Here is a 72089-nt window from a genome sequence, read left to right as displayed (position 1 = left end):
CCACAGCAAAGCCGGACGATACCGAAGCAATATAACTCTCAGAAGTACGACTACAGATCTTAAATAAACTTCAATTCAGACATATGGTGTGTTGCTACACTGCTTGAGTGCTAATCGCATTACCATCGACAGTCATCGACAGATGAGGTCTGCCGTTTTTTTCTTTATTTGATTGTCAACCATTGCTCACAACCAGCTGATTATGTTTATGAAGTGAGGTGGAGTGCCGTTAGGGCCTCTAGCAAAGCAGGCAAAAAAAAGATCTACGGCAGAATTCACCTCACGATGACCGTCGATGCTAATGCGACTACCATTCGAGCTATGTAGCCTGATGTCATATATCTGCAGTCACGTTTATTTAAGATCTGTAATGCCCAGACTTCCGCTGCTTCAGCTATATGCGACGCGGTCTTTTTGTCGTCCCACTTTGCCATGGCAGTCGCTTGCCATAGTCGCTCATAAGCATGACAGCATTACGACGACTGTATGAAGCAGGGAAGAAGTTTGGGCGTGTTGGTAGTTCAGTCGTAAGCTGGCATACATAGCGTAAGAACGACAAAAGTATGACCCGTGTTCAAGCTCGTCCCATGTTCTGCTTCGTCCTTGTGTCGTTCTTGCGCTATGTATCCCAGCTTACGACTGTATGAAGCCAACACAGTGACGACTATGAAATGACGAAGTATTGACGCTGATGATATATTGAATTTGGTATGACGACGATGAGATGACGGTTCCTAAATAATTACTGTGGTATAAGGACAAGAGCGTGACGACTAAGACATTAGGACCATGAGATAATGACGATGATATGACCATGATAACTTGATGATGACGGTAAGACAATGGATGGCAAAGCTACAATGATGACGATGGCAGGACCAACACGGCATCACGACTAGGGCAAAACAACAAATACATGTCCACGTCTTTATGATGGCAACGAAATGACAACAGTGGCCTGACCATGGTATGAGGACAATGGTGTGAGGACTCTACGACGATATGAAAATGGCGTTATGAAGGCTGTATCACGAGTCCGGTATGACGGCGACAGCCATGCGATGGCGGCATAATGAGAGTGGGATGACAAATGTGGATTGACGGCGATGGCATAACCACGACGGCATTACGATAACAATATGACAATTGATGCATGATAGCATTTGTCTATCGACGATGCAATGGCGATGATAGCATGACAACGGCGGCATGCTCACGATTGAATTGTAACTGCATAATTGCGACGGAAAGAAGACGAAGCAGTGACTTCGGTTGCACAACGAATGCGGAATGGCGACAGTGGGATGATGTTACTGAAGTGATAACGATGATAAAATGACGGCGAGATGACAGAGATGACGGTGGCAGGACACTTTTATGACGACAACTGTGTGACGGTGATGGCGTGGCGAAGATGGCATAACGAGAGTCGGACGACTAAGATCGAATAACGACCGTGCCATAACAACGGTATGAGGACAATGGACGGGGACGACTGCATCACGAAACCTGTATGACCACGATGGCCTGACGACAACGGCAAGGGCGAGTCGGATGAGGAAGCAGCGAGCACGGAGGCAACGACTATAGGAGCGTGTACCCACTCCGCTCTCTATCTCATCTTTCTATTCTTCTTTTCCCGTCCACGAGTGCAGGGTAGACAACAAGACGCATTTCAGATTAATGTCCCTACCTTCTCTCTATCTTTCCACCTGGCCCTAGAAGTTCAAGCTATTAGACAACTTGAGCCCCTGGGTCATTGCAGAAAACGTGAGGATGATGGCGTGACGAGGTCCGATCACAAAGCTCCAATGACAGCGGTAGATTGACCACAGTGGCATAACGACCACGGGCACCTACCCAGCGGCCCAGGCTGGTAGGCAATTTGAATCCCTGGGTAGGCGTAAGTTTATCGAATACTTTCGCTGCACCGGTGAGCGAAAATTCAACCACGTGCATTTCGGCATGGAACAAATAATTCTGCGAAAGCCAAGGACGATGACTGTCAGTGTAAGCGAGAAGCAAGGCGCTTCTGGAAACGCACTCGCTTCAGTATTTATTTATGTCTTTGTTATTTATTCATTTATTTATTTTGAAATACCACGGTTGAGACGACGCTTTATTCCAAGAAGGAAAAATGGCGCCGACGCAAAAACGAACACGAGCCGATGATTGATGATGACTTTGTACAGATGAAGATGAAGTCCGCATAAATGCTTACACTAATTTCCCCCGCGGACGGAAGCGGCCAGCCTGGACGCACATTAGACGGTGGAACGGAGATGAAAGGGCTTCAGGCGAGAAACGTGCACGATCTCTGTTCCACGGCAGCGTCGGTCGGTTGGGTTCTCAACAGGTGTAACGCGATAGTTCACCAGTGAGGTCTGCTCGATGACTTTGTAGGGGCCAAGATATCGAGACTCAAGCTTCTCACATAAACCGGGTGTTCGCGCAGAGGTCCATAGGAGCACATCGTCACCAGGGCGGTAGGAAACGACGCGATGAGAGGCATCGTACCGATGTTTGCGATCGTCTTGGCTGGCTGCAGTGTTCACACGGGCGCGACGACGACATTGGGCAAGACGAGACACAAACTGGTCGCAAATGAATGGTGAAGCGTTGACGGGGCCAGAGAAGAAAGAAACGTCGAGTGATGAGGTTGGGTGGCGGCCGTATACTAAGAAAAACGGAGAGTATCCGGTGGTCCGTTGAACAGACGTGTTATACGCAAATGTTACAAATGGGAGAATCGCATCCCAGTTACGATGATCAGGTTGAATATACATGGATAGCATGTCACACAGCGTGCGATGAAATCGCTCTGTTAGGCCGTTGGTTTGAGGGTGGTAGCTAGACGTTGTCTTGTGCACGGTGTTGGACGCTTGCAGAACTTGATTAAGAGTGCTTGAAAGAAATGTCTTGCCTCGGTCGCTTAAAAGAACGTGAGGCGCCCCATGACGTAAGTAGACAGACTGCAAGAAGAAGGCCGCTACTTCTGAGGCAGCTCCTGAGCGTATTGAGGCTGTTTCAGCGTACCGGGTCAAATGTTCAACAGCAGTGACGATCCATCGGTTGCCATCTGGAGTAGGTGGGAGTGGCCCGAAAAGGTCAATACCGACGACAGAGAAGGGTTGTGCTGGACAAGGAAGTGGTCGTAGGGCCCCGACCGGAGCAGTAGTAGGTCGCTTACGGTGTTGGCAAAGCGCGCACGAGGCAACATATCTAGCTATGCTCGTGGAAAGGCCTGGCCAATAGAATCGGCTGCGTATGCGCTCGTGTGTTTTGTTGTAACCCAAGTGGCCTGACGTAGGGTCATCGTGTGAGGCCTGCAGAACTGCAGCGCGAAGAGAGCGCGGTAGAACGGGAACCCATCGATGGCCTTCCGGGTGAAAAATGTACCGGTAGAGCACGTCGTCTTCAAACTTGAACAGTTTGAGTTGTTTCCGTAGCCTGGCATTGGGTGGAGATGAAATACCGCTAAGGCGATTGATGATACTTTGGCAATAGGAATCGGCGCGCTGGTGAGTGGAAAGCACTGAAAGGCGGTTTCATGAAGTCAAGGAAGAAATCGGTGTAATAGACGAAGCGTCCTCCGTGCGGCCAATTTGACAAGGTGATGTGATGTGCTCCGAGGATGGTGGTAATGGGCATCGTGAAAGAGCATCGGCATCTTGGTGTTTCCGTCCGGACTTATATATGACATTGAAATCATATGCTTGTAATCGGAGTATCCAGCGGCCAAGACGCCCGGACAAGTTTTTGATCGTCAACAACCAACATAGGGCATGGTGGTCGGTCACAACCGTGAAATGTCGACCGTGGAGGTATGGACGAAATTTCTGAATGGACCAGACAACAGCCAAACACTCTTGTTCGGTTATAGAGTACTTCTTTTCCGCGGAAGTGAGAGTGCGGCTTGCATATGCAACAACCTTTTCGCAAAATTCGTGGTCGCGCTGCAGCAGTACGGCACCAATTCCGTGACCGCTGGCGTCAGTATGCACTAATGTGGGCGCCTTGTCATCAAAATGACAAAGAACAGGTGGGGATGTTAGTGCGCACTTTAGTTCTTGGAACGCGGCTTCACACTGATCGTTCCAATCGAAGGAACTGGAACTAGTAAGGAGCTTGTGGAGGGGCGAGGCAATGCTGGCAAAGTTCCGGATAAAACGTCGAAAGTATGAGGCGAGTCCAATGAAGCTGCGCAGTTCTTTTGCACGAATTGGACGGGGAAAGTTGAGCACCGCGGAAATTTTATCCGGATCGGGCTGGATGCCGTCTTTGCTAACGAGATGACCCAGGACTTTAATCGTTGTGCTAGCGGAACGGCACTTCCTCGTGTTTAGTTGAAGTCCGGCATTAGAAAGGCATGTGAGCACCTCATCTAAGCGTTGCAGATGGTCAGTGAAAGTCGAGGAAAACACGACGATGTCGTCGAGGTAACAAAGACAAGTTTTCCACTTGAGGCCGCGAAGAACCGTGTCGATCATTCTTTCAAATGTGGCGGGAGCATTGCAGAGACCGAAAGGCATTACATTAAACTCATAAAGACCATCCGGAGTAGAAAAGGCGGTCTTTTCTTTGTCCGCTTCGTGCATTGGGATTTGCCAATATCCGGAGCGAAGATCAAGGCTGGAGAAATATTGCGCGCCTTGCAACGAATCAAGGGCGTCATCGATACGGGGCATGGGATATACATCCTTACGGGTGATCTTGTTTAGCGCACGGTAGTCAACACAAAATCGTACCGATCCATCCTTCTTCTGCACCAAAACGACGGGTGATGACCAAGCACTGGCGGAGGGACGTATGACGTTTCTTTTCAGCATATCGGCGACGTTCTCCTCGATGATTTTGCGTTCGGCCAAAGAGACTCGGTAGGGACGACGGCGTACAATAGTCTGGCCATCGGTGTCGATACGATGGAAGGCAACGGAAGTCTGCCCGAGTGACGAAGTATCCATATCGAAGGAGGCCTGGCGCTTCGTAAGCAATTTTTGCAACGCTTCATGTTGAGCAGCAGTAAGGTCAGGGCTTATCACGGAAGTAAGGGCAGATGAAGCAGATTTGTCCGGTTGAGGAAGAGCTTGCGAGGCAGCAAGAGGAAGCAGGGAGACTGGTTGGGTATCCACATAACAGGTCACTGCGGAGCCTTGAGGTAGGAGGATTGTCTCAGTGGTCGCATTTAAAGCGATGATGAACGCAGAGTTTTCTTTGAACCGCACCAGGCAGGAAGCGAAGGCAATCCCACGGGCAAGACAGCGACCGTAAGGAGTGATGAACACGTCGCCATTGGTGATGTCCGTAGAAGAGAGACTTATGACTTGCTCGTGACCGGGAGGCAGTACAGAATCGGCAGCAGTGATAAAACGCAGTCGTGGCTCATCGGTACTCCCGCTGCAATGAACTGTCTCGCTCATATGTACTACACGTTGACGGCAAGAGATTAAAGCGGACGCTGACGAGAGAAAGTCCCAACCTAAAATTAGTTCATGAGCGCACGGGAATAAAATCGCGAGCTTAATGTGATGACAGATACCATCAATGAAGACGCGTGCTGTACATTGGGCTGATGGTCGAATGATTGCTCCATTAGCCCCAATCAGGGATGATCCAATATAAGGCGTCTTCACTTTCCGCAGACGAGAGCACAGGTCCGCACGCATAACAGATATAGTAGCTCCCGTGTCAATCAGAGCTAACAAAGGCACACCCTCCACAGACACCAATAACATGTTCGAAGGACGTTCAGGAGGACTTGGAGCACTTCGCGGCGATGCAGTTTTCCCTCCAAAAACTGCACTGGTTAGTTTTCCGATCGCTGGACCTGGAGTTGGGAGACAGGTCGAAGTGGCGAAACAGAACGTCGGAGCGGCGATGGAGAGCGGCGTCTCGAGGCACGGGTGTGGAGTGCGGTGTTGGAGAAGTCGGCCGGAGATGGAGAACGGCGAACGGGGGGATTATCGTCATAAGTGCGGTAAGCGCGAGGAGGTGGCTCATCGCGTTCAAAGGCCGCGTAACCACGACGTTCGTCTTGCTGGCGGCGTCGGCAAAACCTGGAGATATGTCCTCGAAAGCCGCAGTAGTAGCAGATAGGCCTCGAGGAACGCCAGGCAGAGTAGTAAGGTGGGTTCGGAGCTCGGGTGACTAAAGGTGCCAGGTGATCGTGAACAGGCGCAGGTGGTGTAATGGGAGACGGCGCGGCTGGCATTGCAGCAATCTGGGCGTAAGAAGCCGGTCGTGGGCAAGGAGAAGCGTTGGTATGCTGGGCGTTCTGCAGGGAGGCCAATTCCTCCTTAATAATACCGCGCAGGTCAGTAGAAGCAGGTTGGACGTGAGCGCTGCTGCAAGGGGTTGAGCCATGCGCTTGCAATTCCTCACGAATTATGGCTCGAATGATAGACCGGAGCTCAATACTGTTCGCCAGGGGGTTGTCGGAAAAGTCCGGTTGCAAGCGGATGGACTGCAGGGCGTCGAGGCGCTGACAGACGGAGACGACGTCCGACACCGTCGATGGGTTTTGAGCGGCGAGTGCGTTGAAGGCAGTAGATCCGATACCGTTAAGAAGGTGTCGCACGCGATCCGGTTCTGGCATGGCACTGTCGATACGGCGGCAAAGCGCGAGGATGTCCTCAATGTACGAGGTATACGATTCGCCATATTGCTGGACGCGCTCAGACAGCCTCTTTTTCGCAACTTCCGAACGAACCGTGGGTGTGCCGAAAATCCGCCGTAGCTGCTCCCTGAAAGACGACCAATCACGGAAGTCTCTCTCATGATTCAGGAACCAGGTCTTGCCTACCTGAGAGACGTAAAATGGCACGTTGTTTAACCGCGATGTCTCGTTCCAGTTCTTGTAGTCGCTGACACGATGGTAGTTGTCGAGCCAGTCTTCAACGTCCTCACCAGGCAAGCCAGAGAAGATTTCAGGGTCGCGATACCGGTTGTTGGCAGGGCTGGGGGTGGGGGTGGCTGGCACTGGAACCGAGATGGTGGATGCTGCGGTCTGGTCTTGCGACATGGCGGCCTCTTGGCGTAAGCGGCGTCCCGAACGTAGCTCCAGGAGAGATCTTGAAGTGGATTGAGGTCGAAGGGATCTTAAACCGCCTCCACCACTTGAAATACCACGGTTGAGACGACGCTTTATTCCAAGAAGGAAAAATGGCGCCGACGCAAAAACGAACACGAGCCGATGATTGATGATGACTTTGTACAGATGAAGATGAAATCCGCATAAATGCTTACAATTTATTTATTTATTATACATCAAAGGTCCCTGAACAGGACATTACATCAGGGGTGGGCACATATCGAAATAAAAACGGCGTGTCTGGTCAGGTAATGTGACTTGAAAGATGGCCTTCGATGGCAGCTTTTAAACCAGATACGTCAGTGATGAGGGCGTTGTAAGAAGGAAGCGTATTCCGTTCCCGGGCTGTGTGTAGAAAAAAAGAACGTTGATAGATGGGCCCGTGGTAGATACACAGCATTAGGATGCGTGTGGCGGGAGAAACGATGGGCTGGAATGATGATATGGTTACCTCTGTGCTGTGAGTCAAAGAACCTAGAAAATAGAGACGAGCACTTTTGCGGCGGTAGGTGAGCGAGGGAAGACACAACCTGGATTTCAAGGCTGACAGACTTGTATTATAGGAGTAGTCAGAAAGAATGAATCTGGCAGCTCGGTTCTGAACCAATTCAATGGTGTTAATCATAATAACCTGATGGCTGTGATAAAAGGCGAAAGCATATTCTAGTTTATTTCGAATTGAGGTTTTGTATGCAAGTAGTTTGACTGAGGGAGATGCTGAAGGCAAGTTACGGCGTAGATAACCCAGTAATCGGCTGCAGGAATCAGTTAACTGATTGATATGGTGGGTCCCAAGGTAACGCAGTTGATATATGCACTCCTGGGTACGTAAATGTTTCACACTCTGTTAAAGAGCAGCTGTGAGGGGAAAAAGTAGGTACAACATAATTACGATGTCGATGAAGGCACACGTAAGAAAACTTACTGACATTGAGGTACATGCACCATTTGCTGCACCGTGCCTAGATTTGGAGGAGGTCATCCTGAAGAGCGGAGCTGCCTAAACAATTTGTTATTTGTCGGTATCAAGCCCAATCGTCCGCGAAAATTCGTATGTTGGATGATAATTTAAGTGGATGGTCATTAATATATATGAGAAAGAGGAGAGGCCCAAGGACAGAGCCTTGGCGGCACTAGATAGTACAGCAGATAGGATTGAGCAGATCGAGTTAGCGGAAACAAACTGAATGCGAGCGGTTAAAAATTTATGAATCCAATTAAATGTGTGTGGGTGAAGATTAAGATGCGAACGTTTATGCAGGAGAAAAATATGTGACACTTCATCAAAGGCTTTTTTCGAAATCCAGAAAGAGAGCGTCAGTGGGGGTGTTGCTATCGAAATGAGAATGCAAATTGTGTAGGAACAGAGCGAGTGTCTCAAGAATGTGCTTTGTAAAATCCGTGCGGGTTAGGATGAAAGAAATTGACAGATGACAGGAAAGTGGCAATGTGTGAATGTATAACGTGTTCCATCACTTTCAAGAAAACACTGGTGATGGAAATTGGACGGTATTTGCTAGAATTTGTTCGGTCCCCTTCTTTAAAGATGGGAGCTACTTTACCAATTTTTCAGTCAGTGGGGTCCGATCCCGCTGTGCGAGACTGTTGAAATATTAGCGTTAGAAAAAGACTTCTGATGTGCTTAGTGTTTTTAATGCCTTGGAGTTAATGCCGTCAGTACCATACGAGGACGAAATTTTTGAGCAATCAATTATTTTTTTATAATTCCGTTCACATTAAAAGTAATGTTCACCATAGAGGGATAAGCAGAAGGTGGCAATACGGGAAGAATAAATGGGTAATATTTAGTAAAAGCAGTAAAGTATTCAGTGTTTGAAGCGTCAGCGACCTCGATTTCGTGGATTGGGGAGCCAAAACTGTCACGTAGAAAAACAGTGTTGGACCACATGTAAAAGAACAATGCGCTTGCAGGCTCATATTTCTCGCGTTGTCGCTTTTTAGGTAGCATTTGTTGTTTCATTGCGTATTTCGGAGAAAAACACAGTCGTTAACCAGTACATCTGTCGCGGTAGCATATGTGACTCTACAGCCAAGCCAAATCGTCGTACGTGTGCGTTTTCTTCACCAGTGCGAGCGCCAGCGTGGAAGGCCAACGTCATCCTTCTCTCCCACTGCATATTCCCTTGTCCACAGAGGCGGCGGAGAGAGCGGTGTTGGAAGAGGGATGTCCTTTCTCCGCACTCTCCCCCCCACTATTTTTATAACCTTCAGCCTTCGTGCGACAGCACGCGCGTTTCAAAAGCTATGGTTGGCGTTTGTCGACGACCGCGCTCCCCTTTGAGTTAATGCCTTTGTGTTAGTGCCGAAATCCTAACCACCGAGAGAACGAGCGAGGGAGCTCTCCACCGTAACATTGTTCCCCCTGCCACTTAAGCACGCATCAAAGCCTGTTCGCTCCACCCAAAACCCACTTGTACGAGTAATCCCAGGCTGCATAGGATGTCGCGAAGTGGCGGGCAATTGTAAGCATTCTGGCTTTAGGTCAATTCCGCGAATCCTACGCTAAGAGTTCTCAAAAAGAGGACATGGGGTTGTGCGTCGCGCCATGCATGCGACATTCGTGCTGCCGAAAACAAGTACAATACTCGGCTGCTGTGCACACGCAAGTGCTCATGGATGTTCCTTTGTATGTTTGTCGAACAAATGCTGCTATGAAAAATCCGGAGACAATACACCATCAGTCTTTTCATGCCTCGAGCTAGCAAGGTCGCTAAAACACCTGTGGGCAGGTTCACTGTAAGCGAAGGGACCGCGTAGTTACTGCAGAAAAACACGTGATTATTTCGAATCGAAAATGTTCTGTTCTTAAGCCCGCAGCTTCATGCTAGAAAGAAAGATACTTAATGTCCTATTGCGATATCAAAGACGCGTATTAATTAGTGCCGCTCTCTCATACCGAGCGACGCAATATATGTCAGCAAACCTTCTTTACTGCACCAAAACATCACCATCACGCCGCATTCACAGCATCACTTGTTCCGATGAGCGCGTAAAAACACCGCTTCCTCCATACTGAGAACTACTGAAGCAAAGTTAGCGGCAGCTAGGCAATGATGCGCTATTCCTAAAATTAGCGATAATGGCCACGGTGTCACGCCATGACATTTAAATACGTTCCTTTATTGCGTAAATGAATTCAGAATATCAGTGCCTATTTAGCGTCAAATTCGAGACAAATGCGTAAGCTCTACGTCACGCCACTTAGAGGTCCTCGACGCATGGTTTAAACCGCGTTCACCACATTGCAAAGTGCTGTTCAAGAGCTCACTTGACACGTGTCCTGCCTCTTCGAGGAGCGAAATGCAACTGGGTGCAATATATATATACATATATATATATATATATATATATATATATATATATATATATATATATATATATATAGAGAGAGAGAGAGAGAGAGAGAGAAAGATAAACAGAGCTCGGCAGGCCGTGCTATGCGCAGGGCAGATAGCCGGTGGACCATCAGAGCTACAGAAAAATTTGCTGATGAGACGACGATGATGTACTCATATAAAAACACTTTTTTATGTTGTCTTTCCTATCAGAGGTGCGTCACGCATAGAGTTTCGTACAGTGCTTACTAGATGGAACTCTGGCGCTGGTGTCCACGGGAGTGGGAAGCATGGCAGTTCGGCCAGCATGGAAATCTTGGGGGCTACATGGACTTGCGTTAGCTTCGTCTTTCCGCCTTCAGGTGGCTCTGTGACTTTGCAAAGTGATTTCTTTCGAGAACGCATTGCGTTATACATGCAACAATGCGCAATGGTTATGCGCGTGCGCCGCGATCTTCTGTCTTGCCGTGTTTAGAAAAACAGGTTGCTTGATGAGAGCAGCATTCCGGGCAACTTGGTGATCCATTACTTAAATGACATTGCACGACAAAAAAACAACACGGACCTGAGAGAAGACAACACACGAAGCGCAAAAGAATGTTGCTTGAAAAATGTTGCTTGAAAATGCCGAAAGATAAAGCGTAAGCAAACAACGCCTTAAGCACGAACAAGCATTGATGTGCCGCCAGTCAGCCCCACGATAGCTCAATAATGGCGGCGCCAGAGTGCCCTTTAGTACGGTTTGGAGAAAACGTCATGGGCAAGACAGCATGTCAGAATGGCAGTCCTTTTTTTTTTCACGCAGAGGATCAAAAGGCTTTCAGTATCGCCCTCTCGAACAGCGCAGTAAATGTACTGGATAACGACAAGATTCCACAGTTGCAATCACTCGCAAATATGAAGGACACTCCAGATATCAGCACTTTCGCTCTGTAGTTAATACGAGGCTTCCCGAATGACTGCCAATCCGATAGGCCAAGTACACGAGCTGGCCGTAGGTGACGTGATCATTAACATTACATACCATCAACATCATGTTCCTGTAGACACCTTGCACCAAACAGCTGGCGCGACATGGCTTTTATCACCCAAGCATAACCGACGCTGGCCGCTATGTGTGCTTAGAACGTGTCACGTCATTTCAAACACGAATGACCTCCGCTTCATCGCTCGTCTGAGTGCAACGCAGAGAGCTTCGCCGAGCTCAAGCTCACGAATGCTCGGGCTTGCCATCCCGATCGCAAAACCTTTAAGGCATTCGTGATAAATGGTCGGAAGTGTAACTCACGGTGAACGTTAATCGCGCAGCTGACCTTTTGTTTGAGCTAGTGGCGTATGCCAGTTTATCACGTCCCTCCAGTTTTGCTTCCCCCACTCGATAGGTCGTGTGTTCTCTAGCACGGCTGCCGATATGAAAAGTTCTGCATAAAGTGTCATATAGCTTAATGCATAATGAAATAGTCCTGCTGTCAAACATGAAACCCAAAATAGTGCCACCTGACATTGTCGGGCATCACACACTAACACAGCGAAGAAAAAAATGGCTGTATGTACTGGGAAGTGATTGAGTAAGCACGTATCACTTATGGATTCAATGTACTCAAGTCCATAGCTGATTTCAGGCTTTGTTATGACCTTGCTGTGCTTTCTTTCTCCTTGTTTCTCTTCAGATCAAAAATGCCTCACAAGCACGCTCATATTGCCGGAAGGGTACTGCTATCAATCGTTCTGGCAGTATAATCCCTTTTATAAGCAGTGTGTGTCAACATGCAACCCTTGGGCCCCTTTTCGTACTAAGCAAGAATGTGACGGATCCTGCCGCTCCAGTAAGTACTGCTAGCTGTCTCTTTTATTCATTGCACTCTAGCGCCCCACGTCTAAAGGTCACACACATAACCTGCCGGCAGAAGCAAGCAGACTCATTATTGGACGAGTCGTCTAAGCTAACGCGTCACTCATAGCGCCAAATTGCGCAGTAGTCGCTTTTCTCATTTCAACATTGAAAGCGCATACATGGCGTTTCCGGAAATGCGATCTAGACGTCTTTAATGTATCAAAGCTGAGAGATTTAGGTGATTTTCACTGCACTGCCTTTACCACAATGTCCTACGTGTTAATGTGACTAGTACATACAAGCTAGTACTCATAAAATTAGGATAAATATTGCATTCCTTGAAAGGGTCAGGCAATCGAGCATAAGTCGAGCCCTGAGCCCATCGGCGAACAATTTCATAGTGGCTTTCATACCGGCAATAACGGGCGCGGCTAAGTTCGGCACCGTAATAAATTCCAGTTAATTTCACTGACAGCACATAAACAAAAAATGCCTTCGCAGGTGTATGCCAATCTGAGCAACTGTTACATCTAAAACAGTGAAGCTGTAAAAGGAAATTCTCACACTCTGAGGAAGTGTATAGGCGAGCGTATTGCCAGTGCTAAACATGCACCCAATACTTTGCAACCGCTCCATTAAACACCTGAACCTTTCCAAATGCTTCATTTGATTCACACCGTACAATCCACCAACGACTGGTCTTTGTAGCTTAAGACAAGTTTTTCTACGTCATGCCTCGGCAAGCTTTTGGAGAGCATGGTGCATGCAAGAATAATATGGAGTTGAAAGGGAAATCGCCTTCCACCTCATACAAAGTACCCATTCTTGCATGGTCTTCTACTCAAGAGATTATGCTGAGCATAAAGAAGAACCTGCTAGACACGTCGTCCTCGTTTCCTCGCGTAGTCCTTAGGGTAGACGTTACAGAAGCTTTCAGCAGCCATCCCCATACCTCGATAATGCTAGCTGTACAAGAGATATAGGCGTCACCGGCAACAGGTATGCGTAATTTGACTGCTACATTCCTTCATGACAGAACATTTCAAGATCAAGTACGTAGACAGCTGAGCTCCTAACGTCGCAACCGGGCTGGAGTCCCACAGGGAGCCGTAATCTCCACTTTACGCAATTGCAGCTTCGCAGCTTTTTCTGCAAACTGTGCAGCTCTGCAGTTCGGCAAACTCTGCAGCTCTTTCTGGTATTGAGCAGGGAGTTTACGCAGACAGTGTGGCACTTTGGACTGCACGAACCAACCTTGGAGAGCAAGAATGGGCACTGCAGATGGCATTATATGACATCGCTATTCCGTTTGTACGCATCTGTCGCGCTGCAGCTACCATGAAACTCCACCAACAAGCCCAATTTCCCTCCTTATTTACATAGACAGCTTAGCGTGCAAGACAATGCTCACATCAGCACCGGAAAAAAACGGCTTTGTGGTTATACCTGGTGGATGCAGGTAAACGTCAAAGGACGAAGACAAAGTCAGCATCAATGTCTTGATAAGACACCTATTATGAGGAAGCAGGTCATCCGTATACTCGGAATGTTCTTGAACGAGTGATGAATACTTACGAAGTGGTTCGACGAAGAGGTAAAGGTCAGCAAGTAGGCCACCCCAATCCTCCGCAGGATCACCAAATGTGTGAGGGCCGTCAAAGAAATAGAATGAGACATTTTGATTACGCTTTCTTACATTGTTCTATCCTGTAAACGCTCTTCTTCAACTGATCATTTGGACACAGCTGCGTACAATGGCTGACCTCAATAACGAGGCCAGGAAAGTAACAACAAGACTGCGAAATTACACACCACCACCTGCACTCAAAAGCTGTTCTGCTTTGGTGGAAATCGCTGACCTGATCTTAGGGCCCGAACGAAGGCAGGTGACACGCCTGAAGTCTACAAACGCAGGAAAAGCCACCTGAAATAAAATTGGGTACGACACCTGTAGCCTTCTTGCGCTTCCACGCATATTTTCCATGTGGGAGCACGTGCGGATTGCACACCCCACGCAACTGCCTGAGAACATTAGACATGCTTAGTGGTGAAGCAAACAGACCCACGCCAAGTGCCTCGAGGAACATGCTCAGCTATTGCCCGCAGCAGGGACCTCTAAGGAAGGTGGCGTTTAGTCTATGTGGATGCTTGTTTGGGAGTACCTGAGAAACAACCAATATCCACCACGGTGTGGGCAAATAGGAAAGCACCCGAGCGAGGAAGTAAACTCCACCTCACGAGGCAGGTTCTACAACAAAACTCTACGCCATTCTAGACTTTGCCAGGCGTGGTGAGTACGCTGGTCACAAATTGTCAAGAGATGCCGAGGATCGCTTCGCATCGCTTACAGACTCCTAAAAATGTATTTCGTGCCTACAAAGACTGAACAGTAGTTATGCAAAGGGCACAACTAGGGTTGCGGTTTAACAACACCACGACCACGTGCGTCGTCTTTGTGGCCAAGGAAGCAGTTTTCACTTACAGCTGATCCCGGGGCACACCACAGCGGACGCGGGAATGGGAGGGAGTGCTACCCATGCTGTCAAAACAACTTATGCAGATGTAGACCCATGTACCTGAAGAAAAAGAATTATAGATTTGGTGGTACAATCTCATCAAACTAGTAGCTCAAGGCAAACGTAAAGGTGCTGCTTTCTCCTCCCTACATCCAACCCTGTAGACACTTTTTCTCTTTTTTTCCTGAACTCCTACTGGCTGGCAGCAGGTTCTTCTCCTGCCAGTAAATACTAGAGCCTTCTTCACATCATTCGTCGAGCCGCGTTCTCGCAGGAATGAAGGCCCCATTGGCCTTGATTATTCGCATGCGGCTACCTGCAGGCCCTGCAACGACCAGGCGTACCTCAAACCTGATACCGCCTGCTGTACTCTGGCACCCACAAACACGCACTTGCTTTGCTCCCAGCTGAACGACTGACAAAATTCCCCTTCACGCCTGAGCACTATACAGCTTGGTGGGGGTACGTGCAGTAGTAGCACAGCATCGAAGTTGTACTGTGCCCACTGCGACCACCAATGAGTCACGACAACCGCCAAGCGAATCTTCGCGTGGCCTTGAGATTCCAACCACTGGTACCAGGCGTAACCATCACGGACGTACCGCTGAAAGTGACAGCTCCCACGATACAGCTTATAAAGACTCCCCCAGAGGCACTCACTTGTTTTCCTGTTCACGTTCAACCGTTTCCGAAGCAAGTACCGCAACTGTGTCAAGGGGGAAACGTGATTAAAGACTTTTAACAGCAATCGCTGTGCTTAAGAAGCGTTGTAGAGCTCTCCAGCGTGTTGACACAGCCCCAAAACGCTCCCGTAAGTTAACTGATTGCTTCCTCTTCACTGTCGAGTGACCACAACAAGAATAACGCAATTGGTTATGATCGAGGTTAAGACGCTCGCTTGTGGTGACGCGGTTAAAGACACGTCAGCCTGAGGCGCCTGCTTCAGACCTGTTAGTTGCGCCATTGACCCCCTTTTAGTCTCGGTGCTCTGGCTTAAACTAGCTGAAATTCATTACTCGGCAGAAATTAGTAGCTTAAACGTTTTGCCGGTCTAAAAACCATTGTGAACACTTCTGAGTACTGGCTTGAAGTATCTGATTACCATCACTCGCCTGAGTGTTTCGGTTGAAAAGGTAATTAGTCAACTTATTTTGTAATTACTTGCCTATGTTACAAATTTGTACCAGGTGAACGCGTCGTGAGAATGTTGAAACATTCACACAAAAATCGCCTACATTTCTGCTGTTTTCTATACTTAAGCAATTTCTAACTTGATTCCTCAAACATTCTGCATATTGCGTGCTTCAAAATATACATTACACTTCTATTCCCCGATATCACATGAATGTTTTTTTTTGTTCTAATAATGTCATCAAATTCTAATCTGTGTTACATGTTTATTTCCTGCTAAAGTGTTGTGACAATGTTACATATCGTTCTTTCTCAATTTCTTTGATTTGACTATCATATCGCTGAACAGAAATTATATCCATTTATTTTCTATTTCAGTGCATGTGTGAAATTCATTCCCTTATGTAATACCAAGTGACTGTAAAAAACTATGCAACTCTAGGTGAACAAAATCTATCACATGAACACCAAATGATACATAGGCGATCGACGAAACTATGTTGTATATACCGCTTTCCCTGTTATTAAATGACAAACTTGTGGTGGTGAGCCTCTACCATACAGAATGCGAGTATGCACTCGATTCATGCCGTGCTACGTCGTTACTTCATCCGATACGACGTGGCCCCGGAAGCTACTAGAGCTGATAACCAAGCATTAAGTGCTCAAATTCCCACAGCGAAATATCTTTGATCTTGTTGAACATTTAATTTTGCACCAACCCATTCAATGGATTTGCATAAATGTAGGTCACAATGAGCTCATCAAAGCATTTCGCATCAGATATTTCATTATAGCGTAAAAGTCCCGTTAAAATTACCATTCTCTTCTTTATAAGAGAACTACTTTGGTGTAAAAAATTGGTTGAAAATCCCATCGAATGGTATAACGCCCTGTAAACACCCCCCACCCCCTTTTAAAAGAAGGGAAACGAGTAAAAAATTGGGCATACATACATGACTGCTTGCGTGTGGAGAATGCGAAAGCATTATAGTCGCTTTGATTAAATGTTTCTTTACTGCGCGTTCTCTATCCGTGCAAGCTCTCGCCTGCCTTTTAACTGCGCCTCGGTAAAGCCGAGTGAAAACGCACAAAGCGTCTCAACCCGCTCGCTTGTCCGCGAGGAGTTCATACCTCGAAGGACTGCCCAGCAGCCTTCAATCGGACACCTATGCTTTTTACATTGGCGCTGTTAGAGCCTCGCTGGGTTTCTCTTGACGTCCGCGGCTTCGCCAACCTGGCAGAAAGAGAGAGAGCATAGAGAGAGTGAAAGCAGAGTGTAAAAAAAAATTGGAGAATTATCAAGGTTAAGCCCAGTGGATGCGAAGCATCCACTGGGCTTAACCTTAGCGTATCCTTAGCGTTTGGAATCATCTTGACCGCATACACGCCCGGCGCAAAGACGCTGGCGCGGTTGCGGGCACAGAGACTGACGCGACGGCGGGCGCGCGCCGCTTCATCCCTGGCGTGACGTCACATATCACGTGATACAGCGATGGCGGCGCGACGGCGCGAACCGAAGCGTGGAGGCCTCCGCCGGGCGACGTCCGACGGCGCGATATGAGGCCCCATCTGCAGCCGGTGTGACGTCATCACGTGACGGCACATCATGTAATCTCACTTCAGGGTCAATGGTGGCCACCGCCGGGCGTCGCGCGAAGGCCCGAAACCTACGTTATTATGCTTCGCATAAAATACCATCGCTCAGCATAGCGATGCGGCGAGGGTGGGTGGAGCCTAGCGAGGAGAAGGAGCGGCACGGTGGGGAGACAGGTGGTGTGACGTCATTGCTCTCCCATGAGAACCCGCGCGCTCGCTTCGGCGGTCCTGTTTCTCGCAGCGGAAAGAAAAAAATGTGCGTGGCTCTGCTGTCGCGAGCACCAGAGACCAGCGGTGCTGGGGGAAGCCCAGCAAAATTTAGACTAAGTGTGCGGTTTGGAAATATTTTACAGGCCTTCCCGCACATCCGCTGGTCCCTGGCGTTTGCCATAGCAGAGCCACGCATAATCTTTATTTTATACTTTCATTTTATACATTTAAGACGTGGCGCCATTTCGTCACCATTGCACGCTCTAGGCCACACGTTTAGTCAGCCAGATGGCGGCGACGTGACGTCACCAATGATGCACGCACTACACACACATCTAGCCAACCGGAACCGCGGAGCCAAGGTGGCGTCGGCTCGCTTTCCGGAGGCCAGGGTTCAAATCTAACCCAAACTACAATGTCCCCAAAAATTCCTTTCGAAGGCATTAATTAACTTTGTTTACAGGAACCCCCCTGAGAAGTTAACTTTTTATGTGCTTTTGCGCTTTTTTGTCGGCCATTTTTGGTACCGCCATTCGGTCACGCCGCCAAATAGAACGCCTATTTTGGGGTCAGGGGCATATAATGATTTCGCATTGAAACTGTTGTCTGTTTTACTACCTGCGAATACAGCACTTGTACTGCTCTGAGCTTTGCAATCCTAAATAACGACACTATGATAAATGAAATCAGGCTTCCTAACAAAGTTTTAGCTTAGGGTGATTGAAATTAAGGTTAATGGGACACTAAAGCGAAACAATAAATCAGTTGAGACTAATAAAGCATTGGTTGAGAACCCTGGAGGCAGTCACTTCAAAATGATAGCTTGATTATTAGGTGGGAAAATGAAGGTCGAAGTATAAGTATTTGAATTTCGGGCCGCATCCCCGACGCCGGCACGTCAGTGTGACGTCAGGGATTCCAAAGCATGTTTTCGCATTTGGGCCGCGTTGGCTGAATAAAGCTTCCCGAGAGTTGCCATGTATAATATTTGGTTCCTATGGAACACAATGTAGTCAATTTGTAGCGCTATATAATGAAGTAAACCGTAGAAAATTCCGTCCAAATATATGACGTCACAGCGACCAGGAGCGGGAACTTCAAGGAGGCGTCGCCACCCGTCTTTCGTTCTTGCGCTTTTTCTGGCTTACCAAGTGCCTTATCGTGGTAAGAGTAGTGTTTTTGGTGTTGCAGAAAGGAAATTTACTGATGCAGAAGAAACCATTTTTCTCTTTAGTGTTCCTTTAAAAAAAGAGCACCACTAGACTTTCGGTTTACGCTGCCATTACACTCGAAAACAAGTGGAACTAAACACACCTAGGATAAAAACCAACAACATTTATCCGAAATATAGTCGTTTGTTTGGTCACTTAATCGTCACATCCTCAGCCATCCTTTCCTAACCTTAACCTACATGAAAGAACAGCAAAAAATTTGAAAATCACCTTGATACCTCAAGCGCACAACAGCACCCAATAAAACATAAAGCTATCATTTGAGAGTCTAACGTTAAAATGGGAATTGAAGGTTTTGTATTGAGGAAGGCTGGTGGGATGGTAGGCCTACTAAGGTATTGTCGCCCTTCGCACTCCTTTTAAGTGCGCCAACTGACGCGGTTTATTAAATTCTGAATTTCAAAAAAAAATGTTAAACCTTTTTCTTTGAAAGCCTGGTTGATGAACATAGTTAATATTTTATTATTTGTCTGAAACATTTCAGAGGAAGTGTGCAAAATGGTCAGCCCTATTTCCCAATGCACGTTTGGTTCTTATCCTGTGTACTATTACAACCCAAAAACTAAGAAGTGTCACGAAAAATTGGACTGCTCGTACTATGGAAACAACTTTCCCACAATGCGTGAGTGCAAAGAGACATGCATGAAATGTAAGTAATATATATGTTTTTTTTCTAATTGAGTAACGTTGGTCAAGTACCTGTTCGCGTAATGGATAAATTTTATCCTGGTAAGCATCTGTTAGCAAGTATTTCGTATAATTATACATGGTCGCAGGTGAACATGGGTATAAATGCGCCAGCGAAGTAATGTGAAGCATACAAAGGCAAAAAATTGACCACTACACTTTGGTGCGGGAGGTCAGGAGCTCTAGAGCACAACCCTTCCTTCAGCAAAGTAAATTTATTTATTTATTTATTTATTTATTTATTTATTTATTTATTTATTTATTTATTTATTTATATATGTCATGGTGGCGGACGCTTAGACACCACTGAACAAGGCCGTGACGTGAAACTTCAAGACGTCGCTTTTTATCAGGTTCATTTCAGTTATATTTCCGACGCATAGCTCAAGTCAGCACGTTCTTTGCAAGGCATTCTTCTAAACATATGCAACGCGTATACAACCTAGCAAACAGCAAGCAACCGAATATTGGCCAGCTCACAAATCACTATGAATATTAAACTCATATAGCAACAAGGGTTGTCAAAATCTACGTTACGAAAAATAAATGAATTTTCGAATAATAGCGAGTGTTTCGTGCGGAGACGTTTCGTCCTCTCTAGGAATTCTAAAGTGTCCAGACGTGTTCACTTCCTGCCGATGCTCTACGCCGATCGATCACCAACACGATCAGCCCGTACCCACCACAGCGCATAATTAGCTTACACATATCGACGATGTACCTTCGTTGTGGCAGGGAATGGTGCGTCCACTAATCATGAGCAACGAACGCTCGCGTGGAGTGCACAAATCTGGCGTGAACTAAGAGAAAGGGCGCCTGATGTGGTTCCAACCATTTTTCCTTCCAACAGATCAGCCGACGGGACCGAACGTCAACCCATGCACTGTGTTGCCCAGCGAAGGACACTACTGCAAGAAAAAATATGGCTCGTTCCGCTTCTTGTACGATTCCAACACCAAAACGTGCCAGCTCTTTTGGTATAGAGGCTGCGGGGGAACCGAGAACAACTTCCCTACTTATTATGCCTGCCTTGACCGCTGTACGAAACAGTACCTCGCCCAAAATGCGGGCAAGTTCTAGAAAAAGGTAAGCCATCAATGTTCTCAGAAGGTGATTTATACGCCATCCACAGCGCCAACAGCACTGCGCTTAGCTAGAGCGGCGAAAAGCTCTAGCGTGGAAAGTACCTGTCGATGCAAACGAGCTACGTTGCTGTCCCAGAAACGACCAATTCATTCAGTGTCATTCCACAAAGAATTTGGCGTCCAAATCGGTGTGGTATTAATGAGTTTCCCACTAAACCACTTAATGGTACATGTAGTGCGTTTCATCGTAATCATGTGCGCATGTATATTTGGAAACGCTTCGAATAATACTAGAGAAAGCTAAGGCTAACCATCCTCACAGTTTCATTTTAAGCTTTAATCGGCTCCGGTTACTATGATGTGTACTATATATTCATTTTAGAGCGCAGCTCTAAGGCGCCCGTTCCTGCGGCAAGTGTTGACGCCCTCCCTCGGCGTCGAAACCGTGCGAACGAGCAAAGCAAAAGGATGAAATAGCGAACACGGAGCGCGGTAGAAATACGGGGATAGCAAAGAGAGAGCGAGGATGAAAGCGCAGGAGGAGGGTAAAGCGGAACTATGAAATGGAAGGCGGAGGAGGAGGGCACGGCGAAAGCGCGAGATGAAACGCGTGGTGCCACGCACGACGGGCTGACTTTGCGGGTACGATGTCTCCGTGATGGCGCCAGAGCATCGCGAGTCGTCTGCATGGAAACAAAGCGCTGCATGAGCGGAGGTCTGTCTGCGGCGGCTGCTGTCAGCCGCACACAAGAGTGACAGTTAGAGAGGCCGTCGCGCCACACTTCGCTGCGTTCGCAAGACAGATTGTCCACGCCAGCTAATATATCGCGAAATGAAAACACGTATGTAGTTGCGTTTATTTAGCATTAGGGAGCATTGTAATCATCGGTGAATAAATTTATGTGTACATACTGCAGCCCAATTTGATCTACAGCAGGCGTGGGTTACAAAATGATGAAACAATAAATTGCGCATACAATTACAAGCCCTCAATGGTTGCTAGACGTACATTTACACGCAAAGCACTCCACCACTGAAAGGTACGGGGTAAAAGCTATACTTAAACGTGTTTGTACGAGAAATATATGGCCTAATATTACGATTATCGTACTGTCTAGTTCTTGGATGTGCCGTGAAGGTAATATATTCAAATGAATAAGTGCATCGTGACGACTTGACAAAATTGAGAAAAATTTTCAAACATGTAATGTGATGACATTTCTTGGAATGTGGTTAGATACAAGTCTGAAAGGCTTGAAGTAGGTTAGAAACTACTGTCATAACGGCGGCAGATAAATCCAACTGCTTTTTTGTACTGATTTTAATGGTTATCTTATTTTTAGAACGCAGCTCTTAGGCGCCCGTTCCTGCAGCGAGCGTCGGCGTTGCCGCCATACTTCTCAACCGGCCAAACGAGCACAGCGAAAGATGGGAGCGAACGCGGACCGCAGCGGAGGATGAAAGAAGCTGCGAGAGTGAAGAGAGCGCGATGAGGAACGCGGAGGAGGAGGGTATGGCGAAAGCGTGAGGAGGGAGGCGTAGTGCCACGTACGAGGGGCTTCGCGGTGACGACGGCTACGTGATGGCGCCAGGGTAGCGCGCGTCGTCTGTGTGGAAACAAAGCGCTGTATGAGTGGAGGTCGTCTGCGGCGACGTCTCTGAATAGCGCACACGCGTCACATACACGCTCCCTCTCGCGATCTCCCGAATAGCGAGGCAGTTACGCCACACTTCCCTTCATTTGCAACGTGCGGCACGAGACTGTCCGCATACCCGCCGTGGTTGCTCAGTGGCTATGGTGTTGGGCTGCTGAGCACGAGGTCGCGGGATCGAATCCCGGCCACGGCGGCCGCATTTCGATGGGGGCGAAATGCGAAAACAACCGTGTGCTTAGATTTAGGTGCACGTTAAAGAACCCCAGGTGGTCAAAATTGCCGGAGTCCTCCACTACGGCGTGCCTCATAATCATAACCTGGTTGTGGAAGCGCTTTATTGCTTGTTAGGTTATTATACGAAGACATGTCATGCGAAAAGACAACTCTCAAATATCTATGCTAATAAATTTTGCATAAGTAGCGGCTGGTAAAATTGTGCGTGAAATCGGAAATGAATTGACGTCTTGAAAATGGCAAAAGAACAGTTTTACTGAAGTTGACGGCAATATGCCACTGTTGCCACCAGCTACAATAACTTTCGAAACAAGTGTTAAGGACGATATGGCCAGCGCGATATTTAATGACGAGATGATGGATGACGCAATCATCGGCATATGAGCGGATATTTGAAGGGATGTTAGAAGGTTGATCATTTATGTAGAGCAGAAAATTGAGTGAGCTGAGCAGAGAGCCCAGTGGGACGCCAGATGACACATTTACAGCCAAAGATTTGCTGCAGTTGAAGAGTTCATACCGCGAATGTTGGGAGAGAAAGCTGCGCAACCAGTTTACAATGTTCAGTTTTTTTAAGCTACCGTTTATGCCAGACTTTAGTGTAAACTACTGTGCCGAAAGCTTTTGAAAAAATTCGTAAATACCGCATCAGTTTGGACACCAATGTCAAGCGACTGAGTTTTACCGTGGGTATATTCGTGTACTTGGAGCGTTTCTCAAGTAAAAATTGTTTAAGATTATCCATAGGTTGTGCGAACCTTCTCTATAATTGTATGTTAACTAGCCTTCAGCGAAGGCTGTCAAAATATATGACGTCCCCACCTTACGAAAAGCCATCGTTACCTGCAATAGCATATTATGTTGAGCCCTAAAGTTCTCTGAAAGGTTGAACAGCAAAAGCAGAGCGACCTATCAAATGATATTCTCACTTCTTTTTCGCAGTCGAGGCGGCAAATGAATGTTTGGATGCCAGATACTTCTAAATACCAGTTCAGACGAAAGCGTCTAGAAAAGATCGCAGCTTTGCACCATGTGACATATTGGACTGCTTCCTCAGCATGACTCAAAAACATTACTCAGAGTCTCTGCACCCCTAATATTCGTCCATACATCTCACTTTGCAAACAGACATAATGGCGGCTTATCACTCAACTGATACACGAGAGCGCCTATACTATCGATGATGATGCCCAAGAGGTTGGTGCACGCAAGTGGCGATATTAAACTTAATATGTCGCATATGACCCAATCAAAAAAGTGCTTTAACTTCAAAATTAGTCTCTGTTATTCAAGACATTGCCGCGACTTTATTCCCTTTATTGAAAACTGCGAATTTTTATTCACTAAGGAGTTAAGCAATAATGTTCAGCTCATTCAAACGATTCTCTGTTCTCATTACAATTTTTTTCCTAATGTTGGGTGTTTCAAGTGTGCTGCCCTGCTCGAAGGTGTCGTCGACATTTCTCGTAATTTTCTCGAACCAGCGGGTCGCCAAACTTTCAACACCCTACCCCACGTTACAACCATCTAGTGGCTCATTGTCACGTCTTCAGTAGCTAGCTTTGTCAGGCGTGCAAGCATGCAAACATGAGCAAACAAAGCATAACTAAGTGCCACTTTTCGGAAGCTCAATATTCTAAGCCAGAGCAATGACACGAAGGAAAACGACGGTGTTAGCCACGAAACAGCAAGCTTCGTGGTCTTTTAGTAGCTTAGCATGTTTTAACGTAGCATCAAATACTTTCTTGCGTGCTCTTCTTCTAGCCCGTTTAGGTTGGTTGGAAGTCATACTATAATATTGTTAACACGTCTGCATATTCAAATAACTCACTCCGCATTTTTCAGGCTTTTTTTATATGCAATTCTCCCTGAACTCAGAGGACTGCACATAAATTTCATACGCTTATCACGTATACAATACGGAAAGCATACTAAGTGATTTTAGCTATACATGGAACGCTTTAGCTGTCTTGCATGTTACTTACAACAGCCTCGTTGTCGCTATCATATTGTTGTTTGGCCGACAATATGCAGCCAATATATCGAGCGACGCGGTCAGCGTGACCACAGTATTGCGTAGTTGCTAAATCAGCTGAAACAACCTTTCGCAGTCCTTCAGTTGTGCGCAGTGAGCGTTTGAATCGGCATAGCAGGAAGTTACCCAACCTTTCCTTTTCTGGCGACCGATGACCGGCAGACCACTGTTATAACGAAATGATCAGAGCATAATCATCTGTCTATTTACGTCTACTGTAGCACGACGGCCTATCTCAGCGATTTCCTAATGCCTCCTGTCTTGCGCCTGCTGACCCTATGTCAACCTTGCAAATTTCTAATTTCATCCCACCATATTATTCTCGGTCGTGTTCGAATGCTCTTCTCTTCCCTTGGCACTCATATTGTAACTATAATAGACCGGTGGTTATCTGCCCTACCAATACAAACCCAACTCCGTTTCTGCGTCTTTATGTCAGATGGAATGTCGACTACAGCCCTTTTCTCTCTAATTCACGCCACTGTCTTCCTGTCTCTTAATGTTTTGTATAACTTTTTGCTGTCAACTATGTAATCTAATAGAACTAATGCATATGACTAAGTATATGTGGGCCTCTCTCTATCTTGTTCAAGCAAGTTGTTGATGTACGTTGATGTCGCTCAAAATTGCGCAAGTAAGTACCAGTGTTGCCAAGCAAACTTAATTGCACTTTAATAACTATGAAATGTACCAGATGTTTCTTTCTTCATTAATCCTGCAGAACACATTCTTTTAATAACAAGTGTCATATCTAGGCACCTGCCATCTTTTTGATGTTCAGATAATCTACGTGTCTATAGCTTACATATTCAGCAAGATAAATGGCGACGATATTTGCGATATTCATCAATCAACGAAACAATTCAAATTTATTAATATGTAAATTAGTACAGAAGCAGTCATGTACAGGAAGTTGTAAAGTTGTATACAGTTGTATACAAGCTAAAATGTTCTTACCTAGGTTCTTTTTCAGCCAATTTAGGCATATGCTTTAAATGTAAAATTTAAGCCGAAGAGTAGCAAATTAAGATATCTACTCAGCTGAAATCGTAAGGCTAAGACCTTCCCAGGTATGCCTCACGAAAATATTTTTAATGCCTTTACGCTCCACTAAAGATCAACCCAAACGATTAAGCACCCGTTCTTGGGATACATTTAACTGTAACGCCAATATGTTTCGCAGTACATTTTAGGGTCACACGCTCGAAGGTAGTATTAGCCTTAGGATATCTGTTAAGTACAAGGGCGAATCAAAAAGCTTTCGCCCCTATTTTTTAGTCAAATAACGGCTGTAAATGCGAAGTTAAAATATCCATTCTCAGCGGTGGACCTTTCTTGGATCAGCCCGGCCTTATCTGACGGTAGCTCCGCGGCACGGCGCTGCTGTCAGTTGTTGAATATGGCGGTTGTGCCTCACACGTCGACGGCGTACAAGCAACGAAGTGTGGCTCATTTTCCAGGAGCAAGAGACGAACGCACGTCGAAAGCCGCAGGGAAATGCAGTCCACGTATGCGGAAAGGTGTCTCGCTTTGAGAAGTGTGAGGTGGTGGGGCTGTGAGTTCGCAAAAGGGCTGTTAAGGCTCGCATGACAATGAGCGTTCGGAGAAGCCGCGTGCATCGCTGATAGACGACGTTTACCGCGTAAATGCAATGATCAAAGCGGATCGGCGTGTGCACCTCAAGGACAACTCTCTGAAGCTTGACATTTCGTATGGGAGTGTTGACGACATCGTTCACGGGTCCTTCGGGTACTGGAAGGTTCCATGTCGGTGGGTGCCTAAGTAGTTGGATGACATCATAAAAGGCAGGCGAATGATTACTCCATTGAATCATCTGCAACGGTATGCTGAGGAGTGTGAACGCTCCCTGAACTGCATTGTTACTGGCAATGAAACGTAGATACCGCATTTCCCACCGGAATCGAAGCAGCAGAGCATGGTGCGGATGCGAATTAGCCTGTGACAAAAAAAAAATCCGTTCAGTGGCATCTGTTGGAAAAGCGATGTTAACGGTTTCCTGAGATCGCCGAGGACCCCTCCTGCTGGATTTCATGCCACAAGATGCAAAAATCAACACTGACAGTTATTGTTCCCCACTGTCACGTCTGCTGGCTGCCATCAGGCGAAAATGTCGAAGGATTCTCGGTGTGGACTACGCGCGTCTCCTCCACGACAATGCGAGGTCACGTGTGGCGATTAGAACCGCCGACAAGGTGCGATCATTTCGCTGGGAGAGTGAAATGTTGATCGCTGATTAATGATAAGCAGGCTAATAAACCAGATAGATAATTTCTACTGCCCTGTGAAGTGTTTTGAATATAAAGAACTGTGTAGCTTCTATACAATGCATTTTATCCTAATATTGGTACCCCTATTCAGATGAGCACAAGTTTTCAGAAAACTCGAAATTTATCAACACATTCGCTAGAACGATCAGCAGTCTAAACCACCCACCATGCAGTCCGGACCTCGTCCCTAATAATTTCCACGTTTCGGTTCTTGACGAAGTTGGTGGCAGGACAGCGATTCACGTGCAACGATGAAGCCAACACAACAGTCCAGCGGTGGTTCCACAGTCAGCCGAACAAATTTTACCACAGGAGCATCTCAAATCTTGTACTGCGATAGGACAAATGTCTGAACCGGTGCGGGGACTATATGAGACAATAGTTTAATATGCGCAGAATAGTACGTATAATTGTAATGACCTGTGTGTACCTTATTTTGGCTAATTTAAAATCGGGGTAAAGACTTTGTGATTCGCCTTCATAGAAAGCGCTTAACCACTTAGCAGTTTCACTAGCAAGTACAACATGTTGTTAAAAGCAAGTAAGTAAACAAAATATTCCCATATTTTAGTTAAGTAGCGAAAGTAGCGTTGACATTTTTCTTGATGCTAGTGTCCGCCTAGGCACATGGACTATCAGTAATAATAGCAGGGGTCTACTAGATATCACCGTTTTTTTTAAGTGTTCTGCATAGAACGAAGCACCTGGTAAATGAACCACCTACGACTGTAGATATATTGCGTAAGCACCCAGCCTTCTGTGATAATTATTTGCCATAAATAACCTATGTAGATACAGCTCGTGGAATTGCTTGGCCGCCATTAATACCATGGCTTACTAAGGCGCAAGAGATGACAAGTTTGTAACAAGTTTTAAAACCCGCACAAGTAAGCGCATGGCAGTGACTACTTTCTAAAAGATTAAGCTTTCTTTTATTTCTGAGGCATCACATTCAAATGTTGATCGCTGATTAATGATAAGCAGGCTAATAAACCCGATACATAATTGCTACTGGCCTGTGAAGTGTTTTGCATATGAAGAACTGTGAAGCTTCTATGCAGTGCATTTTGTCCTAATATTGGTACCACTATCCAGATGTGCACAAGTTTTCATAAAACTCCAAATTTATCGACACATTTGCTAGAACGATCAGCATTCTAAACACTTTGGTCGTGCTCACATTATTTTTTCTTCTTTTGAAGTGTATTTAAGAATATCTTTAACCTCCTTGTTCTCGCATGCCCATATGATTTTTGTTAATTTTTATTGCCTTTCTATAGGGACACTGAAGTAAGAGGCAAGACAAACATGAAGCCAGTTTAATAATCGAGTTATAAATCCTAACAGCGGCATATCAGGCGCAACAACCACGTGTGGAACACTGGTGGTGAAATCTTCCGTTATCCTCCAAGCAGAAAGCTAGGGGGATTCACACACTAGAATAAATAAAAAAATTGCCTCTGAAATTATAACCGTCCATCTTTGCTTTGATGTTCACCGCTTTCTGATTCATCAAGAATCACACAAAGTAATAAATGTGTTGGCATTTCTCTCTTCTTTGCGTCCCCTCCTTCTCCGCCCATTGCAAAACTCCTAAGCGCATTTGTTCGCTTGTCGCAAGAGCAAAACGAAGTCGTAAAGATTGACTGCGCGTTGACATAAAAAAAAAAGAATGTACTTGTTGGCTACAGCACCACAACCAGGACAACGGAAGCGCAGTTGTGTACAGTGAAGATTTGTTGTGTGCAGTGAAGATTGGTTGTGTGAAGTGAGGTTATGTGCAGGGAAGATTGGCACAGAGCATGAGAACCAAAAGGGGCGAGACGGCCCGCTGTAGGAAAAAATGTACTCCACAACAATGCGAAGTTGCGTTAGTTGGTTTACGATCGACGTTCTTCAAAAAAATGATAATATTAACTGCACTAACTAAAAGAAAACCGAAAAACAAAACAGTGCCCGTGGTGCACTTCCTTCCGTAGGCCTGTAACCGGCGGCATTTCTTGTTTTTTTTTTGCAGAATGTGCCAGGCTAGATTATGTTGTTCCAGGTAAGCTCCCACTTGAGTGACAAATCTGTCTTATTTCCTCTCGAATGCTCCTCTCGAATGAACCAAATAAACAAGCTCTTGCATCGCCACAATTTATTAGTTCGGGAGGAAGGGGGGAGAAAGGCGCGCTCTATTGCCGGTGGCTGCACACTTATAATCGTGACGAATGTCTTACAACGCATTCCTCTTTGCGGCCAATGACTCCTTTACCTTCTCCTCTAAGGCTATTGGTTTGCGGAAGCTGGTCTTGGTGGTGACGCGGCAGAACCAGGAAGGACCTTTCTTCCTCCATTATTCCTTGGCGGAACGTTTGGTGCGTACACGCAGTAACCCCTCACGCACGCCTGAAAACAAGAGAAAGGCGAAGTCGTTAGGACGTTTCCGCGGTGTGGGTGGTATCCATTGAGTAATGACACGTCATTTTACAGCCATTCGTTATACGTTCTAACGGACCCGCCGTGGTTGCTCAGTGGCTATGGTGTTGAGCTGCTGAGCACGAGGTCGCGGGATCGAATCCCGGCCACGGCGGCCGCATTTCGATGGGGGCGAAATGCGAAAACACCCGTGTGCTTAAATTTAGGTGCACTTTAAAGAACCCCAGGAGGTCAAAATTTCCGGAGTCCTCCACTACGGCGTGCCTCACAATCAGAAAGTGGTTTTGGCACGTAAAACCCCAAATATTATTATTATTATTATACGTTCTAACGGCAGCCGTGAGAGTTCAGTCGAAGGCATCGGGTAACACAGTAACGCGGCGACTGAAAAGAGAAGTCGCCGAAGTTTGTAAACATTTGAAAGAAAGGAAAAGAATACCACGCGCTCTCAGCGCCTGCTATTTTTGGTTTGAGCTGCCGCGGAGATAGGTTCAGCGGGTGGTAATAGTGCGCGAATTCCTGGCTAGCTGATTGGTTCGAGCCAGCGAAGTTACCCTACTAGCCTATCTATCATTCCCGACTATAGCTTCAATATCGTTGCCAGCCTGTTGTCGTTACTACATTGCGGTTCCCATGCGTGTGCCACGTCCGCATCTAAAGTGCCGTGTGACCTATGTTAGTGAGTGAGTGAGTGAAAAAGTTTATCAGCTCTAGATTCGCTGGTCTTCTGCGGTCTTCAGATGGAATCGTCCATCATCTAGCACAATGGTCGGTTGCCCTTAGTCCAGGGCTCCGCTGGATAACAAAAGGGGGGAAACGAGTGGGCTCAATTTTTGTTAGTTAAAACCGTACGAAGCCAAGACATAACGAAGCGAGGAAAAACGTAGCGGAATGTATTTGTTGTTTTAATTGAAGCGTATTAAAGGTAATCTAATAGGAACCGAAAGTTGACGAAAAGAAAAACAACTTGCCGCTGGTGGGAACGGAAGCCGTGACCTCCGGCTTACACGTGCGTGGCAGCACCAATTGAGCTAAGGCAGAGGCTGTTCCCACGTTCAAATTCTTCGGTCTTTGCGTATGTGTACAAGAGGTTAGACCACGCCACTCGTGGCCACAGAGGCGGATGTAGAACATGCTTTTTTTTCTTCCCCAAATTTTCTTGTACTCATTTTCTGTTGACTGTATACGTATGCCCTGTGTGCACGAGTTTGCTTATAATTGCATTCATATCGACTACCGTGCTAGGCGTTCCCCAGGGCATACCTCGCCAGCTTTCATTGAATAGCCTTCCTTTCTCTCTCATCAGAAGGCACACAATGACAAAAACACCAGGAACAAATGCCCACGGCATACGCACAGACAGACACGAGGACGCTATGACAATTTCACAGTCTTTTTTTTTTCTAAATGAACGCTTGCTCCTTAGCGTTGACACCTCGCAGGTATATCGGGATCACATCAAGTACATGGTGAACCAAACAATAGGAAGCTGAGTGAGATTCCAACTAATTGAATCAGTGGTGGAATTCATGTGCGTGGGCGCAGTGTGAGCGGTAAACAGCACACGCCCAGAAATTGGCAAGAAACTTTGAATACTGAAGGCCACCAGAAGACCGCATGAAATGATTTATTAAAATTAAGAGTTTCACATCATGAGAACGTATTTAATTGTCAATTAGCAGAGTGTGCGAGCTGCTTATAAATGGCTTTCCTCATAATGATATCGTATTGACTAAATTGTTGTGGAAATTAAGGGCCTGGCAACTTTTCTTAAGCAACTAAGCCATCAAAGAAGTTCATTCCGACCATCAGACGGCTCCGCTCAATGTGCATATATTTCTTGCCGCAGTAATATTATGTGTACCTTTTACCTCTGAAGTTATTCGCATAAGTTAAGGAAGCATAGACAATATTACCATCTTGTCTCCACAAGGCGTGTAGTCCGGTGCATTCTTCATAATGGAGTATGTCTTGATATACATTCCTATATGTACCTGATGCTTGCATTTTAATTTACACTCGTTTGGGCTTGGACTTACCTGCAAGAAATATTTTGAGCTGCAGTTAGTGCCGCAAAGACTAGGCTGTTCTTCTTCACTCCAAATAAGCCCCAGTCATTTCAACAAATTGCCATTTATTTCAAATAATGCGACTAGTTCTGGTAAACGAACTTTCAGACCACGGAATTTGAGCATAGCCGAGCACAATATCAACAAGCCATAATGCAACGAGCAGCCAACCTTTATTTAAATGAGGTGTCATTTCAATGTGTGCGCTTGAGAGCAAAGCGTCTAGGTTCAAAAGTAAACTAGCTATAAACTAGTAAAAAAGGTGAAGCGTATTTGTGGAACTAAGCTAAATGAAAGCCTTCATCGAACACCACAATGTTTATTCGTATGCGATTATATGCTTTCGAGGTGGCCGTTCATCGATGGACAACTTTGTCCATCTTCTGTATTCCATCCAGCAACAGAAACTAGACAAGCGTCTGTCTGTAGCACTATTTCAATAAGTGAATGGCGTTTATGATCATGCTTCTGAAGTGCTTTTTGATGTACTCGCGGCTGTTGACATTAGGGATCCGTGCATTCAGAGCTAAGTCACCGAAAATGTTTTTTTTTATTTTTGCTGAAGGTGCTGAACCTACCAAACACTACGCGAGTTGTGGATTTCAATAAGGGGAGGGGGGAGGGTCTAAGGCCCTCCTCTACTGAACTTTACTTTTCTTTTGCTTAGCAGAATGAATACCATAAGTAATCGGTCTCCAGATTTACTTAGATGACATATGCATATGAACTGCTGCAGTGACTCCCCATCAGATCCACACAATATTGCAAAATGTGCCAGTGCTGAAGCCAGCCTACCTTCCCAGATAAGATCTCAATTTCGCTTCAAAAGAAAGGCTTCTTAGTAGCTTTCACGCGAAAGTTAATTACAACATACGCAGCATCCATAAATTGGTAACTTATTTCCTCCAAGAACAAAACATCAAATTTTACGCATCATTGTCAATCGGGGCATCTCCTAGAGACCTGATAAGACCCACCTAAGAAAAAAAGATGCACCCATTATTCTAATTAAATTTGTTGTCCAAAAACGTCGTTACCAGCCCATGGCGTGTTCTATGCTCGACCCAAGTGCACAGAACGTTCAGTGTGGGTTTTTGCAGCGCAATACTCCAGCATACGCTCATCGACCCATGAGTAAAATCTCTGATTGCTCGAGAGACATCCCCCCCTCCCACGTCCGCCCAAGTAATAAAACCTGTCTTGGTTTTCCACGATACCCTACTTCAAGAGCTGCAATACCTACTTCCTATGATTATACCATCACTACGTATGCTTCCATTTACACGTCTAGAACGCATCTTCAGCACCAGTCCGGGCTTCAATCTTAACGCCTTGCTTCTCTTTGAGAAAGTAGACCAGGAATAATTTTCGAGCCTTGTAGCCTCCTTTCGCTTATTTCCCATCGGAGGGCGACTTCAGCAACACCGACCCCAACTTTGTGGTTTCTTCAGAAGCCAGAAGTTCCCCCCATGATTAAAAAAAGTTATGGGGTTTTACGTGCCAAAACCACTTCCTGATTATGAGGCACGCCGTAGTGGAGGACTCCAGGAATTTTTACCACCTGGGGTTCTTTAACGTGCACCTAAATCTAACCACAGGGGTGCTTTCGCATCTCGCCCCCATCGAAATGCGGGCCCCCCATGATCCCCGGAGTTTAAAAGAAGTCTAAGTTCCCCACGTTGGCGCTGATGCAGTGCGCTCTGCATATGGTGCATGACACGTACTTTGAACGAATTCACATTTGTAGATGGCTCTTTGACTCTTGTACGTTCTACTTGTGCGCTGTTTATTTTGTCGACTCTGCCTGCGAGAATTAAATCTCTCGCGTCTCAACGTCGACAGTCTGAACTTGTCGCCCTCTGATTACAGTGCCTAATGTTGACAGTAATTCTCATTCCTGGCCTATTAGTGCAGTTCGCATTCTTTACTTACTTCGCGTACTTTAAATCTGCCGGTCTATCCAGCCTTATACGCCTACCCCATCACCCCAGTTATCGTTTACATTGGGCCACTAGGTATGTGGTCGTGGCTCTCTTGTGGTCGTTCCATCGTGCTTGATCCAGCTTCGCCATCCGATTCTCGTCACGCCATCGTGGTCAACCCACTGTCGTCATGCCGTCGTTGTTCCATCCACGTCATTGCTTCTTTGCCATGTTATCATAATCATGCAGTCGTCATACCCATAATTATGCCACCAGTGTCATAACATCGTCGTCATCGCGCTGCCATCCCACAGCCTTCGTCAGGCGTTCCTTGTCATACCGTCAGCGTCATGCCATCGTGGTCGATCCGTCGTCATCCTTCCAGATGCTTCATCCGATTCCATTCATATCATCCTCGTCATACCGCCGTCAACTCGTCGTTGACGTCACGCCATCGTTATCATCATCATCATCATCATCATCAGCCTGGTTACGCCCACTGCAGGGCAAAGGCCTCTCCCATACTTCTCCAACAACCCCGGTCATGTACTAATTGTGGCCATGCCGTGCCTGCAAACTTCTTAATCTCATCGGCCCACCTAACTTTCTGCCGCCCCCTGCTACGCTTCCCTTCCCTTGGGATCCAGTCCGTAACCCTTAATGACCATCGGTTATCTTCCCTCCTCATTACATGTACTGCCCATGCCCATTTCTTTTTCTTGATTTCAACTGAGATGTCATTAACTCGCGTTTGTTCCCTCACCCAATCTGCTCTTCTCTTATCCCTTAACGTTACACCTATCATTCTTCTTTTCATAGCTCGTTGCGTCGTCCTCAATTTGAGTAGAACCCTTTTCGTAAGCCTCCAGGTTTCTGCCCCGTAGGTGAGTACTGGTAAGACACAGCTATTATATACTTTTCTCTTGAGGGATAATGGCAACCTGCTGTTCATGATCTGAGAATGCCTGCCAAATGCACCCCAGCCCATTCTTATTCTTCATCGTTATCATAAAGTCATCATAATGCCATCATCGTCACACGCTTGTGGTCATCCCATTGTTCTCATGGCATTGTTGTCGCTCTGTCATCGTTGTACCACAGCCATCATTTTGAAATTCTCCTATTGCCGCCGTGCCATGCCATCGTCACCTTCGTCGTCGCATCGATGTCATTAATTCACTTGAAAGCATTCAGCATTCAGTTGAAAGCATTCACTTGAAAGCATTCAGAACCGTGCAGCGCGCTTTATCCTGTCTAATTATTCACGTCAATCTAGCGTAACATCCATGAAAAAAACATTAGATCTACCTGACCTTTCACTACGTCGCAAGCATTCTCGCCTTTGTCTTTTTCATAAAATATACTACCTCAATCCTTTCCTGAAAGAAAATCTCTTCTCCAGACCCAGTTACATCTCATCTCGCATCGATCGTCAATACAAAGTTGAAGTGCCAACTTGCCGCACTAATTTATACCATTCTTCATTCTTACCAAGAACCGCCACTGCATGGAACCGCCTTCCCGCCTCCTTAGTCACCATTTGTGACAGCACCAATTTCAAGCTTGCTGTTCAAAGTGCCTTATAGTTCCTTCATTATTTTTTTATTTTTGCTCGTTCTGCAAATAATGTACTCTACCACTCCTTTCTGTTGTGCCTGCCGGCCTTGAAAGTATGTACAATAAATAAATAGCGGATACTGCGTCGTGGTCATACAGTCGTCGTCAAGCCGTCGTGGCCGACCCTGGCGAGCGAGTGTCATGGCAAAGAACTACCATGACACCAATACTACATGCATTGGACAGTATAGCGATCCCGGAAATAGTGTATGTCGCATATAGATGAAGCAATTGAAATATAAGAATGACCAATGGGCATTTAAGATAAAGGTCTCTCCAACGATAGCGTGTGCCTGCATTGCTCGAATGCTAATCGCGTCAGTATAGCAGTCATCATGACATTGTTTCTAGTGGAATTTGTTTTCATTTCATTCATTTGCTCCCAAGTTGGTAACTTTGCAGAGAGGACTTGTCAGGTAAAGAACAGCGTAGTATAATGACATAAAGTTAGAGGACACACCGGTCTTGTAATTTTTTTTGCATTCGATGATAGAGGTACCCGCCGTGGTTGCTCAGTGGCTATGGTGTTGGGCTGCTGAGCACGAGGTCACGGGATCGTATCCCGGCCACGGCGGCCGCATTTCGATGGGGGCAAAATGCGAAAACACCCGTGTGCTTAGATTTAGGTGCACGTTAAAGAACCCCAGGGGGTCAAAATTTCCGGAGTCATCCACTACGGCGTGCCTCATAATCAGAAAGTGGTTTTGGCACGTAAAACCCCAAATATTATTATTATGATGGAGGCAACACCGTCAAGAGGATAATCAAGTTCGTGCATCAGGTTCGGATAGAAAAATTAAAGTGCGTATTAGTACGACATTGAGCAACACCGAATACGAACCGGTGGTCCTTGCGAGAAGAAACGTATGAGGACGGTTTCAAAAGCGAATGATCTAGGATGGGGTTCTGCTGGAATGCGACTGCGAGGCTCAAAGGCACCCTCATAATATCTCTTCCCAGCTCTGCGGCGCGACGCCATTTGACAGCTTGTGTTAGATACTACAATATATTATCATCGAGGTGTTTTCTCTATGGAACGAAGAATGATAGGCTTGACGCCAAGAGACGGGGAGACGACGGCGTGGATTTGATAGCAAACTGGGTAGCCGCTATTCTAGTTGAAGTTAGGAGGAAGAAAGAGAGTTGGACATGCGCTGCGTAGGACAAATAACCGGTGGTGTAATATAGTCACAGAAAGTAAGCGCGAGCGCGACTGGCAGGACGGCAAGGCGTACGGCGAGTTAAGAAATTCGCAGGCAAGAGGGAACCATCTCGCGCAAGACATGGGTGATTGAAGATCCCTTCGTCCTGCAGAGCACATAAAATAATACAAAGAAGAATATGATTATTACAATCTTCGAGTGGTTGGCAGAGTCCACGACATCATATATCAGCAATTACCGGAGCATTTGGCTATCCGCGACAAAGTTGCCCAACACGTTGCCCTTTCAGCACAAGGAGAAGTGGAATGCCCTTCGTTTCTGTTGTCGAAAACGGACGTTGGGCAATGCCTTAGCTTTCTTGCCCTTAAATACACATGCACATCCACCCCGAAGTATTGAAAATTGTGCTATACCCTACAGCCGCCTAAATAATACAGAGCATATGCTTCGTGAAAAATAGTCGTGTCTGTTCAATATATAGTGTACAGTTGGACACTACACACTATTGCTGTTGTTGTTATATTCTTTTTATATTTTTACATGCATATATCGTGTGTTTTTCTTGTTTTTTTTCTGAAGTGTAATAAGGCAAAGTACGTGTTAGTATTTATGTCATGTAGTGGTCTTCAATACCCACGTCACGCATTCGCAACATGGGAGGCCAGAATCCCAATCACGTGAACACGCGTTGACTTTTTGTTCAGACCTCCTCGTATATTTTGTAATGCAAAATTGAACTTAAAAACTTCTCTTAAATACGATCATGTTGGCAAAATTAAATTCGCCCACATACGCTAACAGACGCTTACACGCAATAGAGCCAGCCACACATGAAGCTGCAAGTCATGCTCGGCCAGAAGAAACCATACTGTGTCGTCTGCGAATAGCCGTCGCATTTAATGGCACTTATCGATTCCTAATTAGAATGGCAGGAAATGCCATTTGTGACGTGTGGGATACGTAAGAAACTTTAAAGCACATATGGGGTGCGATCTTGTACGCGTTCCAAAATAGAACGGAGGCGGTCCGTTCTTTACGTCGCGAAATAGACGGTCCGTTCCATTGTATTCGCCCGACAGCCGACGACACGGAATGATTGACAGCAGATATCACGGCACAATTGACGTCATGGCATCCGTCACGGTTCAAATTGACCAATCGTGTGTGGCTCGGTGGAACGGACCGCCTCCGTTCTATTTTGGAACGCGTACAAGATCGCACCCATCACGAAGGTCAATTCGCTCGCTGCTGCTGCTGCCGCGCCTCGTCACTCCAGTGTCTCGGCAGCGAATTTTCGCGGTCATCGAGCGAGATGTCTCCACGTTTGCTTGTGCGTGCGTGACAGTGTGCTTGTTAACTTAGCATGCCCATGTTTACAAGTTTACGCGGCCGATAAAACTACTAATTTTTTTTCGTACAGCTGTCCACTATTTTGCGATCGCAATCGATGATTTGCCTTTCGGGCGAAAGTGCGACTCTTTTATTTTTCCTTCGCTCTCATCTTGTGCACTACAGTTATTGCATTTGAGGAGCCAGAATTGTGCCACTGTTTTCCACGCACCACTCGAGCCGCCTCCGGTGATTATAGCACCGCTATTCGCCGAGTGCCATCATGTGGTCAAAACGGGCTCCACTGCCTGTTAGAGAAGCCAACACTCCGCGGCCACGGCAACACTTTGCAAAAACCGGTCGACCGAGTGCAATTGACATCGGCGCTGCTATTATTCTTGTTGCTTGTTCCTTGATGCTGCTAGGTGAAGGATACGTGCTCACAGGTACTCTTTTGCTCGGTTAAATTGCAGAATCATTCTCACACGACGCAATGATAGCTGTTGCAGTATGACGGGATATTAATAAAGGTTTTTTTTTTCTAAGCGCAGCACTGCGTAACTTGCAGAAGTCGTGACATGTGAGACGCTTAAATGATGTACGGGAATCGTTAGAAGCAACTTAGTTGTGCAAAGGGGGGGGGGGGATATTAATGCAAACAATCTATAAGTGCATGCTGTTCCTCGTGTCATTCAGCTGGATCGTGTTGTCATGTTCTAGTTAAGATGCAGAACAACGCAGTATCAAAACTGCGAGTCACGAATTTATTTTTTTGAGAGGGACGAACTTGTGCCCTGCAAAACAAGCAGCACAACGATAGCGTCGAGCAAAGTCGGCGATAGTCGAGGATCTGACCTGCGGGTCGAGCGCGTCGGCTTTGACACATGATTCGTCGAAGGTTCCAGCGTAATCGGTGGTGCTCGCGGGCCTTTCAGAAAGTACTACACGATTTGCGTCGCGCGCACAGTCGGATTACACAAGGTTCGGTGACAACACAGAACGGATAGAACCAGCGATAATAATCGAGAAACCTCAAGTACAGAAAGGCGCCTCTTGCGCTGCGCGATAACCTTGAACAATTGTTAGCCGGGGAAAGACGGCCACCGGGAAAAGTAATAAGTGCACGTAGCAGTATTTAGCTGCCTACTTTACACGTGTTGGGCGTGAATTCTTGAATGCATACATTCACGTCTTACAGCCGTCGCGAGCCGCGGTCACTTGCTTGGCTTAGAAGAATCATAGGTAATGTATCAAAGCTTAGCATTTTACTTGACGCTTGGCATAGAAATTGGAAAGGCTTCGAGATGTTGCCACCATGCACTTTTACGTGATCGTCGCACGCTGAATATTCATTAACCTTTAGATAATAAGGCACTCAAGCGTGAAATCCAGGCTCATAATCATGAGATGAGCTGTCGGCTTGTGTCCGCATAATGATAAAGAATGAAAAGAAAGAAGAAAAAAACAAGCGCGGCTGGCATTGCCGCGCGAGCGCAGCTCCTACGCGTACGTTGAGTGACTTTCCCGCATAACTTTGGAGCCCAAGATGGCGTACCTTGGCGCAACAGTGGCTCCCTAAAGGGCGCCTATACAGTAACTCTACCGTGACCCATCGAAGTGCGACACCTGGTGGCACTTCTCATCACGTCAGCGTATAGGGTTTCTCGATATTGCCGCTTGTCTGCGGTGGCGCTGCCAATCGGATACCCTACGTCAGCGTGCTGGGGCGCCTTTAGTCCTACGTTAACCTGGCTGACGTTTTCGCTGGTTCGACTGCCTTTGGGCGAAACTGTAAGGTTTGATTTCGTCCTTTCCGCGTTTCTCTGATTGCTTGGTTCTTTTATTACTAAGTGCCTGGACAAATAGCTCGGTACTGTAGTGCACAAAAACTTCGCCATCATTTATGCGCAATGACGGTTCGCAAGAGCAAGTTGATCGTTTGTGAAAAAATACTAGTGCTTACCACTTCAGCTTCTACGTTTTCTATATTTGGGAATGCTTTCTTGCAAATCTTTTTGATTATGTTTCTATAGCCAGGGTACTTTCTGCTCACGTTCTGTGGTGTAGATACGACTTCCCAGCATTCCCTGCCTCGCAATCTGAAACCCAAGCAAGCAATAAGCATTATGTATATATGGCGGAAGTAGGAGCAAAGGCCGGTAAAGCTGCGTTCATCCTTGACACATATCGGAATAGGATAGTGCGCTACAGCATGGATTTTGCCTGTATCCTTTTGCGCTCCGTTCATGTAAACAACATTTCCGAGCATGGTAATCTGGCGACAGCCAAACTGGCACTTTCATGCGTTCAGTTGCAGACCACCTCGAGGAAAAATAACCAGTACAGCTGAGAGGTGCGTAGTTCAAGTATAGCACAGGCACGTGGGCCATTTGAAACCGCGAAGAAGAGAGTCCATCCGCTACTCAAATGTGGCAGGAGTGTTACATACACCGAACGGCGTCACTTTAATTGATAAAGACCCTCAGGTGGCACAGAGGTGGTCTTCTCGCAGTCTAGATCGTAGTATGTTATATTACATGTATCAGGAAGACATCTGGCATGGTGTCATATTAATTTTTCTAGAGTACACCACCAGACAGCTTTACTCCTGTAATTGTGTATTGCGTGACAGACTACGCCTCGTTGCATGGGTCATGTGGCCGCTACCGTTTATCATATTGCAATGCATGTCCTCGACTACGGCATTTGGGCCAGAAACCGTGCCGTTCGTCATAACTTAAAAGCGGCAATGCACGTGGGCAATAGGAGAAAGTCTGGCGTTTGAAGAATGTTAACACAATTCCAAGGAGATAAGAATGTATAAAGGAAGCAGCCATCCTTCCTTGCTCAAGAAAACAAAAGCGCTGCGCAAAAACATTGCTTTCAGTGGCTACCTCTGTACATTTCATTTCGTACGGCTGTCATCCATGATGCTTTGCCATGATGTGCCACTGTCGTACTCGATCATAAGAAACTCTAGCCTTCATTAATCTCATCAAGTTATTGTATTTCTGTCAATTTTTTTTCCACTGCCACTGCATATAAAATATTGCATTGTTTTCGCTAACAAACCCATAAGGCTAATTTTCTTACTAGTACAGACGAACAGTGCAGAGTTAAGGATAACCTAAAAATTGGCCCATTGAGAGCGCTAACTGAAGCTGTTAGTGCGGTGAGAATGTCACTGCGCGCAACGTGTTCAAGGTCGACAAAATTTGTGTCATTGAACTGTAGCAATACCTCAACCAAGGGCAGAGCGCGATTAATTAAATTATGGGGTTTTACGTGCCAAAACCACTTTCTGATTATGAGGCACGCCGTAGTGGGGGACTCCGGAAATTTCGACCACCTGGGGTTCTTTAACGTGCACCTAAATCTAAGTACACGGGTGTTTTCGCATTTCGCCCCCATCGAAATGCGGCCGCAGGCAGAGCGCGATTGTGTGAATCTGGGAAGTAAGGTCTGTTATACTGAAAATGTGTAATACGTCTTTTGAAAAAGCACAGAATGAAACTTCGCCAAATTTCTCATAGCGTTTTCCTGGTATACACGGCACCTCTTCCTAGGATCGATACACGGCTCAACTTCATCATTTGAGATGATAAATTGCCGGTCGAGATATTGGCCGCGTTAACACGCTTAGATATGGGTACTGTTATAAAACAAACATCTCATGTCAATCGTCGACAAGTGCCTCCTCTTGTCACTACGAAGCCGCCTGCAGCAGGAAACACTATTCAACTAAAAAGCACTGACGATATCTTATAATTTGTTGACTGACTCGAAGCGGCGATTTGACACCTCTTTTATGCATCCATTATCAATATCGGCTTTGAATGTGGAGTGCGACCACACGTTGAAGTTCACCGAAGCCCATGTGGAAAAAAAAATTCGAGTTCATGGGATAGGCATCACTAACCTTAATAGAACACTCTCACATGCACCTCGAGCAAACTTTCCACCTCTGGTGCTTACCTTGTTCCCAAACAATAATCGTCATAGCTCTTGCATTTCGTTTTTTGACGCTGCGTGCCCGGTACTTTCAGGGTGATTTAGACTGAAAGCCGGCACTTTCAGGCTGATACCTTGTCAGGCTGATTTAGCATTCGTTACAGAAAAGTAGCACCCGCAGATTTTTTTAGAAAAGAAACACAAACAAGACTGATGACGAATATTGTTTAGGTTCAAGGTACGCCCTAAAGCGGGTAAACGTTTTTAAAGTGTGTTTCCAGAAAATAAACCTTTATAATAGGATAGAACGGAGTGTCCCTTTGTTCCTTAAAAGACACAGTGCGACAAAGGTAAGTCACTACGGACCAACCACCCATCGTAAATTTTGTTGACAGCAGCACGCGAAAATAAATTCACAAAGCAGTGAAACATAACAGGTCACCTTCGCAATCACAGCAGGTCAAACAAATGAGCACAGGGTGCCTTACGTGAGGACATACTGCATCTGCCTCAAGCTGCAGTAGGAGAACTGGTGATGCTTTGGACCGTTGTCGACGTAGCTCATTATGTATCCGTTACCCCACGGGCAATTCAAAGCTCCTGGGTGTCGTTCGATCGCAGAGCTTGGGCCACTTCCATCATGCACGCTACCGAGCCTTCAAAAGGAAAACAATTTTTGCGTATCATGAAAGAGCATTCTGGAGCGTGCCCCAAAGAACACTTTTCTAAATGTGGTAAGTCTAGATAACGTGGACATAATTCATCGCATATGACTCTTAATCACAACGTGGAATACGTCAGCATAGATAAATTTGGTGTCAGAGTAACTAACAAGGGGAATTTTTGCTCTAGAAGCTACGCACTCTAGCCAACAAGTAGCAGTAAGCATAGTGAATAATAATAAAATGTTAGACATGTGTGACAGGCATTAGAGGCTCAGAACTAGTGTCATCATTTGGGAATTTTCGCATAAAGCCCATATAGAACTGTGGCTGCAGTGCACGGATAATTAGCTAATAATAGAACAAAGATACTACTAAAACAAGACAGAACTTTTTAAACTTGAATAAAACGCATTGCGAGAGTAAATATTCTGATGGACAAAACCTCCTCACAAAGAGCTCAAATCGCAGTGTGGCCGTGTAGCTTGTGAAACAATGAGGACACAGCTGTCTGAACATACTACAGCCGTCATCAGCCCCTACTTTCCGGGCTCCTTAACCAGGCTTTACGGCCATTTATCTGTTTCGCTGGTACCATGCCTTTTGAAGTTTTCTTTACGTGGCTGTTGTCACTCGTAGAAAACAAGATCTCGTACGATCATTAGCACACACGTATGATGGAGAGAAGTGCTTGAGTGTGATGAAAATTAACATTAAATGGCTAAAAACGCAAATTAGTAACATGGAAGAACGGCAAATTGGACGAGTTGGTGGTTTTCCGTAATGTTTCCTTTACTAGAGCATGGCGTATAAAAGAATTTATCCCTTCCGAACAGCATCTGCGCAACCTTCGCAGGCATTGAGATGTGATTCGTGAGAGTCCTGACCGGAGATCAAACAAAATTTCTTACACGTGAGCGATTTCGTGCGTCATTGTGTGCATTCCAGTAAATAGACCTGGAATGTCTTCGCCTAGAGCAACGTAGTGGCTCGTGCAGATTCCAGCAACGTAACCAATTCCTGCGGAAAAGAAATACTTGTGACTTCAGAAAAGAGACTACTTAGGGCACGGAACATCAAATGCGAAGCTTCCGATGACTGATTACAGTAACACGTAATAAAATCAACCGGATATTTTCTATTCTATCATATGAGACGAAAATTGTGTTTTATTGGACAATTAATGTTGTCTTTTGGCACAAACAACGCAATATTACCGAGAATTTAATACATTTTTTGCGCTGTGTGCAAGTAGTACGCGCTAAACGACGTCTTAAGGGCTGAAGGTAGCACGGTCATTTGCTTACGTGAGCCGGCAGTGCCTAAAGTAATATCGCGGCTGTGGCTAAAGTACATCCGACGTCTCCCTCCAACTTTTTCACCGGCAGTATAGACGGATTCGGCAGTGTTTTTTATGAAAGTGCATACGACGTTTCTCGTTGGTTTTGCAATGTTTCACGTTTGATACACGTCAGGCATAAGCACGTTGAACAGCTAAATACATGTTTCATTCGCGTGCGTGCTTATTTTTCGTGTGCTGTGATGCAGCGTGCTTCTGTCGCCGCAGCTCTCGAAGATCAGCGTATTCGTCATTGCTCCTACAGCTACCGCATCTGCTTCCATGGCGCTAACGTACGCTTTCGCAGCAAAAAAAAAACGCATTCCATTCGGTGCCCCTCAACACGACACCAGGACGCTGCAATTACGTTGCGGTTGCCGATGCACGAACTGATTGGTGCAAATCCGCTCGTGCTGCAGCATTGAACTACGCAGACGCCCAAGTCAAAATTACAATCCACAACTTAGCAGAATTGTTTGTTATAGTGAAAGCAAAGTACCGCAACTCGTCTCCGTACACAGATGACTTCGCTGACCACTCTTGATGTCGCCCTCAGTTTTTGTTCACGAATAGGCGCGAGTTTTCTTGGTCGCACCCTTTGCTTTTTTTCGATAAAAGCAGTTATTTCGTTACGCTTCTTCTGGATACTGCTTTAATTATACCTCTGGGCAAACCACTAGTGAAGACTTGAAAATTGGTAGCGTGAGTTTCAGCGTCGTAATAGACACCGTCGTTCCGCCTACGCTTATAAAAAAATTCGGCTGTGTCAGTAGAGCATACAGACTTCTACTTTGATTCTGCTTCGTTTACTTAAAGTAATGAATGCTGTACAGATGGGATTGAGCGCAAAAGGGATCGAGGAAACACATACAACAGCTCACTTCTGTGGTAATCAGTGCGAAACGTGACTCAGAGCTCGTTTTCTAATGAAACACGCATTGGCTTTGAGGCAAACCTTTACGAGCACGAAGAAAACGAGACCAAGGACGAGGAACATGAAGAAACACAGATGCTCAGCGCACTTCTGTGTTTCTTCGTGTTCCTCGTCCTTCGTCTCGTTTTGTTGGCGCTGGTAAAAGTTTCCTTCGAGATCATGGACCAATTAACACGCACCACAGTCCTGCTAACGCATTGGCTGTTTGTCTTCAATGTGGTATAGATTAAATGTCACAGCTGACATCAACAAAAAGTCTGCTCCTAATCTCTACGAAGTCAGCTCTTAATATAGCGCACCTTTTTCCTCCACCTCCGTCTGCGACTGCTGAAAATGTACAGCGCCTCGTGGACAAGTCGTACAGCGTCTGCTAAATGGAAACTCGCTAGAATTGTACCTGTCTTCAATCCTGGAAAACAGCCGACCAGCTACACCTCTTTACGACCTATCGTTCTGCTCAACTGTGTCGGGAAACTAATGCGAAGAAATGATTCATAAGTGAATAACATTGTCCCTTGAAACGCGAGGCCTCTATCCCAAGGAAATGAGTGGCTTTCGGCAGGACAGATCAGTACTGCACAGTATAATATCCCTGATAGGACCCGCCGTGGTTGCTCAGTTGCTATGGTGTTAGGCTGCTGAGCACAAGGTCGCGGGATCGAATCCCGGCCACGGCGGCCGCATTTCGATGGGGGCGAAATGCGAAAACACCCGTGTACTTAGATTTAGGTGCACGTTAAAGAACCCTAGGTGGTCGAAATTTCCGGAGTCCTCTACTACGGCGTGTCTCATAATCAGAAAGTGCTTTTTGCTTGTAAAACCCCATAATTCAAATTCAATAATATCCCTGATATCTTTGGTAGAAGAGCATGGAAGTATTGGCCATATTCCAATCGTCATCTACCTTGACATCAAAGCCACCTTCGATTCCGTTTCGCATCACTGAGTTCTTGAGGCCCTTGAAGCTGTCGACCTTAGAGGACGCCCTTATAGATGGCTAATGAACGTTAAGCAATTAAAACTAATCGGTACAATTCCGTTCTTAACGCTGGTAATTCAACCTACTGCCAGCACGAAGAGCTAATGGCAATGAAGACAGTGCCGTGGACATTGATTTTCTTTGACGATACACAAAGGCGGTCTCTGCATCCCTGAGTTTGTGTGGCAATCAGTGAGAGGCCTGCTAAGTTCCCTTATAATAGGCAACCTTAAGCTATGTTACTACTGCGAAATTGAAGCCTGGTAACACTCAAGGCGTGCCGACATGCTCAGAATCCTGATATTCATTCTCAAACTAGATATTCATTCTCAAACTATGATACAAGATCTATCTAGTAGAATGGTTTTACACGTAGATTTTGCCAGCAGTTATTAATACAGTAGGTATCAGAAAACAACAGGTAGAATGACAGTGCATTTTTCAACATGTTTGGTGAGATACCTGAACGTTGGTGCAAGTTTTGGGACTCCTATACTGAGGACTCCATGCGAATTTCCGGCTTCGGTATTGTAGTAAAAACGCGTACCTCAAGGTATATTTTTAAAAAGATAATTTATGCGTATCAACTAGGCACTCGTTCCCTGATGTCCACCAGAATAAACTTTGGGGAGCCACTAAAAAAATTCCCCATGGCATTCTATTAAAAAAATAGTATCCTTCTTAATGTAAGAAGCACAAACCTGATTATCGGCAAATGCCATTTTAATATACCTTTTCTTTATACCGGGTATTTCTAAGACTGCCAAAAATTTTATCGAATAGAGCACTCAAAATAAAAACGATACTTCTTAGAAACCGGTTTATCGGAAATGGCAGAATCCACGAAAGAGGTTCGATGTTCTACTGGTCTCCCTAATTATATAAACGCATTATTTGTTCTGTTTAATTAGCGCAGTCATGTGGCTGCACTAGCAATCTAAAGATTGTGGTTACTGGCGATGTTATCTTATATCGCTTTTCCAATCGCGCGAGAAGTCCTCCTAATCCCTGCAGAATCAGAAAATTTCTCACTCTTTTTTCGATAAACTGAAACTGCGTTCTCGAAGAGTGCTTGAAACCACGTGCACAAGAAACGCCAGCCGTTGACGTCTACTGACGTCTACTGACGTCTCCTGGTCTACACCACGCAAGCCAAACCATCTTTCTTAAAGGGACCCTGAAAAGATTTTGGCGATTTTCTACAAATGTACTGAGTCGTTAGAGTAGGTTCTTCTGATCATTCACTGATGCATCTAAGTGCTCTGCGTAAAGCGTGTAATTTATTATGAGGTTTTAAAAATACACATCGCTGCCGATCGCAGCGCACTGCTCGGCGGAATTTTAAGCCGCCCCTACCCATATGATGCAAATAACCCATATTACGTCACATGGGCGAGCTATCTGATTGGCTGACCAGGGCGCGTGGTCGATAATTTTTCCAACTTTATGGTAAACAAATGATGCTCGTAATAGTTGGAATGTTAGTTACTTTGTTTTTGTAAAAAGAAAATAACTTAAAGAGAATACACAAGAATAGTTTTTTAGTACACTTCAGCACTTCCGGCACAGAGCAAGTGTCGTCTGCTTGTGTTACAACGTACTCCATTTTGACGAGAGCTCCGCGGTCAGAGTCGGTCTCAGTCTTTTCGCGAGCACTATGATTCGACTTTGTTGCCTTGTGGACTGCAAACCTAGCGACCTGCAAACCGCGAGTCCAGTATTAGGGCAAACGCAAGCGCAAGGGGACAGGGTCTGGTCGCTTGACTGTGCCGGGATGAGCCACGAGATGAGCAGAAGGGCAAATGTGAACGGTCTGCACGGTGCAGCCACCTGGTGGCACAGAGCTCAACCATACACAGTAGCAGCAACGAAGTGTATTCTTTGCTGCTGGTGTGTATTTTTTGCAGGAGTGTAATCATCAACACGTTGATTTATAAATGTTTAAAATACTTTACACTTGGTTAGAGCAATGTTAGCGCTTTGTTTGACTGGTTAAGCGCTGCGCCAGCAAGTGTCTGGACCGTGCAGACCGATCAGGCTGCTCACGTACGTCTACGCTAAAGTTCCTTCATCAGGTTGACTTTATGCCTCCAGTCATTTGCCGAAATGACCACCTTGCCTGTTTTTAGCGGAGTACCAGACACGTTCGGCGCTACGACAGAATGCTCGCAACGCACGCTGCTTCGATGGCCCTCGGTCGACGGCCAAGCGGCTAGCGGAGAGGTCTCGCGCGGGAGGAGGCGTGCTCCTAAACAACCGGAAGTGAGCGATGTGACGTCGCATCGTGACGCTGAACCAGTGAAGGCGGAGCTTAGCGCCGCTTGCTCGGCGAGCGAGTTGAGGAGGAAAAGCATAGGTAGGGAGGAGGGTAACTTCTAATCGCTTGCAGCTCCATTAATACGTAACGCTTCACTTAAATTGTGGTGCGAATGTTCTATTTAAGCTGTACCCTACGCGCCTACAAAATTTGTCCGAACCGTTGCAGGGGCCCTTTAATTATACGCGCTTATTACGGCTTGTAGAGTGAGCTTACCGTCGCTCTGAAGCCGGCAGTGAAGAACATTGGCTATCGCCTATCACTGGCAAGCTAGGTATTCACATAAAATGCAACAAAAAGCACGATCATTCCTTTTTTAGAAGTGCCATGCACGCACGAACAAAAAAACTTCATATTTTCTCTTTAGGAAATTGTGCACAAAGCTTCGAAGATTGCTAGTTGCATTCTTGTTCAAATCATTGACGTTCACATGTCTTTATGTCCCCCATTAAGTGTTGCCTTCGGGCCTTTAAGGAGAAATGAATGAAATTAAACGCCTGCCTATGTGAGCGAGTAGCCCGAATGAAAGAACAAGTGAGGGAATTAAGAAACGAACAAACAATTAGGCGAACGAACTAACGAGCGAGAGAACAGACGAAAGTTTTCCTTACAGAGTTTGACCACCGGCCACCAACCATGGAACGCCGACCAATCGTGAAAACGGGTGAAAGCGGCAAAGGAAGGCATTTGCTTCATAAGCCCCGACAATACACACTGTCAATCAAAACTCTAGACAAGCGTGACCAGACAGCTAGTGTGCTAAGTTTCGTTTTTGGCGCATCGACCACGTGTGGGGCAAGCGCCCACCGCGATACGTAATCGCCATGCACGTCGGATAAGAAAGATAAGAAAGATAAGAAAGAAAGACCGGGAGGCGTCAGAACAAGGCAACAGCGGAAGCTTCTCTTGTGCATGTGGCTTCCTGCATTCCTCAAGCACCCAGTTTCTGTTTCCCAACGACAAAGCGAGAAATTTTATCGCGCTGGAGGGCCGAGGCCTTCTGATGGTATTTGAAAACTGATTTCATTTCAACTCGTAAGTAGTTACAAATTTTACCTTATAAGTAGCAGTACAACAGATTCAATAACTTGATTAATAATTGTGTTTAAATAATTAGCCAGAAAATTTGAACACGTGGCCAGTTTTCTGAAGTCCGTCATTCCCGATAATCAAGATTTTTTCTTAAATCGCATTTTTATCGTGAGCGCTTTGTTTTCAGGAATTTTCGGCAATCTTCGCAAGAACGTCCGGTACCTTTCTAGGGCATATTGGTAATTTGAGAACCACTACAAGAGGCTGTCATTTTTCAAGCACAGCGTTCCTTCAACAATACTATGCTGGATAGTTATATGCATGGTGCGTCTAACAACCACGTAATTCCGCATACCGATTTAGGTGTTCAGACTTTGTTGAAATAATCAAATGTCAACTTCCATCTCAAATTCTAATGCCACGACATATAGATAACCGTACATCTCACCTGCAGCCATCCTGTCCAATTTACCATCGCTTCCATCCGTGACGACGTCACGCCTGCAGGAACGCGAAGCACAGTGAAAAACCGTGTTGTTTCAGTTTCGACAAAAGCAGCGCGAAGCAGAAATTCAGGGAAGTAAATTTACCCGGAAAGGAGATACACGACGTCCGGCCTTCCGAAATAGCTTTTCTTCTTGAAGGCATAGTCTTTAAATTCTTTTATTGTCCTAGTGTCGTGCATCAAGTCACTCGTACCCTGCAAATAGTCCTCTGACTGACAACAAAAATACGTCAATGTTAACGAAAAACCCCTGACTTAGAGGAACATAATTGCTGAAAATCAAGCTCGCTCTTACCGAAGGCTTTTCCAAGCCAGTTAAAACGAGCCTCACCCTGGGGCTTGTCATGTCAGTCAACCGAAGGTTTACCTGAAAAGTATGCATTGAAGCAGCATGGTGTATTGCCCGCTAACATTTAATAGCTTCCAAAATAATGGCACTAAACTCGATCCAATTGTCCCTAACAGCCACGCTAGGACCATTTCGTCACGTGACAATAGGAGCTATATATATATATCTTCTTTCGATCAGTAAGAAACGTCTTTCTGTATCCCCGTGTTCCGTGCAGTAAAAGCTTTGTCTCGGGACATTGTGACGGTTTTTTTATGTTACCTATTATTTTATCTAATAGGTCAAGAGACCTGCGACCTCTTCCGTTTATTGGGGCACAAGTGGCATGCCTTCGGGAATACCACGCAAGCAATTTCAGGCTGCATAGAATTGGAACGCCCGCACTTACGTGCGCACCAACTTTCATTAGGCTTTGGAAGCAGGAATCAGCTTCGTCCTTGTGATATCACTGAGTCGTTCGTATTACAGCGGGCATTGACAAGCTGTTTGTATTTATGTTTAGGTTGTGAGCGGTGTAGCGCCCAAATAAAGCCACGGCATCAGGATCAATTTCTGACCTGTACATTGCATAAACATAAGCATTGCAGAAACCAAACGTTCTATGTACAGACAATAAATATCACTGTACGCATCGCATTTAGTCGTGTATCATTAAATTAACCGCTACACGAATCGAATTTGACTTTGGGGTTTTACGTGCTAAAACCACGATTTGGTTATGAGGCACGCCGTGGTGAAAGACTCCGAATTAATTTTAACCACCAAGGGGTCTTTAAAGTGCCCCCACTGCATGATACACGGGCATTTTTGCATTTCGCCTCCATTGAAATGCGGCCGCCACGGCCGGGGTTTGATCCCGCGACCTCGTGCTTAGCAGCGCAACACCAAAGCCGCCAAGCCACCGCCGGGGGAAAAAGAATCCGCTTCCAGAAGGCACCGTTCAACAGGAACTCCAACATGTGCGTTCAATATGCAGAATGATTTAAATATGTTGTTATTATTCTTTTCCAAAGAATTACGCATAAAAAGCGGCGGCACACTGTTAGCATAAAGTCACTCTAATACAATGATGTAGTCTCTGAATCGACAACTCACAGAGTTCATCATGATGCAGATGTACACTAATACTTCTTTTGTGGTCTTGAAATGGTTGTGATGAGGTACGTCTGAAACAACGAAAACTTCAACGGCGACTTCCGGCGGAACGCTTTCATGGGCGTCAGCATATCTCGCAGAGAAGCGTGAACCTTTAACTGGAATAAGAAGAGTAGGCTTATGTAAAGCAGGTTCCAATTCATCAGCATTTGTGGCACCTTAGCAGAAGTGGCATAAGGAGGCACCACGTTTCTTTTTTTTTAATGAGGAGCATTTATTGTGCCACTTTGACAGTATCTATCTGTCTGTCTATCTAGCCGCCTACGTCTTGGTGTCCTCATGGTCGTTTCCTTCAAGTGCGCGCTAGAATTCAGCGGGCAGCCACCTTAACCTGTTCGTATCTCCGCAAACAAGACCTTACTGTGTCCATTGAAAAATGCGCGTTAATCGCGTTTACGCGCAAACACATGGCACCGGGCCCTATTTTTCTAAATGGTCACGCTATCAAATACCGGAAGTCCCACCGCTTCTTAGGTGCTGTTATTGACAGGGACCTTTCATGGAGCCCCCACTGCATCTGCCTGAAGCGGAGACTAATTTTGATTGTACATATACTGAGCGTCTTGTGCGGAAAAACCTGGGGCACGTTGGTGGGCTCCATGCTGCAGCAGGACAGAGCACTGTTTCTGGGATTTTTACGGCACAGCTTGCTGGTTTTGACCAACGCATATGAAACGAACATTCGTACTCTCGAAAGTTTGCAAGGTCAGGCTCTGCGGACATGTCTTGGACTGCCACGATGCGCCTCGACTCACGCAAAAATCATGATTGCTAGAGAAGACTTGGTTCCAACATGTATAACGATTGACGACCTTAGAGCACACATTCGACATCTGCGTCGCGCATCCAGTCCCTATATTGCTGCTTTGCCAGCACAGAGACCTCAAACCACATTTTCCAAATTTGTTACGAAACGTCAAGAATACCTTCCGTCGGGCGTTACTCCCGCAACAAGACCACTGTGGTTCCTGCGATAACCACAAGTACGCCTCATGATTCCGGCAATTACGAAGGAGACCCGTCATTCAACAGTGGGTATACGTCAGTTCACACTGTCATTACTGAACAAGGCATATGAACAAAGAACGCACGTTTACACCAATGAATCTGTCTCGGCCACTAGCCACGCCTGTAGGTGTTAACTCTACAGGCGCTGTTATAATCCCAGCCATACATGTTACAATTGCTTTCAAAGTATCCCATATAACCACCTCTACGCCAACAGAACTTGCTGCTCTAAGTGTAGCTGCTAATTACATCGCACAAGCCAAACCTCAAAAGTGGGTCGTTTTTTGTGACTCCAAGGCAGCACTTCAGTATCTGCAGTCAGCCTTACGGCGCAAGACACATGAACAACTAGTGTTTGAGACCAAAGAGGTTCTCCACCAAGTCATCATAAACTGACATGACATCATCTTCCAATCGCTTCCGGTACACTGTGGCATCGTCGGAAATGACCTTGCTGATGATGCCGCCCGGTCAGCCCATAGAGAAACCGTGAAGCTTCGTGTACCCTTATCAAAGACAGATGCTGTGAGGGGTCTTCGGTTACTTGCTCAAACCAAGAGTGAAGCTTTGTGGAAGTCCCTGATGTTCTCCAACTACCGTCTGCACCGGTTGGATCCTACATTGAAGCTGCAGATTCCATCGAACTTCTCCCACCGTGATGCAACTTTACTGTGCCGCCTGTGGCTAGGGGTGGGTTTTGTGAAAGCCTACTGATTCCTTATTGGAATGTCCGACGCACCGATCTATGACTCGTGCAACTGTGAAGAGACTATCGAGCGCGTGTTGTGTTTTTATAATCTTTATGACTGAACGCCATGTTCTTCGGAGGGTGTTGAACCGATTAGATAACGAACCATTTTCAGAGACTAAGATTCTCGGGCCATGGCCCCACGCGTACCAGGCTTACAAAGCGACGCAGGCACTGCTAGGTTTCATGAAAACGACTGGCCACAGTGACCGATTATAAGCGTGAAGTTATGGAAATCCGTACGTATTCAAACCGATAGTACATTCTTCCCTCCCTCTCATTCCTTTCTTCTCTTAAACCCCCTATCACTGCGTAGGGTAGCAAACCGGACTTTCTTCTGGTTGACTTCCCTACCTTTCCTTCCCTCCTTTTCCTCGTCATCCTCCATGGTCGTTTCGTTTACTTGGTATATTCCAAAATTGGCATAGTATGACAAAAGCGCATGGCGAACATAAATAAGTGATGACATGAATGCCATGACATGCGTGTCATGTAGGTTATCAAACAGTGGCCTATGTCTTGGTGTGTACGAAAATTGGCATTTGTCATGTATGAGAACATAAACGATCGGACACGACGTGAATATAACGACGTGTGTCATGTAGTTCATGAAACAGCCCGCCTAGGTCATGGTGCTCTTATGGTCGCTGGTTAGTACGTACAAAAATTGGCACAGAATGACAAGAGTGTATGATGAAAATAAATGATAGCTCATGACATGAATTTCATTATATTAAATTATGGGGTTTTACGTGCCAAAACCACCTTCTGATCATGAGGCACGCCGTAGTAGAGGACTCCGGACATTTGCACCACTTGAGGTTCTTTAGCGTGCGCCTAAATCTAAGTACACGGGCGTTTTCGCATTTCGTGGCCGGGATTCGATCCCGCGACCTCGTGCTGAGCAGCCCAACACCATAGCCACTGAGCAACCACGGCGGGTGAATTTCATGATATGCGTGTTATGTAGGTCATGAAGCAGATGCCTACATCTTGATGCTCTCGTGTTCGTTTCGTTAACTTGGTATGTTTTAAAATTGGCATTGTATGACAATAGTGTATGACGAAGACAAATAAAAGGTCATGACATGAACGCAATGACATGTTTGTCATGTAGGTCATGAAACAGCCGCCTACGTCTTGATGCTCTCATAGTCGTTTCGTTAACTTGGCAGGCTCTCCGCACACTGCTTCGCATATCGTCAATTCCCACAGGGCGTGAGATCTGCCGGCTTTTTGTCTCTCTCTGGCAACGCTTTGTCAACATCGGTTCTTTCGAGAAATTAATGATGACCTTGTCTTACATGCACACTTGCTAAGGATTATGTGCCGTGGAGCCACTGTATTTCGAGCTTTAAGAGCTTCTAGACAATTTCATTCTACATGCGAATGTTATTGATAAATATTGCTTCCTCAAGACGAAAGGCTGTTCAGCTTTTGCAAAGGACGCTACGAAAGTACCGAGCAATCTTTTCAGTATAATCACGTGAGTGCTTACCAGTGCAACGCTGTGGACAAAACTTTCCATGATTCTTGAAAGTGGGACCTGTGTTTTTGTGCTCTGAGGTACTGTCACGAGGCACCTACGGCACACGAAGCCGCCATACCACAGAAGAGCATAGGGACACCCTCTACCAATATTAATAATAATAATATTTGGGGTTTTACGTGCCAAAACCACTTTCTGATTATGAGGCACGCCGTAGTGGAGGACTCCGGAAATTTTGACCACCTGGGGTTCTTTAACGTGCACCTAAATCTAAGCACACGGGTGTTTTCGCATTTCGCCCCTACCAATATTAGGTAAAGGCCAGAAAGAGCACCAGCTACGTACTAAACGTGTTCCACATATTTAGTATTGCGCGCAAGGCTACACGTGCGAAATCAGTGTACGAATACACGGCACGAATGTACTGGCTAACATGTGTGTTTATCTGACGTCATGAGCCACAACTTTCTATTACAATTTTTTTCCGCTGCGCATCGACTCACGTAATTCGCCAGTGGCTTTCTGCGTCTAATTAAACTCCACATATCTAGCATAAGATTACACATGCTGGCAGCTATCGTTTCGAAATACGGTCTTGATATCGGCACCGCAATCGCCGGACATGCTCAGACCTTTGGACGGTTCCCTTACTGGGCTCGTCCCACAGCGCCGCGCACATATGTGTCACCTTATCTCTCCTGATAGCTGCGCGTTGCTTATCTGAAAATTGGTGTCTCTAATGGCTACTGGCGCGGTAAGGTGTCGTTCGGCAGAGCCGCAGCCAATCCAGAACATCGCATCTGGGTCTGTGTACACGAGGCTTTTCGTTCGTAGTTCTCTTCGATTGGTCGTTTGTCTTCGCTAATGATGTGTCCAGCATTAAAATTGGCCTACAATTCGGACAATTCTAGCGTAGGAGATCTTTGCGAATGTGGGACCTAATTCTGAAGTAAGCATCGCGTTCTTCAGTTATGAATAAAATTACGGAGGGCTGTCATATGCGCGCTTTATTTTTAATCATTATACTTGGCTAAATACCGGAAGTTAACGAAGCACATAGCTACTCCTCTCTCACTGTTTCTAGACTACAATGGCGCTCTTTGGCCCTAGATGCCCTTGCGCCAATAAACTTCAATCATCATCATCATCATTTCTAGACTACAATATGTGCGTGACTCTTGGCCCGTATTCACAAAAAATCTCTCAAGTTAGCTAACTTCGCCTGAATAAAAACCATCGGGGCTGACCAATCAGAAAAAAATTACTATACGAACAAAATTCTTTGTGTATTTGGTCCTAGAAAACAAGCACGCCCAAAAGTTGAGAGCAGAAATGACTGGCGAGTATTCACAAACGCTGCACCAACGACAATGTCGCGAAGTGCAGTAGGTCTATAAATTATTACAATCATGCTCGTTCTGATGCGATAATGGCAGCAGAATGCGGGGGATACATTACAAAAACTCTTTTTGTTAAAGAAAAAAGTGCTAAAGCTATGACTCGGGAGTGAAGATAGGTATCGCCCACTGGTAGCGTGCGCTCCGAGTCTGTTAAACCCAACAACAGTCAACTGAGTACACGCAATCTACCTCGCACGTACAACACCCTTAACTATGAAGCTGTTGGATACGGGGCATAATTCACAGTGACCGAATTTCCCATGAATAGGTACGCCTATAAAAAGCTCAATGTAATTCCTGTTGAAAAATATCAACACAAGTTTCTTTCATGTCGCTTTCAACTTAAGAAAACTATACACGGTCCTGTTTATGTCACATATGGTCGACATGAGTGCTCCTTGTCCTACAACTTATGCAGAATCCGCGCATGTGGGCAGTAAAAGTTACAAAGTGTATTGAATATTCTCTTTCGACAGAAAGCACGTTGAAGAACATATCCAGTTTCCCGTGACGCTCCAAATTACCCTGTACACCTCTGTCTACACGGCCCCGGGAAAATTTCATTCCACCATCTTCAATGTTTCTCTATGATTGAAGATCAGGGTTCAGCGAATCAAACGTCATAATCAGACCATATAAAAGCAGGCGCTTTTCACGTCACCTGTGGTAGCTAGGGCATAATCAAGGGGGGGGGGCTGAATGCTGTAAGAATCTGTCCCAGGGCTCTCGCCTTCATCGTGTACAACAACGCATCAGCTCGGCGCCGCCAGCTTTCCGCGCTGGCACAAATGGCATTGGCAGCCATGCGCTCTAAGTATCGCGTTTGAATCGCCGAGTACTCTACCTCCACCTCTCGCGCTGGCGTTTTGCGCAGAATCCAGTCACACATTGACAGCGTCGCTCTAACACATAAGCTCAGCAGTAATCAGGTGGCGCTATTAGAAAAGCTTGTGTGCTGCAACAACCGCGGGCACTCGGTCCTGGAGCGTTTAGTCGTAATCTTCGCGCCTTCGAAATCCCCTATCCCTGCACATGATTGGAGTGGCTTGTCCAGATTCACCTCTTGCATTTACCTTGAGTCATGTTCGCACTTATTCATGCAGCTACAAAATCAGTATGTAAATATCAATAGGCCACTTCGAGTAGAATCATTATGATGCCTATGATAATAATATGACTATCATTCTTAGCTTCTACACTTTTGTGTCTACCTACGTATCCTCCTTGCGCCGCTCTTCGAACGACAGTGATGCTTCAAAATTTATCCGGTGCTGGGCGGATTCGAACCCGCGTCGCAAGGTTTCCTCAAGCGCATCAATTTCGCGCTGTAGAGCAGCGCCGCGAATGCACCTGGACGGCGAGATGTTAATCCTCAGCTTTAGCACGCACCGACGCGGCGCCACCTGCGCAATCTTTGAGGCCACGCAAAGGTAGACAGACTTCGTGGGTACACCGTGAGATGGCGCAGCGTGTCCAGAGCGAAGCGCGAGAGAGGAGACTGGCTGCAGTAAACGGCTCGCATACGACATGCTTCAGCGTTAGCAATGCGGTGTGTCCCTACATTGCTTGAATACTAGTCGCACTAGGATCGACGGTCATCGCGAGATACGTTGTGCCAGAATATTTTACTGTATAGTTTATTTGTGTTTTTGTCAGTTCAAGAATATTTACATAGTCGTTGACGCGAAAGTTGCACAAATGCTGTTTGAGTGTGGAGAGCATAACCCCGTAAATGTCAACTAAATAAGTTAACATTCCATACCGATGCCTGCACAATTTGCCACGTACCGTTTTCAACGAAGGAGAGCGCTTTGTCGTGCACTTCATCGCGCTTGATTTCGTAGACCATGTGCGCAATGAGTCCGCCCTCCGAGCGTTCCATTGTTGGCACCGGCTCGATCCTGTGATTTGGTCCCACTATACCTGCCTGAAATGAACAACGCGAGTTGATCAACAAGGTAGCCTCACATGGGCGCTACGAAATTAGGAGCATTGATCTCTCGGGCACAAATACGGATTTTTAGTCAGCTTCGATCTTTGCCTCTTCCTTCACTTGTCTAAAAAAATATTTTTCAAGTCACTGTAAGTGGTGATACTTTGGTCGTTTAATATTTTATTGCAATTATTTCAAGGCCAGGTCTCGCGCCCTTTCTTAGACTGTTGAAAGTGCTGATATGCATCTGATTAGGAATCATGGATAGAACACAGTAAACTTCCAAAAATGTTTAGAAGTTGCCTGTGGCAGATAGCATAATCTTAGTTCGTGAGCTGATCTACTCGAAAATGCGGAAATTGCTTGGAGAAGAAATTGAAACGGGTAATCAATTATTTACATAAATGCACTAATTAAGCTTTGAACTAATGACTTTATGGCCCATACTGTAGTTTATAAGTTGTAGCTGTGGAGTTCGCAAGGTCGATCTTAGAACGAATGTTCAGGATGACACGAGTTTCTAGATATTAGAGATTTTCAGAATAGGGGCCCCAAACGTTTTGGGGCCCCAAAGAATTAGCGTCGAAGTCACTGCGCATGCGCAAGACGCACACTGCGTTTGGGTTTTGCGTTGGGAACGCTATTTCACCGATTTAGCGGGAGCCCAAATAGCGGCCCCAAAAGCATTGCCTCGGCAAACATGGCGGCACCCATCGAAGCGACGGCTCTAACCTAGCACAAAACTGTGTTCGATTCGGGGTAACGCGTGAAGTTCGCAAGCTAGGAGAAGTGACTGCGGTTATCGCTTTCTCTCAGCTAGCATGTGTTATGAAGATTGACTCATTAGACGCCGCTGATTTTGAATTCGATTGTTGATTTTATGGCTCGTAGGCCTAACACGGCTAAGCTTGGCTGGTGAAGGCTAGTAAAGTTGGTTTGCTCAAAACTAAGCCCAACTAAATGTTTGCTGCTTCCAGAATAACCTCTAAATTGTAATTAAACGCGAATACACGCAAGTCAAAATTATTATTCCTATCATAAAATGGTATATTTTATTTAATTATTTCTAATAGCTTTTCTTTGACGCCGTAGTGGCGCTATCAGCGCAAGACGCTTTCCGCAAACGTAAAACACTATTTTAAAGCTCTTCACTCCTACGTGCCCCAACGCTAACACCCGCAAACTCTTTGGGGCCCCAAACTATTGGGGCCCCTATTCTAAAACTCTCTATTAATTCCTAAAGTTTGCGCAGAAATGCATTCACGTTCCAGTTACTTTCTCAACAAAACGTCGTTTTACGCATTGGAGCACAAAAGCAGCAGGCACGGCAATGCATTTCTTCGCAAAGTTCGGAACATACATCTCGACACTGGTGTCATCCTGAGAATTCTTTCCAAGTGGATCCGCCTTGTGAACTCCATGGCTAGAATGTGTAAATTGCTATATCGACCATAATGTAATTAGTTAAAACGTAATGAGTTAATTTTTGTTAATTAGTCCATTTGGACTTCGATTTCTTGCGCAAGTAACGTCCGCCTCTTCGAGTGCACCAAGCTCGTGGACTAGAAGTGTGCCATCTGCCACGGGCAACCTTCAAATATTTTTCAACATGTTCGCTGAAACGCTCGGTATATGATGAGCACAAACTTTTTCTAAGAAATCAGAATAGAGAATAATTTCATTTTGTTTACGCCCCTAATGAAAAGCCGAAGGATACGGCTATCTAATTTAAAGAAAGCAAGTTCTGAGGTCTTACGTGGTAAAAGCATCATATGATTATGATACACTCGGTTTAATTTTCAACGCCGGGGGTCTTTAACGTGAATCTGAATATAAGTACACGAATGTTTTTTTTTTTCCATTTCGACCCCATCGAATTCCGCGATCTGGATTAGACCAACGAGCTCGACTTTAGCAGCTCCATGCCATAGCCGCTAATTAAGCATCGACTGGGAAAAAAATTTAAGACGTCTGACAGGCCAAAGATTATTATGTAAATAGTTAAATAAAACTGTTCTTGGCGCCCCAGGTACGACCGCAGTAAAATACCCCATGCCAGTTACTCCGCATTCTTTTACGTGAAGAAGATGCACACATGAACGGAATATACCACTTCATTTCCTTTTTTTCTGAAAGTACTACACTTCACGTAAATCTGAGAACATGGCGCCGGATGCGGCACATATGTGTTATTTGTTTAAAGCGGCAAGCAGCAATCTTAGTTTGGTTGTTTTGTTTTGTTTTTCATCTGCGTTTCGGCAAGACCTACTGTTACGCAACAACACATGTGAGAGAGACATATACTGCTTGAAGAGCAAGCAAAATATTTCTTCTCCAAGGGAACAACAATAACATACCAAAATGAAAGCCGACACTGCGGCCGCGTTGCACAAGCAATCACCGCGTGGCATAAATGAAACGAAAATAAGGCATTTATTCTTCAGACATAAATACACGTAATATGTAGTTAGGAACGCCATTTTTGCGGTTCGATTGTGAATACCAGCCCGCGAAGTAGTACGAACGACCCGGCCGAGCAGTATCACCAGCAGTTTTCAATGACGCGACATTGATGCGGCCCAGTCCACTTCCATCGCTGCACCACCAGAGTATTTTTGGTCGTCGGGCGCCTCCTTCTTGGGTGCCGGCCCGATTGCTCGTCCCACTCGAACTTTTGATGCGAAAGCGTCACATGGCCCATTGAGCGAAAAAGGCAGCGTCTGTCGTCTGTAGCAGCGAAACGGCCCCTAAAATCGTACTGCGATTGGCTGCAACGTCACGAGCGTGCCTCCACGGTGCAGAGCGGGTGAAAGGAAACACCTGCTGCACGATAGCGCGCCAGGTGTTGCGTGAGGGGAGAGGGCATCGCCGCGACGCCACGTCAACTTCGCAGTCGCTCTCGGAAGCCGGAGCGTGGTCCGCACCTCTCTATCTCCCTCGCCCCGCGACTGGGCTGCCCCACTGGGCTCAGGCAGCACGTACGGCTATGGTACATTAGTCGAAGAGCAAGACTCGAGGGACCGCTCAGCGGCGTTCGATTGGACCTTAATGCTTTCGCATCCACAACTCACAAGAAGTGCTTAGGTGTTCTCGTAATTTTTTCGAGCAGGCTCTAGTTCCACCTGCGGCGAGACCGAGGCGATTGAGCATCGACTTCGCTCGCCCTGCTTTCTCTAGGAGAGCGTTTTTGTCTACGAATCCTTCTGACAAGCAGGCCTTCCAGCGGCTTAGGCATCGCGGCTGCCGTTCCCCGGCCGGCACCCCAGCTCGGCCTTCGGACACCTCCTCACGTTCCTGGAGGACACGAGGCTGTTGTGCAACTGGTTTATGCGCCACCTGGCTAACGCTGACTGCCATGGGCTCTGCGACCACCTCGAGCTTCTCTCTCTCTGCCTTCCTCGTTTTTTCCCTCCACTTCCCAAGACGCTGAGCCGTGCCCCTTCAAGTTCTGCGTAAGATAGCGCCACGTTGCCAGTATAGTGCATTTGCGTAGTCCTTTGTGCGTGAGGCCTTGTCTCTGGCTGGGCGCTGAGCTTAAAGGGAGGGCCTGCGGCGTCAGGAAATTACAACTGTTCTCGCAAGGAGGGGGGGGGGGGGGGGCGCAGTGCTGCAATACTTTACAGACACGATCTCCAGCGCGTGATGTAAAGGCTGCGATTGTCTATTTGGAATGGGCAACCCTGGTGCGGGGGCCTTTAAGGGTACTTATTCAATGGTTCATGTGCGTCGGCGGCGCATGCCGGCGTACGGCGTAGTGTGTCAAACATCACCCCGCAATGCAGCCTGCGTCGGAGTCTGAGATACCCCTATTGAGAAATGTATCTTAACTTGAATCCCATGGTTGTCTCGATGTAAATGACGGACGGCTGGGGAGGAACGCGCCGAAGGAACTGCAATAAGAGTCCAGAGCACATTAACGCCTGGCGTCATTTAGATAAAGCCCATCCTTGGGCTTCAAGTTTAGGTACATTTCTGAATATGGGGATTAGAGCATCGGCAAAAAAAAAAACTCGCAGCCGGATGCTGGCGTCAGTGGTCACTGATTATTAATCTATCAATAAAATTAAAGCCAGTAACGGAGCCCCACCATGCAGGAAGTAAGAACGCGCAACCAGACACCGGCGTTAGGAGAGCCGGTACAGTGTACATAAACATGCGTACAGTATAGCGGAGAATGCTGAATTATACTGAGCTCGGATATAGTGAAGCATTTCAAAGAGCTCGGGTACAGCGAAATAATTGCACTAGTTATAATGAAGTATTTGCCATCTACCGAGCCAAGTTCCAGCCGTGGCAAAACAGACCTGTAAGACTTTTGGAGGGTGCAATATCAAACATACACATCTACAAACATCTGCGTAGTCTTTTTTTAAGGACTGCACCCAAACACACTGCGTCACTGATTTTTCCTTAGGTTTTCAGTAAGCACATCATAATTATAAGGGGATGGCAAATACAACAGGATAACGCTGCCAAGCAAGGTGTTTGCGCCAATCAAGACTGCGAAATGGCCTCTTGACATATACCTAATATATAAGTTTTCAGGGATGTTCCAACTGGTTCCCACCGCAAACCTTTGACCACTCAGATTCTCCCTCCAGCAATTTTACTGCAAATAAATCAGTTTTCACCACCACCAATTTGTTATCGCATGTCGAGCTAACGGCTTTGACGAAATACTAAATATTCAGGGGCCAGAAAATCCGAAATCACCTTTACAGCATCGTTTCCTTAAAATGTTGAGACAGCATAGCACTCAGGAAATGCTATTGTCGTTATCTATGACATCGCTAAATTAATCTTAGTGGGAGCGACGTCCTTAGGTGTGCAAAAAACACAGAGCGTGTAATCTTAATGACGTTTGTACCGGGACAGAGCAACAAAAGCTTTAAACAGGAACTCACAACTTCCGCGTTTTTTCCGTTCATGTTCACTGAAACTGTCGCCAAGTGATCTCGATCCTGGTAAAGGTCTCTGTTGATTTCGTGTCCGTCATACTGAAATAAGAAACATGAGAAACCACTTTTCCAACGCACTGATACTTCCCTCTAAAATGCCCGTTCTTCTGACAATTTAATAAAAGTCGGATTCGGAGAAGCGTCCAGCGTTCTGCCAAATGGATCCTCTGAATCACAGTGGCGGAGAGAGAGAAAATAAGAGGTGAAAAGCAGACAGCTTAACCAGAGTAACTGTCTGATTAAATACAAATGTACTGTAACAAACGTAATAAATTACAAATGTACCAACATATGAGTGCAATCTGTCCGAACAAGCAATTGGCGGGCAGCTGCCAAAGACTTGTCTTTCATACATCCCCAGTGCATTTAAATGTAGGAATACTCGGACTGACAATGGACTGACTGAAAAAAAATGTTTGTGCACTCTAGTTCGTCGAGCTTCTTTAAGCATGAAATGCTTTTAGCTCCCGCTGTCGGCGACTTTCAAGTGACCTTGAGCCAACAGCCAGAGCCGTTATCCAGGCACTCAGACGAGAACATCCGTGCATCGTTGCAAGAAAAAAAACGAGATCATCCGAACAACCAGTCGAAAGTTAAGAAAATGGGGTCTCTGGCCCGCAGCCCTTTGTACAGGACTACTTTACATGCGCTAATTACTGCCAAAACAAGTTACAAAAATATTGCTTTTGAGTTCCTCCTAATGTTTGTTCGCAATATCACTCAAGCTACAACTTCTTGTACGCTGAAGTTTTATTTGTAATTTCCAATAGCGACGTTCAACAGGCAGATGCAGTGCACCATACACTTGATTCTCGTCTTTTGGCTCTGAGACAGGGTTGTCTGTCCTCTTTTAATAATAATAATATTTGCGGTTTTACGTGCCAAAACCACTTTCTGATTATGAGGCACGCCGTAGTGGAGGGCTCCGGAAATTTTGACCACCTGGGGTTCTTTAACGTGCACCTAAATCTAAGCACACGGGTGTTTTCGAATTTCACCCCCATCGAAATGCGGCCGCCATGGCCGGGATTCGATCCCGCGACCTCGTGCTCAGCAGTGTCTGTCCTCTTTTTAACGCCAGCGGTCCGCGAGTTCCACGGCGCGGGTTTTGCGCCGCGCTGCATGACCAGGCCGGTAGCGTCCGGCGCGCTGCGGATGATTGTGAGATGATTGTGATTGGTTGTGAGTAATCGTCGTAATTACTCCAACCAATCTGCTTTGCCGGTAGCCATTTCATGCTTACATCTACTCTCGATTACGGGAGAGCAAGCATTTTGTTTTACAGTGAAACTGTATATGAATAGGATTCCGGTATTTGTTCATCTCCGTCGATAGACAATTCAACCAATCACAGCGGAAGGCTCGCGCCGCGTGCGCTGCTGGGTTCCTTGCCACGGCACCAGATGGCACTCGCCTCCGCGCATCCATAGCAGCGGTGCCACCGGCCGTGCGGAGGGGCAAAACAAAGAACCAGAAAGCTCGCGTTTGCACATAGCGCTCGGCCAAAGAGCTACCGTTGCATAGGCTGCAGTGGCATAGACCGCCGCCTCAAGCCATCTTTCTCAGCTCGCCCTCGCTTCGGAGGCAATATTTTTTTAAATTGGCTTCTTCTTTATTGCCTAATACCGCATGTTGTAGACTTCTAGGTATGTACATAAACAGGCTTTAGCACTCTGCGTCCCCGCGTGTCTAAGTAGGGTAAACTTATTTAGTTGAAAGTTATTACTTTAATAAAGGTTTTGTTCGCAGATGTTTGACCAAAGGCTCGTGCTAACTTTTGTTTTGTTGTTGTAGGTGGTGCGACTGTTACTACTTCAATATACTTGATTCAAACTATCTGACTGCACCATGCTTATCTTCATTTTAGTGATATTACGGTGAGATCGCGTTGTGCTCAGTGTAATAAGTTTGGAGAACTTGTGTAAAAGAGTTGTATTTTATGTTTCCATTAATCACTAAGGCAACATCCAAGGAACTACCGCACCAACGTTTTGGCCGTGCGGCATTTTAGAGTGCTTTAAATATCGAGTTTATTTACGCCATTTCTTACTGTGTTTGTGTATATCAGTGTTTAAGCTACCGGGGATCGAAAAGTTGCTGTGTTAAAGGCTTATTACTTGTTCAGGTTCCAAGACTCATTGTGAAGGCCCCACTAGGGATTTTTCAACTCTGAAGGCAAAATCTTTACCTGATGTCATGAGCGACATGGCTCACTGCCACCTACGAGATTTGAGCGATTGTTTCCTCCTCTATATTTACCGTGCTGGGCACTAGGCAGCTGAGAATCCTGTGAGCGGCCGTGGGAACTACGGGGCGTTATCGCAGCGACGTCGCTGTCGCCATTGATGCCGTCGAGGCGTAGGTTCTTCATTGTTATCCACCAACCGCCTCGAGTATTCTCGCATACTCTATTGTGGGTATGTCCCACGTCTGAAGCCGATCATCGTTGTAGCAGTGTGTGCCGCCTCTGTGCCGCCGACGCTGATTCCAGCAGAATGACACGGACGAATTTCACGTCAAAGTACGGCCATCTTGTGAAGAACAATTTCTATGCGATGCTCATGGTGTCAGCCTTGTTCAATACATTATTGCTTGTTCAATATATATATATATATATATATATATATATATATATATATATATATATATATATATATATATATATATATTTATACAGCGATGTTGCTCGATAGCGCGTTTCCCGGAAAATGTACGTCCTTGATCGCAGGGTTTCTGCAGGCCTATCACGAATCCTACTTTTGCAGAGACTTTAGGCTAATTAGTACGAACATGTAACATAGGATATCTTGGGGATGTTCTAAAGGCAAAAAAAGCGAATTAAGAATGCTGTTACACGAGCATCCTTCTTTAGGGCTCCTTGAAGGTCGTCTCGGGAAAAAATAGCATCCCTGCGGTCTGTGAAGTAGTGTTCCATAGTCTCTTCACGTAAGCAGCACTAGCGGCAGCATAAGGCTTGATCAAGGCTTCAGGTTTCAAGGACAGTGAGGAAAACAAAATACAAATGGCTTTGGAGAAACTAACATTGCTGGCGCTAAGGAAGGGACAACACGCAATAAAGTGAACTGCGTACAGTGGATAATGCAGCTTAGAGCACAAATGTATTTGAAGCTTTAAATGCACCAGAAAGCTTCAAAGAACGAGGCTGGCGTCATGTGCAACCACACCGTATCAAAGGGGACCCTGATATCATCGTTATCATTGGTTGCGCAATGTTTGAGCACCACCCACGCCTGATCACGTGTTCGCAGCCCAGGACGGGGCCACGGACTAACAGACACGCATGCATGCACGTCACTGTTACTGGGGCGCACGTGCTAAATGCAGAACGTGGTCAGTCGTTGAATGCTTCTGTGTACTCACCACCTCCGTTACTGAAGCACCGTTTTCTTCTCGAAGAACACGAAGTTGTGGTGCCGCTACTGACGCCCTTTCGAGGTTCAGCGTGAGGTCGTCGTGTACTTGCAAGACGAGCCTGCCATCTGAAGAGCGCCCTTCCAGAAGGCGTGGGTAGACCAGCAGCGGCTCCTTCAAACCTGCTAAGACACGTTACTTGATACCGACATCTCCCTCCTCGGCTAACTGTTAAACGGTAAGAAGAAACGAGCAAACGGGGTCAGCCGATATTCTAGTTCACACTAGGAGGATGCAATGGCGCTCTGCAGATGCCCAAATGCGTATGGCGGATGACCGGTGGTCACTTAGAGTTACAGAATGGGTGCCAAGAGACCGGAAGCGCAGTCGAGGATTGGAGAAAATTAAGTGGTAGGATTTAATTAGCGAACCTGCAGTGCTGCACGAAAAACGTGAAGTTATCTGGAGTAAAAGAGGAGTAATTGAACATGGCTGAGAGAGGTCTTCGTCCTACCGTGGACATAAAAAAGCTGGTGAAGATGACTTAGTAAAGAGCGTCTGACTTTTGGAGCATATTAGACTCCTGGTGTTTATCAGTAATGCAACGTCAAGCCCTCGATTTCCTCTTCGGGAACCTTGAATCAATGAGCTCCATTTCAAGAGTGTAGTTGTCCTTCGGGTATATCTATACACAGCAGTAAAAGCGAGCAATGAGACAAGATAAAAAGTTGGACTGGGATATCCACCACTGAAGATGCCAAGAGTAAGACCAAGATACTGGGATTTCTTGTTATTTTATTTTAACCTTTTCTTTTCATTTAATTTTTTCGCTATCCTTCCTCTGAGGCATTTCTCTTATTTTCCCCGTTCCTTGCAAAGTAGTGTGTAGGCGAATACTTCTACGCCGTCTTTTAAATAAAGAGCTATCTCTCGTTCAAATTTCTGACTATGCAATTTGCGTATGCTAAACCAACACATAACTCTCCACATGTGCACTTAAACATGGCCACTTCTATAAAGTTGAACATGTTCGGATTTTTACAGACAAGAGGCCGTCTTTATGTTAAGAGTGATAGTGCAGGCTCCGATGTCGTTTTTCTGCTTTTTTCCTCCTACGTGTGGATGTAGCATCGATTTTAGGGCACATCTGACTCAACGTAGCGAAACCAGGCTTCCAGCATACATGCATTTAAATCCGACTTTATAAAATTATACACCTAATTCGTTTGGCATCTTTGGCTTGATAAACTGAACGACTTCATAGAAGAAGTTGAATACACGGTGGCGATTGCCCATCCCATCATGCTATACGCTTGCATTGTCGCAGAGTGTATGTTCAGAATTACAGGCTTCAACTTCCGTCATACGAACTGCGCGGAAAACAAGTTCGCTTATCGTTTTTCCCCATCGCCTGCTGTTGTGGCTTGTCTGCACCGGACTCAAACTGACATTAATTGGCCACTCCACATTTGAGCACGCTGACCCCGTTCACAAGAGAATGTCTAGATAGCTTCCTCAAAACAATAAGCGTTCCAAAGTTTTCCTTTGTGCTTCTTGCAGAAATCAATAGCATCACTTAACACCAAGCTTTGTCACACTAATCCAATATTTTCTTTTGAATAGTACTGATAACCTGTTAAGAACCGGAACTAATACGTAAGGTTATAAATACGTTGGACCAATTCGGTTTTTTTTTCTGTTCGTTTGTATCACCCTCGTTTCTTCATATTCGTATTCCTATCTTTTCTGCTTTCTATCGTCATACATGTTTTTTTTTGTTATGTAATCATATTAACAGCTAACCTTCTAATTCAGCTATGTATGTAGTGTTTGCACTACCATTATGAGACTGTTCTATTTGCTCCTAACCTCCGGACCCAATCTAAATTGTTATTGTATTATCGAAATAAATAAATTTACGAAACATAGATACATCGACAAGGAATACGAAACATACCTTCAGCAGTTGCACATAGCAAAACAAGCGCCACTATGTGGTGCATACTGGCAAAAGGAAATCGACGTCTGTGCCCACCTTATTGTCGAATTGTTTGCAACGGTATCTCCAACAAAACGCTACCAATATCAACCTATATACACCAAAATGTCGAAGCCCCCCTCTCTCCCCCCTCTCTTAAGGAAGCGTTCTAAATGTCGTGATCTTTCATACGACGCATATTCCAGTTTTCAGTGGCCCAAAGCCAGTGGTTGTTTCCACGACCACTGATGGCATTTCTTTGACGCATTTTGCTTCCACTGTAATCAATCATGAACTAGGAAAGACCAGCGCCAACTAAGACAATCACGAGCGTTCAAACTACACAGTTGGCGCTGTTCATTTCTATTTCAAGTATGCACCGTACAGCCCAAATGAATGTTGTTCTGAATAATCAACCATGACGTTGCTTTGGTACTTGAATCAATAAGGCGCCATATTAGTGGCATTATCCGCAAAAAAAATCATCTGGTTTTGACAGCCTAAGGAGGGAATGACCTTACGCGATAACCTCTCGTCGCTGTGCGTATGGTCCGCTGAACTTCAAAAAGCATTTTCGTACGTCGATTATTTACATTCAAAATATCCCATCGGACGCGGCTGCATACAAAAGTGCATTCTGTTTGTTATTGCATAGTTGTTGACAATGTCTTTATTATGTTCTGCTCTTTTGAACACCTTAAGGTGTAAAGAGACATCCCTTAAAAGATGCACATGTATATTTCCTTATGCCAAGAAAAAAATGTTCCGGAAACTTAGTACAGCACTCCAGTGCGACATTCAAAGTGCAGCTAAAAGACATGTTTTTGCCGCAAGTTAAAACACACGCAAAAAAGGACGACACATAAAGATTACGATTCTTGGCAGAAGTAGAAATAAAGAAGCGCGTGAGCTAATGGAAGCTTACTATATAAAAAAGAGAGGTCCACATTGCCTTAGCGATACATCTATCGTGCTCTACAAATCGGAAACAAAATTGCTTAAGCCGCATTAGCCGCAAAAGCCGCATTACCCAACGCACGCGTAATGCGAAGACGTGGGTTCGTACACCACCTGCGGCCAGTAGTTTTCTCATCCACTTTCATTTCTATTCAATTAGCATTTCTTTAACTCACTTAGTAAATACGTGTAATTCCCCCTATGGTTTCAACGGTGTCTGTTTGTTGTCTTCTCATGAGACCATTAATGAAAATCGGGCCCTTCGGTTCCCTTTCTTCAACTTCTTTAAACAGGACACGCATAACGTTCCTTTAGGAGTGCGGGAAGCGCCTTGAAGGAAACTGCGAACACCTAAGAGCGTGACCTGGCTTCAGTGAAAGAATAGCGCGCGTCTTCTTGGTCTCTCTTCTCTTCTTTCTTTCACCTTTATGTCCCCTTCCCTTTCTCCGAGGTGCTGAGTCGGGCTCCGTAAAGCGCTGCAGAAAATAGCACCTCTTCTTCTTGACAATCTCTCTCTCTCTCTCTCTCTCTCTCTCTCTCTGCGGCTGCGTTTTCTGCGCGCGTTTACTCAGCGCGGCTGAAGACATCCGCAGCCCCCGCGCAGCCTACCTTGCGGAGGGAGAGAGCCGAGATGGCGGTTGGCAATGTAGTGCTGTGACAGCCTAGTGTGGCATCTCGCGCACCTAGTGTTGGAGGTCGTGTAATCTTCAAGTCAGTCTTCAAGTTTCGGAGACGCGGTGAAGCGAGCGGCAGCTTCCCGTTGCCGATATTTTTCATCATGCCAACCATATAGTGCGATCTGAACGTGTTTGCCTGTACGTTCGTGACACCGCGCTTTATAATGTAGTAGGCAAGCCGATGTCCAGTTCAATCTATATTGCCGATATATCTACGGACCACACTTTGTGCTCCTGTCTGATAATTTGCTATCTCTGTATCTCGGGTGTCTATCTATCTCTGCTATCTCGGGTGTCTATTTCGGGTGTCTATCTATTTCTGCTATCTCGGGTGTCGGCATGGCCTGGGGGCATGCAGACACCCGCCCGGGAAAATGAGAAAATTGGAGGAGGCTTAAGCTTCGCCTTCAAGAGTGGAATGCGATAGCCTTCGAAGACCCCCGACTGCTCCTCATGCTTCCGTGCAACTGCAGCTTATGTAACCGTAATGTTTTCCTAGAAACACTGGCGGTGAACGTATTTCAATGGGGAGAAATGCGAAAACACCCGTGTACTTAGAAATAGGTGCACGCTAAGGAACTCCAGGTGGTTCAAGTTTCCGGATTCTCCCACTACGGCGTGCCACATTATCAAATCGTGGTTTCGGCACTTAAAAACCCATAATTGTTTTTTGCACGAAGGCGAGTTTTCTGATTCTTTTTTTTTTCTTTCCTCTTCTCATGGCGGGCGCCGCCGCTGCCGCGGAGGCGAGCGCCATCTAGATGGTGTTACATGGAACCGAGCTGGGTGCGCCACTCTTACTTATATAGACCTCCGACGGCAGCTGGAAAAGGGGTTTGTGTTTGAGTTCCCGCGTAAAAGAATTTTGTTTTCAAGTAGATTGAAATTGCAGCCCGACGCTATCATGTCTGTAGGTTGAGTGTATGTCGTACTTTGAAGAATACGTACAGTGAACGCCACTGCGCGCGGTCGCCGCGATGGAGTCTCCCGAACCGGCTTCTTGCGTGAAAAGGTATAGGCAAACGCTGAGAGTAAACTATGTGAAATATGTTCTTATAGTGGGCTGCCTGTATAACAAAATGGGGCATAACATAACGAAGCCTCAATGCAGCGATCGCGCGGGTTCGCAGCGACCGACTGCGCGTCTGCATGCATGCCCGCGCAGAATGTTTTGCTTTCGCTGTGAGCGCGTTTTCGCACCGTGCCGTAAGCTTTAGGCCGCAGCATATGAGCATTTGACAGTACACTAGCAACCCTTGTTGCGTGGGCACTAACAGAACTGTTAAAAAATGTTTTCGTTATGCAGACTACGACACTTACGGCGACTGTGATGTGCCATCGCGATGATTCAATCTTTTTTTGTCTTCTGTCTTCTAAATTCATGGACATTTCAATATTATTTCTCAAGTTGCGTCGCACTGTATGTTTCTCGGTCTTCTCAGCGTGCGATTTCCCTCTGCTTCTTTCTCGTAATCCAGTGCATTAATTCATAATACAAACATGACCATATGCCCTGCCTTTTTTAATGTGCGTCTCACCGCTCACTCTCCGTTCAAGTGAACTTGCCAGTATCTAACATCAACAAATTCATAGACCAAATCGTCATGACATTAGCCGGGCAGCGGGGCGGGCGAGCGTCTCAGTGCGCCTTTTCTGGTACTCACCGAACATCGCCCAGTCCCGGAACCGTAGCAGAAATCTTCCACGCGTCGGTGCTTGTTGCGTACCTGAGTTGTAGCTGATGGCTGTTTACCGGTTCTAAGTTTCGCGAGCCAAGCTTCATGCACCTTCTTGTCCTGCGGCTACGTGTGAATAAGGCTGGCACCAGGCTCCGTTGACTACGTCCGGCACTGCGGCACCGAGCAGTGCCGGACGTAGAGCCTGCTATGCTGCATGCTGTTAGGAACGGCCTGCAAGGGTACCAACCTACAAAATTTTCCCAGCCAACTGCAGCTGCGGAGGTGGCGAGCATCCGAGAAGCGACCGTGGAACCCTTCCCCACCTGCTGCGGCGACTCGTATTGTAGGGGCGACGACGTGCCTCATCAACACCCCCTGGCGCCGCTACGACTAAACGCGGTCGGCGGACCAAGTATTGTTAGTGGATTTCTCCGTCGCCGTCATGGCTTGTTAGAAGCGGAGGAAATCCTAGGAGAAGATGTCTTGCAGCCGTCTCACGGGGCTTAGAACTCACGGACAGACACGGCGGCCATTGTCTGCAGGGTCAACACTGGGATGAAGCCTGCTCGGGGCAGGACCAACACGCAGGACCCGTGTCTGCGAGAACCCTCTCACATCGGTGTGGTCAGAGAAACATGTGCGGAAGTGAGTGCGTAAACCCTACCCCTCAAATGGATGATGATGACGATGACTTTGGACGCTCCGTTTGGTCGAACGGCCGTTTTCCCTCATCTAGAGATCTAGGGAGGATAGAGTGTATTTAATCAAAATGCAAACGACAGCAGGTTAAAGAAATTGAGCGCGTCTGCTACAAAATCAAAATTTGCAAGCTCTGCGAGAGAACACATATGCATGTCAAAAGGTCAAGGATCGCAGCCTTTTGATAATTTTGATTATGAAAGCTGGCCTGAAAAAACACGTCTCCATCCGCGAACTAACGCTACCCCCGCGCGCGCGCCCGCGAACATAGACTGTTGCTGTCTCCACATGTGAGCTTTCGGCGTTCTACGTTTTAAGCGCGAGATGCTTTTAGCTCCCGTTGACGGTGCGCCGCGGGTGACCTCGGCGCCAGAACGGAAGAACACCGGGCTGAACCTAATCGAAATTTGGCGAATTTTCTGCATGCCGCATGGCGCCTACGTGGCATTTCGCTCGGACCCTTCCTGCCCAAATTGCCCCTGCTCCAACGCCAAC

The 72089-nt window shown here is 46.1% G+C and overlaps 1 protein-coding gene across 1 annotated transcript; it reads right to left on the bottom strand.

Moving 5' to 3' along the window:
- Positions 1–29083: 29083 nt before the first annotated feature.
- On the bottom strand, positions 29084–67694 carry LOC135907680 (venom metalloproteinase antarease-like TtrivMP_A). Its single transcript, XM_065439379.2, has 13 exons — positions 67562–67694; positions 65614–65786; positions 62179–62271; positions 57130–57268; positions 50637–50794; positions 49488–49559; positions 49278–49405; positions 49136–49188; positions 42998–43106; positions 41913–42080; positions 39437–39572; positions 31290–31412; positions 29084–29343 (listed from the first exon to the last, which is right to left on the bottom strand). Exons 1-13 carry the CDS (start codon positions 67605–67607, stop codon positions 29224–29226), a joined length of 1518 nt encoding a protein of 505 aa, XP_065295451.1. The 5' UTR covers positions 67608–67694; the 3' UTR covers positions 29084–29223.
- Between the last annotated feature and the right edge of the window lie 4395 nt (positions 67695–72089).

Source organism: Dermacentor albipictus, chromosome 10, assembly GCF_038994185.2.
Source record: "Dermacentor albipictus isolate Rhodes 1998 colony chromosome 10, USDA_Dalb.pri_finalv2, whole genome shotgun sequence".
Taxonomy (NCBI): domain Eukaryota; kingdom Metazoa; phylum Arthropoda; class Arachnida; order Ixodida; family Ixodidae; genus Dermacentor; species Dermacentor albipictus.
Note: the sequence above shows the minus strand (reverse complement) of the source record. Positions and strands in the feature narration are given on the sequence as shown.

Excerpts from the sequence above, each read along its gene's own strand:
- LOC135907680 (XM_065439379.2), bottom strand. The coding sequence starts at position 67,607 with ATGCACCACATAGTGGCGCTTGTTTTGCTATGTGCAACTGCTGAAG. Across the intron at positions 49,406-49,487 it reads CTGGCTTGGAAAAGCCTTCG|TCAGAGGACTATTTGCAGGG; the intron begins GTAAGAGCGAGC and ends TTTTGTTGTCAG. Across the intron at positions 42,081-42,997 it reads ACGCACGAAATCGCTCACGT|GCTCGGTAGCGTGCATGATG; the intron begins GTAAGAAATTTT and ends TTCCTTTTGAAG.